Raw genomic sequence first — 72089 nt, 5'->3', positions numbered from 1 at the left:
GGGTCCAAAGGAGATGAAAAATTTAAAACAGCAAGTGAAACTCAACAAGAATCAAGATAAATCACTCCGGAATAAAGTCCAATTGGTCTCACATCAAAACTATGCACCAAATCCATTTCATACAAGAAAAAGCACAAAACATGCAATTTAGAACCTCAAAGGACCAAACAGAATGATCACAATCAAATCAATACCAAAACATTTCAATAAATCCTCAAAAAATTCATGATCCAACATCATCCACAACATAACAATCACACCAAATTTCAGCTCATTTGGATCAAGGGAAGTAAGTCAATGAAATTCATAAAGTCTAGACAAGTTCATACAAGCTCATACAATGCATCAAAACAAGCATCAACTTCCATCCATCACAAAACAGAAATAAAATATGATAAATGAATGGGACTAAAACCAAGATGTACCTCAAGATGTCTACAATACTCATGCCAAATTTCACATTCATCCAATTAATAACCAGAATTTCACAAATCAAATGGAAACATGTCTCATAAAAAGTCAACAAATGACTAAACAGCAAATAAAATCCCAATCAAATAGTAAATGGACTCAAAAATTCCAGAAAAGATTCACATGTATTCTCAACATTCATAAGTATCCTCATGCAAAAATACAGCTCAATTCAGGTTCAACAAGCATAGAAAATAAAATCAAGAAGTTGCACAAAGCATGGCATGGCACAAAATGTAACACCTCTAAAGATCATGTCATAACTCTCAATCCAGGAACTCAAAATTTACAAACCACATATCAAAATGACCAGCAATGAGTCTAGTTTAAGCACAAAAAATTTCATGAATTTCTAATGAAGCATCATCATTTTATGAGCAAAAGAGTGAGCATGGTGCACAAAATGACATGTCAAAGCAAACCCTAAGCATTTTCAGAAATTACACGTGCACAATATTATTAAAAATCACCATAAAATCCAGCACATCACAAGGAGAATGGCACAAAAAATTGCATCAAATTTGGATTAAAATTGGATGAGTTATCATTTTTTGAATGAGAAAGAAAAATAAAAAAAATAGTGAAATAGCATGTGAAACAAGTAAAGTATGTGAAAATAAAGAGCAAAAGCCAAAAGGTGGAATTGCATCAGGCGAGAATCGAACAGCGTTCACATTCAAAAGCTCCTGCGCGCGCTAACACACTAATGCATGAACAGTAACGATTATATGGATCTAGCATACGTTCTGGAAAATTTTAGAACATCTTCATCACGTGTTCTTGACCAAAATCCGACACGAACAAACTTTAACCAAATTCAACAATCCATACACCATTGGAAAGATCTCACAAAGAACAACACGAATCCGGCCTTAATTAAACTTAATTCATGTTAATCAACTCGGATCGATCAAAAGAACATTTGAACATCAAACTTCAATTCCTAATATCTCATTCAATACTCAACGAAATTCAACGATTCAAAGTTCATGCTACTCCACAATCCACGATCTATCCTATGCCTAACATAATTACAATAATTATTGAGATCGAATTCTAACCTCTTGGAGATGGCAGTGTTGGATTCGGTGATTTCAATGCTCCAAAGTGTGAAACAGATGTAGGTTAATGCTTAGGAAGATGATTGGAATAGGTACTTCAGCTCCAGTATGCTCCAGATCCAAGGATTCTCAAACTGCCATGGCTATGCAAGGTGATAACAGTTGTACTTCTTCAAGGATTTTGCACGACCTGGCTTCAAACAGATGTTCAATCTACCTGCACATGATGAATGGAACAAAGAGGAAGCAACAAGAATCAATGAATTCGATAAAAAAAAGTGAAAAAAGATTGAGAGAGTTTTGAGAGAATTTGATGAATTTTGTTGTTAGATCTGAGAAAATGAAATGTGATTAGGTGAAACAGTTATGATTAGGGACTTTATATGGTGTGCTAATCAATTTGTTAAACAAGATTAGCAAATATGATGTGAATTAGCAAAGTGCAATTTTCATGTGTTTTGGCCAAAATGACCTTTTCAAAATGCAGCCAATGTAACAGTGCAAATGCCATCCAAACAAGTCCAATTTTCTGTTTATGATGTGTTGGAAATGGTTTTGAGTGAAAATTACATGTATTTTTCAAAAACACCTTTTTTCCCACCAAAATACAAAATGAACACTTGAAAAATGGACTTTTGCTATGATGATTTTTGATGAAATATGATGATGCATCATGAAAGTACATGTCAAATATGGTTTGCTCAAAAAAGAATCACCCAATTTGGCCTTTCCATTCAAAAGTTATGGCACTTTGAAATTCAACTTTCTTGGACAATGATCAATCCATAACTTGCCAACCACACATGAGAAATTCATGTTCTTGGACTTTTTGGAAAGGTGAGAGCAAGATATACAACTTTCATGTTGAATAAAATTTCATTTGAAACATTTTTGGACACGTAATTTTGAGGAGAAAAACTTTCCATTTTTGGCAATTTTCAATTACAAGTCACTTTCTATTTTTGGAAAGTTTCCATCTGACTTTATTTCCTTCATTCTTGATCTTTGAAATGTCAAATGAAACTTGTTTAGACATGAATGAAGTGTCTCTAACTCTCTCCCACCTCCAAATCCATCAGTTCAGGTACAGTTGACCACAGTTGACTTTTCTGACTGATAGATGAATTTCAGCTTGACTGATCAACTTGAGCCTCAAACTCCTGATGAAATGGCTCAATGATGAAACCCTAGCTTCCATAAGCTCAATAAAACCATGTGATGATCCCCATATCCACTGAAAACCCCATCTCCTTCACAAGCCCTGATTGGCCTAATATAGATGATTCAACTGATTAGGGTTGACCAGTGGTCAAAACCCTAATCTCAAGGTATCTGATCAATCTCTTGAATCTCTGGGATGATGACAAAACCATGATGATGATGATGTATCATTTCAACCAAAATGAAGCTCAATCTCCTTGAGAATCAAAAAACCCTAATTTGAATCACACATCCTCAGATGATTAGTGATCAGTCCAATGAAAAACCCTCAGCTTGAATCTCAACCTCTTATCTTCTGACCAAGACTTAGGAGGATGACTTGCTCAATGTAGCCACATGATATGCCAAGATGCAATAACTAATGACCTAAAAAATGATATGCAATATGTTAAGCTAGTCCCAAGAGAGGAGGGCAAATTTTGAGGTGTTACACTCCTCCTCTCTACAATCCACCAATTTCTTTCCCGCAAATATTTGTGGAAGGTAAGATAGGAACCCAATCCAAAAGGTATGCGGAAATAATGGAAAAAATCCTTACCAATGTACCATTAACCCAGGTCCTGTATAAAAATAGAATATTATAGGACTATGAAACTGGAAAAATTATTGATGTTAAGAGGGAAAAGTTGACTTTTGAGATGGGGGATGAATGGAATTAAATTCAAACCTGAAAAATTAATACTCATGATAGAATCAGACCCCCCCCCCCGGTTCAAAAGTATGAACCACCCCATTGGAATAAGAAAAAGAAGAGTAAAGAATACAAGATATGACTTGATAAGTGGGCATGGAAACCTAATACTATTGATAATAAGGTTGAGGAGTAATTTTTGAAAGAACCACCATTAGTACTTGCACTCATGAACGGTCGAGCTAAACAACCTTAAACAAAGTGCTACATGGGAGGCAACTTATGCTTTTCACGTTAATTTGTTTTGTTTGTTATTTAATTTTGTTTGCAGTTAATAAAAAGGCTCATAAATAGGAAGAGAAACAAGTTGAACAAATGAAAAAATTGAGAAAATTTGATACAAAAACTATGCCCGGAAAATTATGTTGCGCTTCCCACCTCCCGAGTGAGGTATTTGTAACTTCACTCCCTCTTGCTTGCGCAAAAACATTGAGGAAAATGTTTGGTTAAAGTTTGGGGGGATACTTCTTTACTTTTCTTTTATTTTTCTTGTTTGTTTATGTTTACGATTTTTCTTGTTCTTTAGTTATTTCCGTATTTTTCTTTTACAAAAAACCATTTTTTCAAAGCTTTTCTCGAACTAGGACCGTGCAAAAAACAATATCTTGAAAAGCTTCGGCTATGGGGAATATGGGAAAGTATATAGAGTTAGAGAGATGAACGACTAAAGACTTGGGACATTGGGAAAGTTTGATAACTTAAGTATTACCCGAACACCATAGGTTCCTCAAAGTAGGATGTGAGTCCAACGTGTAAATTTGTGCCATAATACTTGGCTTCTAAGAAATACTCTCTAATTAGTTTATAATGACAGTCCGACATACATTAGACTTGCATACATGTATTCTTTGTGGGAAATAAATAATTTTAGCACCAAAATTATGAAAAGGTGGTAAAAGGAAACCACGCCTTCTAAGCTGGGTAACCCTCACCCGATTATTTAGCCTAACAGTAATTAAATCCCAAACATCGTCCCCAAGTGGACAAATAAACGCAAAAAGTTTGAAACTTCATCAGAAAAAAATAAAAATAATAAAAACGACGTCTAAACAAAAATTCTTGATTGGTCGTGTGCATGTGACGACAAGAATCATTCAAATTGCAATAATTTGATTGTCTGAACGAAAAAGGGAAGGAAAAATCAAAAAAGAGACTTAAGTACAAAGAATAGTTGGGGATGTGTATGAAGGGGAGATTTAGGTCTCTGGTCTTACTACAGTTAGTGTTCTTGTGGATACCTTTGGTGTCAAGTGATTACCAAGAGAACTAGACTTTAGCTGATCGAAACGAAAACTCACGTATAAGTATCGGTAGCTTCATTTTCGTATTCTTTTTTGTGTAGTGAACCACTTAGTCCAAAAAAAATCATAATCAGGCTTTGTTGCTTAAGGATAGGCAACCGTCTAAGTTTGAGGGAGTTTGATAAGTGGTTGTTGTACCGTATTTACTAGTTGTTTTTGCTTAGCATTTTACTGCTTTTTGTTCGATTTGATTCCATTTATCATAGTTTATGCGTTGGTAGTGTTTATTTTTTCTATTTCCAGGTATTAATAAGTGTTCGAGGTGAAAAACGATCGAAAACGAGCAAAGCGTAAAAAAATGTCAAAAGTCAGAAAATTCTCATACAAAATCCAGAGGGTTGTTACAGTCACCTGTGGCAGCTGCTACGGGCCATAGTAGCAAGGGTTTGAGTTTCCTCCCTTTTGAATTCTCCATATGAAAAGCAGAGGCAAGCTACAACCACCCATAGCAGCTGCTACAAACTGTAACAGCAGAGCGACACATCTTCTGATTCTTTCGCTTTTTAGACCAATTCTCATGTTTTTGGAATTTTGGCATGTTTAGATGTGAGATATTCTGATGTAATGGATGTTTAACAAATATATATTTATCCCAGTTTAGGTTTTTCTATAAAACTCACAGTTGGTTGTGAGTTTATGAGGCTAGTTTTATTTTCCTAAAGTTTTTACGTATTCTACTTTTCTATGTACTCAAAGTATCCATTGGAGCATTGGATTAAAGCTTATAAATTCAGATTTTCTTATTTGGTTTCATTACAATTGTTTGTTTAATTCAATTGTGTACCATGAATCCGGTTATGAATATTGTTTTGGTTGTGTTTTCCCTCACCATGAGTGAGTAGTCCATTAGAGACTAAGGGTTATGGGGATCATCTCATAACCCTTTGTATGATATGTCACAGGTCGATTACGAGAGTTATTTGTCCAAATTTATTTAATATTTGACTTCATACATTTTTCAACCCTTATACGAAATTAAAGTGTTCTCAGGTATCGATCATAGTCTGAAAAGATATGTCGGTACTGGAGCGCGGGTTTTTAAACAAATATGTCAAATACATCGAAAGTGATTAGATGAATTTGATAAATTACCAAATTTTATAATTTAGCAAAAGTAACGAATATCTAACGAATAATACAGTCGAGCGAAAGTGAACAAATTATTCGTCATTGATAATGCAACACGCTGGCGAAAGCGGGTTTTGTCCATATTATATATTTTCTATAAATTATGTCAAAACTCTTGTAAAAAAAGTGACTCAGATTGTATGAACGTGTCAGAGTGAGAACCATAACTCTAAGTCATATTTGCCTTCATTTTGAATCAAGTGATTTTTCAATTAAGTTATTTTTACCAAATCTCAAATTATTGATTCCTCCATTTTCAATTCAGTACTTAAACTGTTGATCTTTGTGGTTCAATAACATTTTACTACTTCGCACGGTCGTGCACTTCCAGCGTGTCAGTGCTAAAAGAGTGAAAATCCCTTGTAACTTAGGCTATGCTTAAGCTATTTTATTCAAGATTATGATTCTCTTGTGTAATATCTTTTGTTAAGAATTTAAAGGTTACAGGCTAAAAGCGAACAAAGCTTGGGTGAAGATTCCTGAGCTAAGTTTGTGAAGCGATGTCTGTTGATTCTTGAGATAAGCCTATATAAAAACTCTGTTTGAAGGTTCTTGAGCTAAGCCCGCGCAAAAACTCTGTTTGTTGGTTTCTGATGAGTTAAGCCTATGTAAAATCTCTTTTTATTGTTGAAGATTCACGGGTTGGTCCTGTAAAAGCTGAATTTTTTTTAGCGGAACTTTCAAGAGGAAACTCTTGGGGACAAGAAAAAGCCAAGTGGTTAGACTGAACTTGTATAAATATTAGTCCAATTTCTTTATCCATTATCTCTTTATTTCCTATTGTTATTTTATATTAGTTGACGTCTCTCTCTCTCTCTCTCTCTCTCTCTCTCTCTCTCTCTCTCTCTCTCTCTCTCTCTTTCTTCTTCTTCTTCTTCTTCTTTCTCATATCATTTTGCTACCATTTCTTTGCTTGTTCATCGAAATTAATATAATTGTTTTAAAGACTAAAGTTTCTATATATTATTTTTGGGTTTCGAATAACACAATTTTCCCCCATCCTCTTGTATTTGGAGTCACTTGGTCAACAAGTGAAATCAGAGTATAACTTTTCTTATAAGACTAGTCATCTCAAATGGTAGTATGATGACTCTAAATACTTCTTCTTTTAACAAGATACTTTTCATAAATAAACCTCAACCGTTTGATGGTGAAAGATTTACTATATGGAAAGAGAGAATAAAAATGTTTTATGATTCTATTTATTTTGAATTGTAGAGTTTTGTTTTAGAGGTCCTTTTGTTCCCACTCATTCCATTGACAATGATATTATGAACAAACTCGTAAATCAATGGACCGTATAAGAAAAGACAAATTTTCAACAAGAATTCCAAGCTAAGTACGTGATTATAAGTGCGTTAAGAACTAGAGAGTACAAAAATGAGACACCAAATGAAAATGAAGATAATATTAAAGGATGTTTCTCAAATATTGAAACACTTGAAATAAATATAAAAAATTATGTTTCTAATGAATATCAAATACTCAAGAAGTGGTATAAAAATGTGATCTAACACTTGACTATAAAGATACAATTTTTTTTAATGATTTTAAGGATAAATCAAGAAATAAGATGATCATAAAAAAAGCTAAATGAACTTATCCAATTGCTTAAATATGAATAAAATATCAAAAAGGAAAACTCAAATATATCTGAAGAGTTACATTAAGAAACATTTGCATCATATGGAAAGACTATAACAATATATGAAATATCTTGTAAATAATCAACATAAGAAAAATTTGTAAATACTGGAGGAAAACTAAGGGGGTGAATTAAGATTGTCGAATTTTTGTGAGTTTAAGTTCTTATTTCTAAAAATAATATTTTTCTAAAAACGATGTTGTGATAATGTAATTGGTTCAGAAATAACATTGAATAATGTGAAGAAATTTAAAGTGTGAAGTGTAAAAGTTAATGGAAGAGAAGAACACAAAAATAAAATTTTGTTTAGTGATCCTTTTGTTTATTTTTTTTATATATTTGTTTTCGATGTTTGATTATCATGAGTACAAGTTATATTTGTATAGTTTTTTTAAAGTAAATTGATGTTTATCATGAGTGCAATTTACATTTGCATAGATTTTATTATTTTTTTAGTGTGTTTGCCTGTGTTGTTTTTGTGCTTTTTGAGTGTCGTTTACAATGTGTTGTACCAATGAAGTTTTTACAGCGGAATGTGACTGGAAAAAAAGGATGTTGTAATAGCATTGCATACTGCTTGGTGGTGGGTGGTGTATGGAGATATGGTTTTCATGGAGTTTTGTATCCAAGTCTTTGTTTTTTTAATTTGTTCTAATTAATATCTATTTAATATAGTGCTTGCTTTTGTATCCAATAAGCACAATCACTTTCCATTTTCTACGATATTTGAAACAAATATATACAAAATTAAAGCTGAATATGGAAGAAACATGGATACAAAGAGAGATAGAAGAAGGTGAAAGACGGCTACATGATAATCATTCCTTCTAACAAACAAAAACCAAGTCATTCACAATCATGGAAAACTGGGATATTGTAGTAGCGCAACACTTCGTGTATGAACTACACTTGCATTGGCATGGAATCCCCTTTCTTCTATATCCTCTGGTTTTTTTTATTTTGTACTCTTCACTTGTTAATTCTTTTATCTTTTTAGAAATTACTTCAATTACAATTACATTACATGTAAAAAAAATTGAGTAAATACTTGGGTAATCAATGAAATAACAAAAAATTATAGAAAATGTCTTCTCAAATAACTGAACCTGCGTCATTTTATTCAAAAGACCATGCATTATCCACTGCCCTACTAGATTACATGTTTCATTATTCCAAACAAAACATACTTGTATGCATTTTAAGTTTATATTTTATAAGATCCATCATATAAAGCTTTGAGGGCTTACCTTATACAACGGGTCAGGCTGCACGAGCCAAAATCTAACCCTGATTGATGTTGTTTTACGAAACGTCACATCTTAGCATGTGTTAATCGACAACTCTTTTATGGTAATTGATTATTCCATTTATAACATTTAAAATATTTGAATTCTTCAACTGATAAACAATTATTAACAGTGTGTAATCGATAACTAACAATAGGTAACAGATTATTACTTTATGGTAGTCGATTACAATCTTTGTTTTCTTTGAAAAATTAAACTTAAATACTTTACTTCAATTTTTCTCTCTTTTAACTTTGAAAACAAGTCATCTTATGATTAAATGAAGTTTTATGAGACTTTTAAGTGATATATAAGTTAAATGGTGATATACTAAAGATAAAGACAAACCTTATCTTAGGTGATCATTTCCATTTTGCTATTGGTCATTTGTTGTCTTCATCTTTTTCTTCTTTGTTGATATTTCGGTTTTCATCAGAAATCAATAAAGTTCCTAAAAGAGATCTTCATTACAATATCTTCCTTTTTGTTAATGACAAACCTTAACTTTTGACATTTTTGTTCCAAGTTGAAATATCCCCATTTGTTTTGCAATTTTTACATTTGATATCCTAAAACAAGATTTAACAAAAACTCAAAACATACCATACTTTTCCTCTTTCTCTTGACACTATCAAAAAGAAGACAAGGGAAACCGAGATAACAGACACATATAGTACATACTTAAGAGTACATGCTAAATGAAAATACAATGCAAAAAGTTACAAAATGCTAAGAAAATACTAACATATAAGGTATAACAATCATGACTACACATATGACCAGTTCAATGATATCTTATTGTTAAAAGCATACCAGATCTACATGTCACTAATTTGAGAATAATTTGAAGATTTTGGCACAAGTACGTAACATATAAAGTAATGTAAGAGTCTATCATCTACCGTTAAATTTACATCCGACAGGGTGTTTTGGGTGCTAGAGGATGTTGTCTTTAGACGTTGTTTCTTACTTCATATTTTCTCTTTAGAAAATATACGCATGGAGTAATAGAATGACTTTTGTCATACTCTTGCCAATCACACATGTGACCAGTACTATACTCATTCTCCATTACTAGAAATTTCTAAGCATTCACTTATATGAATTAGGAACAAGTCAATAGCAACTTCTTTTACCCATTAATACAACTTAGTATCTTTTTTGTTCCAAATTATTGTAGAACACTCAAACAAAATCAGGGTTATTATCTCCATAATCATACAAAAAATTATTGAGTCCTTGAAAATATAATAGACTAGGAAAAGAGAAGTCAAATTCATCAAATGGAAAAAGTCTACCATATTTGGGAGTTATAAGTTTTCTCTGAAGGAATTTCCTTATAAACCTCACAAATTTTCTCCATTTGCAAGAAATATTAAGAGGTCCAGAGGTTTTGGTGCTTGACTTGGCCTTACTTTGATTGATGAAATCTTGCTACTGAAAGTTATTTAAGGATTCATGGAGATTTAAGGATTAGTGGTTTTAGTGTTTGAGGATTTTGGGTTTTTGAAAAGAGAGTAGTAGAGCACGGGAACATAGATGTTGGACATGTGACTTTCCACATAAGAGGGAGAGGTGAATTGTGTGCTTCAAAAAAACTTGATTTTGAAAAACTTTTGGAATTAAAATCAGAGTAAAACCATTTTGAAAATTGCTTTAATATTAAGCAGCGGACAAATAAATTTGCAGAATGTAAAGTGTGAAAGATAAAGAGTTAAGGGAAAAGAGAGAGTGCTGCAAGTTATAGAGGTTAAGTCAAACAAAGAAAAAAACCTACCCCTCTCCCTAAGAATTGATCTTGAGAGTCTCCAATAAAATTGAAAGATTTTAGTAGGTTATACTCACGAAACCCCTTATACAGGGAAAAATGAATTTTAAGACTAATTTCCAACCAAACATTAAATTACAGATTGAAGCAGTGAGTCTTCCTTCCAAATGGTGGATTAAAACGGTTAGTCTCCTTTCCACGAGAATATTTAAGTGGTTAGTCTTTAAGCTTCTAAACAAACGTTGGGAGCTTTTAACACAAGGATGAGCTCACAAACCTAAACATTGTTTTTATACCGGCTAACCAATAACCTATGATATTTTAATATCAATCTAATCTCGAACATAAGTAATATTTTAATAATGGGATAAGCTTTAACCTCCAATTGGTTTTATCATGGGCTAAGCCTTCGAACCTAAATAAGGGTTTGATCACACAATCCCCAAACCAAAGCTTTTTATAAGTTTAGCTTCTAACCCAAACAATCATTAATAGGATAGAATGTTCAACCAAGGTATAAAGAAAAGTTCCTTTGTGATGTTACAAATCTACCCTTTCGGAATTACACTTTTCCTCACTCACAAAATAACTTTCTAAAAAAAACACTCTGGCTAAACTTTTAGTGTGAGAAAGTAAACAAGAGAAAAGTTTAGAGAGAGAGAGAGAAAGTGAGAAATATGAAACACGGTTCTAGGTGATTTGAAATGAGAGAAGGAATCTTTATTTATAGGTTAAAGGTTGGCTCAAGAAGCAAATAGTCTTTAATGAATTTTATGATTTGCCAATAGATTGGTAACATGTCCCAATCGGTTAGGATAAATGGTAAGAAAAAATATCTAGTTGTTTCCCATCATTAAGATGTTATTTTAGTCGTTTAGGGCGAATTTTTGAACTCTTCCAATCTATTGGGATAAGGTGTTAATCGATTAGCAAAGACAAAATTTTGCTTAGAGCTTTTTAGACAGATTTCAACTCATCTGACACGACTTAAAGACATTTTTGAAAATGTTTTCTTGTGAAAAATCAATTTGAAAAATATTTGTGTGTGTGTGTGATTTAACCATGCACTTTTAAGAGAATGCCCTGATGTTTTACAAACACTACACAAAAAGGGGGAATTATAACCGTTAGAAAAGTGCTTTTATGGCGGTTTCAATGGTCATAATTTACGGAAATGGCGTTCTAAAAAAATGTCGTAAATTTGAATCCTGCTAAGTAAAAATTGGTGGTTTCACATTAACTGTCGCACAAACCACCATAATATACATTAATTGAAATACCAGGTTTTTTATATGGTTAATGGCGGTTTTAACCGCCATATTTCACATAGTTTTCTCACAAAAACTTAAAACAAAATTAGATTTTTTTTCTCTTTTTTACGAAATTATGCATACATTATATTTTTTAACATTATGATAATTAGATTCAACTTCTTCACACAACGTGCAAGAATTGAACGAAAAATACACTTCCAGTTTAGTATCAAATTAGCCAAAGCAAAAAATGAACACCCATACCAAATAAAAAGTTACCGAAAAAACCGCAGTTACTACAATTTAAAAAAAAACACTACAATGCTGTAAAAAAAAAGAAAAAAACTTATGAATAAAACTATTTCTGCCCTCTTGCGCTGAAAGCAAATGAGAGTTTGTAATATCAAAAGAAAAAAAGTCAAACTTATTAACAATCCATTTTGTACAATAGAATCAAATAAATATTTCTTAAAGGTGGTACAAAAGAAAGATTTATGCATAAAAAAAATCCAAATAATTTCTACTATTAAAAAAGATAAAGAAAAAATTTAAGCATCAATAATAGTAAAAATTCAGATATCTGCATTCAATATAAAAGAGAAAGGAAAAGTTTATGTGTCAATATAAAACTCAGATTCAATGAAAAGGGAAAAAGAATTCTTATGACTATAAAAAAAGAAAGGAAAGATTTATAACAAGAATTGAGAAAATGAGAAAAAAAAACGTAGGATTTTTGATTCGGTTAGATTTTGAGTTTTATCCGATTCAGCACGAACAAAATGATTGAAAGGGATGAAGCTATATTTAAGTTTTTTTTTAGATTTTCTATTTATTATCAGCACATATCACATCTTGATGTTATTTTCCATATCATTAAAAAATAACACATCATTGTTTGTTTTTTTTTGACAAAAAACAAAAAAGGGAACAAAACAGTTGAAAATAAAATATGGGGACAAATTTCGTGAATGAACTAAAATAGAGGACCAAAAATGTAATTTAGTCAATATTTTTTTAAACGGAAAAAGTTTATTATTGATACAAATATTTTTATAAACGAGAATACATCTATTACTGATACAAATTTTTGTAAACGGAAAAAATATATTGTTGATATAAATATTTTTATAAACGAGAATAAGTCTATTGTTGATATAAATATTTTTATAAACTAGAAAAAATGTATTGTGCATATAAATATTTTTATAAACGGAAATACGTCTATTATTGCTACAAATATTTTTATAAATGAGAAAAAGTCTATTGCTCATACAAATACTTTTATAAACGAGAATGCGTCTATTGTTGATACAAATATTTTTTTAAACGAAAAAAAGTGTATTGTTGATACTAATATTTTTTTAAACAATTTTTTTTTATTGTTGATACAAATATTTTTATAAACTAGAAAATATCTATTGTTGATATAAATATTTTTTTTAAACAGGAACAAATTTATATTTGTGATTTTGTGAATGTCTATGATCTATAATACAGTTTCACAACTGAACAAATTGGATATGATCAATGAGACATTGGGATTTTGAGTCACACATGTATTTTACTAGTTTCATTAAAAATATTATAACCTTGTAAAACCATAATCAAGAAAGTTCAACTTCTCTAACATAATCCAAAAAGTTCATCTCTTATAACATAATCCTTATTTGACTGAGATGAGATATAAAACCAATTGATATCCGAGTTTAATTAATCACATTTTTTTACTAAACTTTGATATTCAACACAAAATTTTATTTTTTATACATCTCACATGAATGTGGATTTAAACCAAAGTTTATGTTTGAAAGGAAATCAAAACATTTATTTTTGAATGTTGGATGAGATTGATTGAAAACTCCAAAAATAATTTTAGGTTTAAGAAATTTTAATTTTGATGCATATAATTGAGTAGGGGTGTTCGCGGTGCGGTTTGGGCGGTTTTTCCGATAAAAATCACCCGAACCGCAAGAGAAATAAGCATGCGGTTCGGTTTGGTTTGGTTGGCTTTTAGAAATAAAACCAAACCAAACCAAACCAAATCAATGCGGTTTGGGTTGGTTCGGTTTTTTATAATATTTTTATTGAGTCATATATACTCCTATAAATAATGACATAACTTTGTGTTTAGTCATTCATACATTACTAAATAACATCAAAATTCATCATATTTAGACAAAAGCGTTTCATTCAATATACAAAAAATTAGATTAGACAAAAGTGGAATAAAAGACATATATAAATAGTAGCATAAAATAATATCAAAGACATTATAATAAAACATAAAAAAACATATGAGATGAGAGATTAGAGAAGATGAAAAAAAGAACATAAGAGATGCGAGATTGAGAAGAAAAATGCAATAAAAACGTAATTGGAAGAGAAAATAGTAACATAAAAGATAAAAAAGAAAGAACATAATAGATGACTTATTAGAGTAGAATATGCGAGACCTACATGGAAAAGAAGATGAGAAGAATGTGTGATACTATTATGAGAGATTTAAGAAGGTTGAAATTGAAACCCTAAGTGTGATTAAGAGAAAATCGTTTGTAATTGTAAGGTTAAGGCATACTAGGTTTGAGTTTTGGGTTGGATGTGGGATAAGTGAAATTTGGGTTGTAACATAATGCGGTTTGATTTGGTTTAGTTCGGTTTGCAAAATACAAACCGCAAACCAAACCAAACCGTGCGGTTTTATTAAAAAATGACCCAAATGAATCCGAACCAAATGCGATTTTTTGCGGTTTTGGTTTGGTTTGGTTTGGTTTGCGGTTTTCTATTGGGTTGGTTTGATTTTGAACACCCCTATAATTGAGTAATATGTTTTTTTTAAGCTAATAACAACAATATGGATCCAAACCAACATCAAAAACAACCTCAAGGAACTAACCCTTTAGAAAAATACAAGGATGTTGGTGTGACTACTAATTTCAAACTTGCAAAGTTATATATCTCTGTGATTGAGAGAAACGTGAAAAAGGATAAAGTATATGAATTTTTCGTTGAGAAAATAATTGACAATTTTGGAATTTTAAAAAATTTATGGATTAAGGATAAAGTATGAGAACTATTTGTTAAAGAGATGATTGAAAGTTTTACGATTTTGGATTTTTTTTTTGTATTTTGGTATTGGGGGAGTTTTTCTCTAGGGAGCATTGAATACTGTGAGACTTCTTCTTTTGGAGCAACACCTTTGTGAGAGACACACCACATATTCATTAAAAACCTTAAGGTGATAGGTGAGTGGGTTCTCTCACTTATGAATACTCAAGTCTCCACATTACCAACCAACGTGAGACTATTATCCACATTACTCACACTTGATACATTCTCAACACTTTCCCTAAAGTGTGAGTCCATAATGCTCCCCCTCAAGTGAAAGTTCTTCTTACTTCCACAAATTCTTGTACCGCACAGAATGTTTTTTATTCACCACACTAGAGCCATTGACACTCTTCAACATAACGTTTCTTATTCACCACACTAGCACCGTTGACTCACAATACAAGTAAATCAGTCCCTTCTCGAACCAAAGATTCCAATACCATTCGAGTTTTTCAAAAGGGAGCATTGAACATTGTGATACTTCTTCTTTTGGAGCAACATCTTTGTGAGAGACACACCACACGTTCCTCCAAAACCTTAAGGTGATACGTGAGTGAGCTCTCTCACTTATAAATGCTCAAGTCTCCACATTACCAACCAATATGAGACTATTATCCACACTACTCACATTTGATGCATTCTCAATATTTGAAAGATATAAGAAGATAATAAGTATTTTTTTTGATTTTTTTTTTGTACTTCAGTGTTTGAAAGGTAGAAGAAGATGAATAGTTTTTTTCTTCTTGATTTTGATGATAAGTTTATGAATTTTGGAAAGTAATCAAGTTCAAAATATTTTATGTAAATTGTTTTGCTTAAATCAAATCAATAATGAAGCTCACACGATAGATTCACTATTATCAATTGATTTACATGATTTTTGTGATTATTAATTATAAAGATATGTTTTTTTTATAAAGTTTGATTTTTTAATAATTTTTTAGGTTTTATTTAAATTCTAATTTATGATATACATTTTTTATGGAAATTTTAAAATTTAGTTTTCTAATTATTTAAATTCTAATTTATAAAATAATTTTCTATTCTTTAATATATTATTTTAAAATTTAAATTATTTTTAGTTTTTATTAAGTGACATGTCAGTTTTGACTTAATTGTCGCCCCAATGCTAATGACGCATCACTATCAACTATGCAAAATAGAAGGGGGTAAAAAATCACATAAATTGTTAAATAAAGGGATCAAAATGTTGAATTTTAAATAAAGGGATTGTAACATCAAAAAATATTAAAATAAAGGATTAAAAGTTCATATAGTCAAACAAAAAACATCAAGCTCGATTAATGAATTTAAAGGTCTTTAATCATAAAGATTTGATTGATGGCAAAAGTTATGATACTCTAATATTAAAGAGGTTGAAAAAAATGTACATAAAAGTAAATAAATTGATTCTCTTTTTCTTAAGGATAATACAACTTAAGCGAACAAATAATTTGTAAATTTTGAGTATTTTCATATTCATTTAAAAGTTTTACAATTAAATCATTAGAGAATGTTTTTTTTTTGAGATTTAAACAAATTGAAAATGAGAAGAATAAAATGTCTAAAAATAAAATATTGATTTTAATATATTATTTTCAAATCAGACTTCAGTGATTTTAATTAGAGAAAGTCACTGTGCCTTTCATCCATCATGCACCATTCCTTTAATCAAATGTTCCATATTAAGCCACATGTATTTTCTTTTTCATTAAACCAATTAGTAGAAATAATTTGTGTTTATGCAACAAATAAAAAACCTATTTCTTATTTTTTTTCTCTCTAGTTGTCGTCGTCGTTTCTTTTTGGTGCCACATCATGCTTGATGTTGCCATCGTACTCGCCTTGTCTCGTCGCCACCATCATGTTTGCTTTATCTCGTTGCCATTATCATATTCACCGTCTCTATATCGTATTAGTCACCATCGTGTTCACGATCTCCGTCTCGTCTTGTCGTCACCATTTGCTTGTTGTCTCTAATTCGTCTTCACAACCATAAAGACATATAACCACACATAATAACAATGAAGATGAAATGAAAAAAAAATACAAAATCACGAAGTTAGGTGGAAGAATGATGGCGGTCCAAGTGGCAGAGACTTGCACAACATCAATATGGGTGGTGGCGATTTGAACCACTGCGGCAGAGAAACATAATGGTGGCAAGTCCTCCATTAATGAAAAATGAGTTTTTTTATTTGTTGCGGAAACACAATTTTGATTGTGAATTGGTTTTATGAAAAAGAAAATACACATAGTTTAATATGGATCATGTGATTATTCGTACAATGCAAGATAAGTGAAATGCATAATGAATTATCAAAGTTAAAGTCTTCGAAGCCTCATCCATTATTTTCACACTTAAATTGCTTTGTGATATGGATTACAAGTTGACATACGAGCGTGTCATTTAACTTGACATATCACCTACTCTAACAAAGTAACTTGATTAATTTTGTAAAAAGAGGGGAAAAAATGCTAACGAGTGTTTTAGAGACATTTTTAAGAATTTAAATAATAAATTTTTTGGTTTAATATATTTTTTAGTCCATTAACTTATCCTGACTTATTTTTTTAACAAAAAAATATTAGAAATTGAACTCTTAACTTCACTTTTGTAAATGTTAAGTTCTGATTACATGTATCAATGACTTTGCTGTCACATTACGTTACTGTCACATTACGTTACTGAAACTTAATGTTTTTTTTATTACATATTAATAGAAGAGACTAAATAGATAGATTGTAATATTTTTAGTGAATGAATTAAAACAAAATATCAAATTAAGTTAAAGTGTCTAAATTTCTTTTAAAGATAAATGTATTCAATGCAATTAAAAATTAAAATAATTAAACTTTCTATTTTTTTTTTAATTTAAAATTCTTTTAAGAGTGTTGATAGGTGATTCCTTAGGAGATAAACATCGAAGAAAAAGGTAATAAGTAGGGTTTTATTAGAATGAAATAAAACGAAAAGAGTTTGGAGTTAAAAGGAAGAGTGAATAGTGAGAGTCGCATTTGCTTTCCAAGTTCCAACTCTACAACAACGAGAACTCATTCCGCATCTTTCTTCATCGATTTCCACTTCCGACTTCTGATCCACCCTCGCGCTAGGGTTCCGATTCCGGTATGCTTCTATCTCTCTTCTCAGATACTCCATTTTCTTAATCAATACAATCGATATCTTCGCTTATAGAAATTGATACACCAAACAATCTGATTCATTATTTTCAACTAGTTCTTTCTCATATTGCTGCTGATTAATCCCTAACATTACACATTACGATTACAGTGCTGCAAAAATGACGAACATTGCTTTACCTGGCATTCTTGAAAAGGTACTTTTATTTTAAGCGCTTTTGCGTACTGCTGCTGGTAGGTAGGTAGGTATATGAATTATGATAGAATCCTGATTCAATTGTTTGTTTGCGCTTTTCAATTTCTCACAGATGACTGGGAAGGATAAAGATTACAGATATATGGCCACATCTGATTTACTTAATGAGTTGAGCAAACCTACTTTTAGGGCTGATGCTGATCTTGAAGTTAAATTGAAAAATATCATCATACAACAGCTTGATGATGCTGCTGGTGATGTTTCTGGACTTGCTGTTAAATGGTACATCTTTTCACTCATAGTATGAATTTTCCACTTTCAGGCTGCTGTTAGAAAATGAAATAATAATTGATAGAGTATAAGTGATGTTTTAATTTGTTCGTTTTATTAAAACTTTGCAGCCTTGCTCCATTAGTGAGGAAGATGAATGAGGCAAGGGTTGTGGAAATGAGCAGTCAATTATGTGAGAAAATACTAAATGGGAAGGATCAACATCGGGACACTGCTAGCATAGCTTTGAAGACGGTCGTTGCTGAAGTTTCTACCCAACCCCTTGCACAATCTATTCTTTGTCTTCTCTCGCCACAGTTGATTAAAGGAATTACTGGCAAAGTAAGTCCTTGAAACTTTGTAACCTATCTGTGCATATATTGCCCTAATTCCGCCTTTATTAACTTCCATTCTCACTGGTCTGTATCTCTCTGTAATGCATGCCTTTAGAATATTCAGTTTGTACTCTTTTGCCTCTCATTTGTTATGTACCAATTCAAGAAAACACAAATTTTTCCAAAAAAATTCAATTTCTGTCACTCCCATTTTACATTTTTAGGTTTATACTGAAAGACTGCACAACACCCTTTTCCTCTACTTATAAGTCTCATAATTTAGGTTGGCCTAACTCGTCCCTACCAAACTGGATTGTAAGGTGAAAATTGCCCCTACTTATAAACACAACACATGCCATATATCTTAGCAATGTGGGACTAAATCCACCCCTTCAAACCCAACACAATGAAGGCAAGCCAAATGTCGCAATTTAGGCGACTATGGGAGGACTGCAATGAAGGCGTAAATTCCAACAATAGTCATAGTATGTCCCATTTTTTACTCATTTGCACATCACTGCCACCCTTGGTAGTCTTAAGAATCCAATTCTCACATAGCCATTTTGTTTATAGATAGAATAAAATGTTAGTTAAAGGCTTTTTGCTCTATAATTAATATCTGCCAGTAAACTTGGCTGGTTTTTCAGTTTCTATGTTTGGGTACAGTAAGCCTTGTAGCTCCATGGAGCAATATGAGTTATGCTTGCTGTCAGCTACCTACTAGTTTATTCATGTGCACGACCTGCGAGCTAAATAGGGATCAGATTGATTTTTGGCCTTTTTGTTTGGGGTCTACATATGAAGTTAGGTTTAGTAGTCCATGAGCTGCTAGAGTTCTCCTTGACATGGCAGGCAATCTTCTGAATGGCAACAAGGCCATTACTTATTGTCTGCTTTCATTTATGAACATGTTTGGTTTATTTTCTTTCATGTGCGTATGTGTTAATTATAAATTTATAATTACCAATTAGTCATGAATTCTTTATTTAGTGCTTTATAAAGTTAAATTCCATTATGGATCTTCTTTTATGTGACTGCCCACAGGATATGAGCACAGAGATTAAATGCGAATGCCTGGATATTTTGTGTGACGTGCTTCATAAATTTGGGAATCTAATGGCAGCTGACCATGAACTATTGTTAAGTTCCCTGCTTTCGCAGTTGAATTCTAACCAAGCTACTGTGCGTAAGAAGACCGTTGCATGCCTTGGTAAGACAATTTTGAATTTGTTGGCTTCAATTTTCTGTAAAGTTTAATGTTCAGTAGTGCGAAGTTGGTGTTTCTTTCTGCAGTCTGAGTGTTGCAAATTATTTTCACTTCATCTTTGTTAAATACCCTTTTGTAAGAAAGTTGGTTAGAGTTAGCAATTTCTCAACTTTTACCATCATTGATTTTTTATTTTATTTTCTGATCTGAACCTGTTAATTTTTTTGACGGCCATGTAGTTTTTATTGCATCTAGCATCTGGGACAACTTTGATTCAGTAACTGATAGATATAATTGTGTTTCAGCAAGTATTTGATAACTTGCTTTCATCGAGTTTGATTGACTATAGATTGATTTGCTCAAATTTTAGTTTGAAATAAAGTGATTGTATTCAAATGTTTTTCCTCTAATAGCAGCATTGTTGTAAAACTTAGTGTTGATTTTTTAACCTAATGCAGACGCCACGTTTTCATCACTTCTAGTAAAATAAAGGTTTAATGGTAAAAGTACAATTTGATTCAAAGCAACCAAACATCTATATTTTTATTAAAATTATGCATGGGAGGAGGAAAAATCAATCCCGACACTCCAAGTTGTTGTTTGAGTGAATATTTGACAAACACGATTCTGAATAAACTTGATTTTGTATAATCAATTTGGCCAAACTTGAGTTTGAAATGTAGTGATTTATGTTCGATTATCTTTTACTGTAAAAGAAATTCTTAGCGCAAAAACCTAGAATAAATGTTTTAACCTAACATAATGGATATTTGTTAAAACCAGGATTGGAGTCGAAATTAAATTTTGATCTCGATCAACCAAACATGTGTAGTTTGACTAAAACCACATGATATCAACCCCCAAGTGACCTCTTTTTTATTTTAGTCAAAAATGTTGTCAATTAAAGCCAAAATGCAAAACTGATTTTGCTTATTGTGTTATTTTTCTTCTTGTCAGCATCTCTTTCTTCAAGTTTGTCAGATGATTTATTGGCAAGGGCAACAGTTGAAGTTGTTACCAAATTGAAATATAAAGCTGTCAAGTCTGATATGACCCGTACAAATATACAAATGATTGGTGCTATAAGGTTAGCAATTTCTTCACATTATTTTCTCCCTCTAGCTTCAGTTTCTTTTTCATGTCGAAAACAGTATTATCACTAGCAGATAGTGAAAATGATGAAAACCCCAAAAAGGCCACTATGTCATTTATAGCGGATTGCACATTGCATTATATAGGCAAATAGTGGAAGTCACATTGTAGTTGAAATAAAAACCAGTCACATTTATAATAGGGTAGTCTGTATACAAATAATAACAAGCTACATAGTAAATATAAACTGTAAAATGACAACATATCATTACTACCCTTATAACACCCAGTGGTATGGCGACATCATAATCACTACCCTTATAACACTCGGGTATGGCATTGCCTTCAGTTACAACCACTATTTATTAACACTGGCTGAAAAAGGAATGATTGTATAGTAACAGATTTGAACTATTTGGTGTTTCAGTCGAGCAGTTGGCTACCGATTTGGGCCCCATCTTGGAGATACAGTTCCAGTCCTAATTAACTATTGTACTACTGCCTCAGAAAATGATGAAGAGCTTCGAGAGTACAGTTTGCAGGTGCTATATTTATTTATTATCCATAACTTTGTATTATGAAATGTTTGCCTGTATATTTATGACACACTATAGGTTATGTATTTAATAATGTCAAAATTTTGCTGTAGGCTCTAGAAAGCTTTCTCCTAAGGTGTCCAAGGGACATTTCTGTTTATTGTGATGAAATTCTTCATCTGGCACTAGCATATCTTAGTTATGACCCAAACTTTACTGACAACATGGAGGAGGATACTGACGATGAAGGTCATGAAGAGGAGGAGGACGAGTATGTGGCTTATGCCTTTTCGGTTCACTTGGTTACCTGTATGGTATTCATATTTGCACAATATTTTTCTTGTCAATCATGTCATGTATGCAATGTTATTTTCCAGCGAGAGTGCGAACGAATATACTGATGATGAAGATGCCAGTTGGAAGGTTCGCAGAGCGGCAGCTAAATGCTTAGCCGCATTGATTGTTTCTCGTCCTGAGATGCTTTCAAAGCTGTATGACGAGGTAACTTTACGTGCAGTTATATGTAACATGTAAATACACTATTCTTCTCTTAATTTTTCCGTGGTCTTGCTGCTCCCACATCATCTTATCCCTGTGGGTATTGAGTAAACATTTGGTCGTCTAGATTTGTAGTTTGATCAGGAACTTTGGGATCCGTATATTCTTCCAATAAAATTTCCTTTATCCCAAAGAAACTTTGCAATTGTTTGTGTATATGGCTGTTCACTCCCTGTTATAAACTTAAAATCTTCAGTTACATGACAGTCTAACCTTCACTTTTCTGCCTTGCAGGCTTGTCCAAAACTGATTGACAGATTTAAAGAGAGAGAAGAGAATGTTAAGGTAGATCAGAATAGGTCTTCTATTCTTTTGTCTTTTATAACCCCAGGTTGTTTGTCTGACATGCATATGTTGCAGATGGATGTATTTAATACTTTCATTGAGCTCTTGCGTCAAACTGGAAATGTCACAAAAGGGCAGACTGATGCAAATGAAACGAGGCAAGTGGCTTTTGTCTTTCCTAGTGTGAAAGTAGTTGGTGTAAAAGATATTAGAATTTACCCATTTGTTGTTAAGATCCATTATTATTTATTATTTAGTATATAACTCCTTAGTTTAAGGAGTTGTTGTATTTCTTCTATAAAAAGAGTGCTCTTCCTAGTGAAATAAACATTCATTTTTGCCATAATAATTCCAACAGGATGTTTTCTAGAAGAACCTGTAGTACCCTTGAGATTTGAAATTTGAATCCTACTACATTTGTTATCTTAGAGCACTTATGTTATGACTGGTATCTATGGCTTCATTGCTGCTTTTACAGATGTAACACTACAAATTTTACATCTGAAAATTGTTCCTTAAGATGAAGATATACAGAAATACTCATTTTTGCATATGATCTAAATAGTTTAGCTACGGCTTTGTTTATGCATGAATATGCATTCAGATCTTAAAATATATATGGGTTAACAAGCTTTCTCTACTTTTCCTTTTGTATAGCCCAGTTTTTACAATTACCTCATAACTCAATGTGTGGCACGAATTGACTGTCTTAATACATGCAATGCAGTCCTAAATGGTTGTTGAAGCAAGAACTGTCGAAGATTGTCAAATCTATCAATAGACAGTTGCGGGAGAAATCCATCAAAACAAAGGTAAGAAAACTCGTCAGTAAAAGTTGATATCCATTTAAGTCTCCAGATTTTAAGCATAGTTGTCTATGCAGGTTGGTGCCTTTTCTGTTTTGAAAGAACTCGTGGTTGTCTTGCCCAACTGTCTTGCAGACCACATTGGTTCACTCATTCCTGGAATTGAAAAAGCATTAAATGTAAGCAATATTGTCTTGAATTTAATATTTCTTTACTCATGTGGTTTCTCCTATTGCTCTTTATTTTTGTCATGATTTTGCTTTTCAGGACAAATCATCTACCTCAAATTTAAAGATTGAAGCCCTGATATTTACAAGATTGGTATTATCTTCGCATTCTCCTGATGTTTTCCACCCTTACATCAAGGTAAACATGAGGATTTGTTTGATTTACTTTTTGAATTGGTTTCATCACTTGTATTTTAGGGCAATGGTAGTGCCTAGACGGATTCAATATATTATGGAGATACATGTCATAAGTTATTAATAAATTCCTAATTTGTGTTTTCTACTTTTAGTTCTACCATAAAAATCTCTTTTTCCATTTTTTTTAATAAAAATTGTGGCAGTATCTTTACTTTATGATTTTATTGGTTGGAATGCTTGTTGTCCTGTTTCACTTAATTTGGATTGGAAAGTTGAACAATTGATTATAGTATTCGAAAGGTCCCAACTATAGGACGCTTCTTTAAAATTATTATTACCCGCCTATTGTTGTATATTGTCATTCCCATGTTTTCTCTCATTTTTATCCGTAGTTTTAATATTGTTGTCGGTTGTTATTAACTAATGGTTTTGATATGAAATTATGGCATCATCAAATGTAAGTAGCTGATTTCACCTACTGGGATATGGTTGGTGTTGGTTATATTTTTTTTGTACATAGTCCACTTCTTTTTAACTATGTCACTTAATTCTAAGGAATAAAATATTGTTTATTTCTAAAAGCACTTTTTTTTGTACTTGAATCAATAACTCAAGCTTTTGGTTCAATTGTTGTTCTGACGTGGTATCATATACTAGTTAACTGTGTCACCACAACTACAATCTTTTCAGTGTTAAGCCTTATGATTGATTTGGTCGTTTAATTACTCTCAATATAGGCAACAGGAAATTTAAAGTATTGTCTGTTTCTTTCTTCTCTTCATTCTAAGTTAAGTGGGTGGCTACATGCAAGAGTTGTGTCTGTTTAAAATCCATTCCTCGATTTCCACACTGCAAAAGCCTTTACTTATAGTTGTTCTTTGGCACTCTTTATTGGTTTAGATTTGTTTGTTAAATTCTTCTATTGAAGTAATGTTTTGCCAAATCAATGTGTGTGCAAATCACGTGGCAGCATTTCATAACTGTATCTGTTTATCTTTTTAGGCTCTTTCTGCTCCTGTGTTATCAGCTGTTGGTGACCGATATTACAAGGTCACAGCAGAGGCCTTGAGGGTGTGTGGAGAACTTGTTAGTGTTGTGCGACCTAACATTGAGGTGTGTGCATATATCCTTTCCGGACTGTGAAATAATGTTATACCTGCTTCTAACAATCAGAATGATATTGTTGTGTTTGTGTAGGGCTCTGGTTTTGATTTCAGACCCTATGTCCATCCCATATATAATGGCATTATGTCGCGCTTAATAAACCAAGATCAGGATCAGGTTAGTAGGATATTTTGTAGAACAGCGTTTTTGGTTTGTTTTTATCACGCTCAACTTTTTCTCTCTCCAGGAGGTTAAGGAATGTGCTATCTCCTGCATGGGCCTCATCGTGTCAACATTTGGCGACCATCTAAATGCAGAACTACCTGCATGCCTTCCTGTGCTTGTTGATAGGATGGGGAATGAGATAACCCGACTTACAGCTGTCAAGGTTGACCCATTGAACTCTCTAGTTTAAAATTCTATAAACAGTTGTGGCTTATAACTTCTGCTGTAGAAAAAATGGAATAGTAATAATGAAATGATATTGGCTTATGTGGGGCTAGGTTTTAAACTAGAGTTTATCTGAAATATTGGAACTGCATCTGTTCATGACTTATCTTGTTCATGAGATAGATTGCAAGAGAAGAAGATGTGATGTTATTGAAGAGATGATGAATATAAGTTGTAATTCATCTTTAAGGCAGCCTCAGATCTCTCCTTCCAAAACCAAACTTCCACTAACAAAATGCCCATAATCTTCTTTCTAACTAGAGCTCCCTTACTAACACAAACAAACCTAGTGGTTAGGTTCATGGTTGTCAAGATCTCGATCTAGGTCTTAAAATCTTAAGATTTTACGATTTCACTCATCCCCAACGATCCGGATCTTAAGTAAAATCATGTGTTGAACCAAATTGTCAAAAAACCCGTATAATCAGTGATTGTGCGACCTTTGCCTTTTTTGGCCATGATTGGTCATTTTTTGGCCACCGTCATTAAAAGGTGAGAAGGATGACAACATGCAGAGGCACAACAATTACAGTTCGGTGGGGATGAATGCGTGACTTTTGAAATGATGAAGTTTTAGACTTAGGGTTTAGAGAATAAACATCTCACTTGTAGGTTTTTTTTTAACAAATTGACTTATGATAATCCTAGTAATTGACCAAATATATCCTAATGTCTAACAAATGTTCCATGTGGTAATAATTTAGTATAAAAACTCAGTTATACATGTCTAAAGAATATGAAAAAGAGTCATTTTCTCATGAATACACTTGCGTACTAACATATATCATGTAAAAAATACTTTAAATTTATACTATTATTTTTTCATTTTAGAAGGATCTTACGAATTTTGTTGCGATCTTATGTTTTACGATCTTGTTATCCCCCTCTCGATTTTACAAATATAATTGGGAAGGATCTTCCGATCATTACTATGATTTTATATTTACGATCTTGCTATTGTCTCCCGATCTTGACAACCTTGGTTAGGTTCACTTTCCAAATTTTAGAATTTTGCATCTACAATTTTTATTTAGTTTTTTTAATAATAGAAACTGGCTATCCCTCCCTCAAATTGATTTATAAATCATTTTTTTAATGTATTTCCTCATCATCCTGTTGTCTGTCTTACGAAACAGAGTTACTGAAACATGTGGCACAACTGTTTTTTCATAAACATTCCAAACCAACAATTGGTCATATGCTCCTAATATCTCCATTTTTTTTTTGTAACATCTCAATACTTTTTGCACACATTATTTATTTTCTAGCCTACTGCTCCAGTGTCGTTGATCATATATTTCTCTGCTTGAAGCAGGAATTAAAAAGGAACTAAAAACACTGAAAAATCAACTGAAGAAATTTGCAATTAATCATATAGGTTTCAGGCCTTGCTTGAATTTCCCGCTGAATCGCCAGGAGATTTTTTTATGTTTCTGTAAATTTTGCCAATGTTCCCTAAACTTAGTTGAGCTGTGGTGATGCAATTAAGAGTTAGATAACTCTTACTAGATTGGTTAAATCAGTAAATTTTATTACTTACCTATATATACCCAAACCAATTTGGAGAATGAACTCCCAACCCAAAGAGTGGTATGTGGGTATATGCATTATTTGAGAAGGCTATTGTGCTATGTTTGTCCTGTCCTCCTAGACTCTTACTAGAAAGTTATTTAGCTCGAGTAACAGTTGTCCTCACTGTCCATGTTTCTTCTGCGCAGGCATTGGCTGTTATTGCCACTTCTCCACTTCGGGTAGATCTGTCATGTGTCCTGGAGCAGGTAGTAGCAGAGTTGACTGCATTCCTACGAAAAGTATGTAACTCTTCTCTCAGTAAACTGTTGATTATCTTGTCATGTATTTTATTGCCATTTCTTTATGTACTTGTATTTATTTTTGAAGTCAAATTGCCTCATATTTCTGAGAATTTCCCATCGTAAGGGGTAAAACATTGAGATTTTCTTTTGTTGTTTGCAAACAGGCCAATCGTGCACTAAGGCAGGCAACCTTGGGAACCTTAAATTCACTCATAGTTGCTTATGGTGATAAGATTGGTTTATCTGCCTATGAAGTTATTATTGTAGAACTGTCGGGACTAATTAGGTTTGTTCTACAAATCTACTCTTTGTACATCTACACCGGTGACATGGATTGATTGACCCAGACTTATTTTTCTTATTTTTTTGCTTGTGTTTTAGTGATTCTGACTTGCATATGACGGCTCTTGCCTTGGAGCTATGCTGCACACTAATGGGTGATGAGAGATCAAGTCAAAGCGTTGCATTGGCTGTTAGAAATAAAGTTCTTCCCCAAGCTCTAACATTAATAAGAAGCTCATTGCTGCAGGGGCAAGCACTTTTGGTAATTTTATGCTTGTGACTTGTTAAAAATTCCACATTGGATAGTGATAAATAGAGGTGCCAAATGGGCATTCCACCCTGCCAAAGCCTGCCAAAAAATGCAGGACTGTCCAACTTTAATGTGAGGGTTCAAAACCTTGGCTCAACCCTAGTGTTTGTTGAGGGTTTAAAAGGCTTGAAAGTGTTAATAATCAAAGGTGGGCATCTCTCACCTTATTGGTTCTTTCAGTGTTTGTTGAGTCTCACGTTGGGTAGTAAGGGCTTGGGAAATGTTTATTGGTAGTGAACATCTCAAAAAATTTGTGGGGTTGAGTTAGGTCCAAACATCTCTCACGAAATATAGGGTTGAGTTGGGTCTAAACCCCAACTATAAGTTGAATAAGCATATGACCCGTTTTATATGATATTAAAAGCAGACATGCTCAGATTGTTTTTCTTTTTTCTTTTTGCTGAATGTGCAGGCCTTACAAAACTTTTTTGCTGCTTTAGTCTATTCTGCAAACACAAGTTTTGATTCTCTGCTGGAGTCGCTGCTTGCATGCGCCAAGCCTTCTCCACAATCTGGTGGCATTGCTAAACAAGCATTGCATTCGATTGCTCAATGTGTGGCTGTTCTATGCCTTGCCGCCGGTGATCAGAAGTGCACATCTACTGTGAAAATGCTCACTAACATTCTCAAGGATGACAGCAGCCCCAACTCAGTAAGCTCTCTCTCTCCTCTGTTTCTGCTGTAGTAATTTTTTTCCTTAATAATCCACCAATGCCTTATACAAGGCCCGCATGCTCCAATTCAATCTGATCTTAAAGCATAAAATTGTTGGACTGCTATTAGTTTTTCCCATTATTTTTGGTTTCACTCCCCTCTTTTTTCTATGGCTTGATTTCTGTTTCTGTATCTTCAGAGTCTAATATGGAAAATTTTAGCATACCTTAAAATTTTCAGGATCTATGCAATACTGACACTTTTTCTCTCCTTCTGTTTCTGTTTCTGTATCTTCAGGATCTATGCAATACTGACACTTTTTCTATCTGAGCTAAAATTGAAATACATCACCACAACAGTTTTACTTTCAGATTATTCCTTGTTTGTAATGTACTAAACATTATGCCTTTTGTCTTTCAAAGGCTAAGCAGCACCTTGGGCTTTTATGTTTGGGAGAAATTGGTAGAAGGAAGGATCTAAGCATACATGCACATATAGAAAATGTTGTAATCGAGTCTTTCCAATCACCTTTTGAAGAGATAAAGTCTGCAGCCTCTTACGCCCTTGGTAACATTGCTGTTGGTAATCTTCCCAAGTACTTGCCGTTTATCTTGAATCAGATTGATAATCAGCAGAAGAAACAATATCTCCTGCTTCATTCTTTGAAAGAGGTATTATATGCCCTTAAACAAGCTGTATCCGTCTGGTTATCATTTCTTTCCTCTGTGTGTATGTGTATGTGTGTGTGGTTATGTGGACTTTTTCAGATTTTACAAAATATATATGCAACTCTCTTTCCCTTGCAGGTCATTGTGAGGCAGTCTGTAGATAAAGCAGAGTTCCAAGAATCTAGTGTGGAGAAAATACTCAATTTACTCTTTAACCACTGTGAAAGTGAGGAAGAGGGGGTGCGCAATGTCGTGGCCGAGTGTCTGGGAAAAATTGCGCTTATTGAACCTTTAAAACTTGTTCCTGCCCTCAAGGTATCTGAACTTTATCTTTGTTCCGTGTACTTTTGCTTGTGCCCTGCATATTTTATATTTGATGGTTATGTTTGTACATTCTAAATTTGTATAGGTACGAACAAGCAGTCCAGCTGCATTTACTCGGGCTACCGTTGTTATAGCTGTGAAGTACTCTATAGTTGAACGTCCAGAGAAGATAGATGCGATCATATACCCTGAAATATCATCATTTCTGATGCTTATCAGGGATAATGACAGGGTGAGTTCTTAATCAATTTACTGAATATTGATAAAGTAATGTCACAAAATTTTCTTTTGATGTTGATTTTCTAAAGAGTCACTTTATAGGAAAAGTGGCGAGTAACACTACTGATTAAAAAATGGATGCTACTAACATTTTCCCCTCCCTCTAAAAGTTTACTTCTAACAATTTCCCCTCTCTCTAAAAGTTTGCTTCTAGCATTTTCCCCTCCTCTAAAAGTTTACTACTAACATTTCCTTAAAAAGAATGCATCCATATGTATAAATAATTAATGAGGTTGTTTAAATTCTAAACATTGATTTCCTAATCAGTGACCAAATCCGTTTTCTTTTTGTTGTCTATTTGGGGCTTATTGGCATATTGTTTGGTTTCAACTTTATTGTTGCTGATTTTTATTGTGAGCATGCAGCATGTTAGGCGAGCTGCTGTCTTGGCTCTGAGCACATTTGCGCACAATAAACCAAACCTCATCAAAGGGCTTCTTCCTGATCTGTTGCCTCTTCTTTATGATCAAACGATTGTAAAGGTAACCTGTAATATTGCATTCTGTTTTTGTGGAGTTCTGTTGATTACATGTCATGACAATATAAATGTGACATTTTCTTTTCTTTGATTCTATGCACTTTTTGAGTAATTTTAATATTTTACAACGGCTTGATGCCTGATAGAAAATAAATGGTCTCATATTACTGGAGGTGTTCTGATTTTATAATAAATTTTTGACAGCAAGAACTGATAAGGACAGTTGATCTTGGCCCTTTCAAGCATACTGTGGATGATGGGCTTGAATTGAGGAAGGCGGCTTTTGAATGTGTAGACACATTGCTGGATGGTTGTCTTGATCAACTGAACCCCTCATCATTCATTGTTCCGTATCTTAAATCTGGTTTGGATGGTGAGCCTTTGTTATAATCTTTCTCCCATCCCAGGAAATTACATTTCATGATCATGATTCCCATATTTAATTTTATGTTATGACTTCCAACATATTTGCTTTCATATTTACTCTTCATCCATTTATCCAAGCATAGGGAACTTTACTATGTTTGTTTGCTACACTACTTAGCTTAGGAAACTTAGTACATCTGATCCTTTCGTATACCAGTAGGTCCTAGATACAACAGGAGCTCTATAGCTCCAGGCTGCCTTTTTGTTCCACTAAACTGCTTGAATATATGTTAGTTTATTATTAGTGCTTCTGGACTGGTGTTGTTGATTCTACTTACGGATGCATGTGATTATGTTGGTGCTAATTTATTGATACTTTGTTTTTTTTTCCAGATCATTATGATGTTAAAATGCCTTGTCACCTGATTCTTTCAAAACTAGCTGACAAGTGTCCTTCTGCAGTCTTGGCAGGTTTATGTTGCCTATGTTTAAAGTATTATATTCTTATTGCATGGCTTTCTCTTTTTCTAACTTGAATTTCATCTTTCAGTGTTGGATTCATTGGTGGATCCTCTCCAGAAGACTATCAACTTTAAGCCAAAGCAAGATGCAGTCAAGCAAGAAGTAGATCGCAATGAGGACATGATCCGAAGTGCACTCCGAGCTATTGCTTCCTTGAACCGCATAAGGTTTGTTTCTTTATGTGAATCAAGCTATTTATTTTGCACTAATGATGTATAATAAAATCATCACTATTATCTATCACTATTATCTGTTTGTTGAAAACACTTTTATCTGAAAGGTGTATGTCTTTTTTGAATTTGAATCATGCAGCGGAGGAGATTGCAGTGCCAAGTTCAAGAACCTTATGAATGAAATATCAAAAACACAAGCTCTCTGGGATAAATATTATTCAATCCGCAATGAATAATTCAAATCCAGTTTTATACTGAGCAGCAATATGACATCTGCCGGGGGAATGCAACAAGTGGCATGGTGATATTGAGACCGATGATACAAGTGATTTGGAAAACTAGTTAATTGTACCATACAAGATTTCGATTCAAGTGCAATGGTAATAATACCAGTAGTGATTTCTTGTATAGGATGAAAGATTTTGCCTTTTTTTTTTTGTTGTATTTGTATATCTTTTAGCTACCATGAACAATTGCCAGCCCTTAACGTCCTCGTAAAAAATAGAATGCTGATACAGAAATTAGTAGACATTGATGGAATCTGAGATATTTTTGGGTCAAACTTTTGATCCTCTAGAGTATCAGTTTACTGTTAGTTTCGTTTTTTATTTTTAAAAATTCTGTTATTTTCTATACATATTACATTTATAATTACTAGTGTTCAGATGTCAACTGCCCGATTTTTTTAATGCGCACAGCATAAATGTGTGTTTTTTTTTGAGGTTTCTATTGTACATCGTATTAAAAATAATATTATTACATTTTAAAAATGGTAAAGAAAGAAATTCAAAATTATATTGAATACTTTGTAATCAATGACGTTCTTTAAAAGGAATGTTAAATATGACATTTTTATTCGAACTATTTTCTTTTTTTTTCTGTAATTGTTTTTTGTAGTAAGAATTACAACTTTTTAAGAGAAAAAGATAGTAAAATCAATAGTAAGTAGTGTAATATAATTTTTTTTTTATCTTATACATATCCAAATCAATTCTTCGTACATCCCTTTGTAATGCGTTCTTGAAATTTAAAAAATTACAAATTCAATAAAAGTCTCCAAATAATAATAATTTTTTATGGTATTTCAGAAAAACAGCTACTAATAATTTTTCAGTACTTTACAATTTTATTGTGAGTTTTTAGAGTAATATTGAAAAAATAATAGCCTAAAATTATGTATTCTCTTTGTCTATAAACATGAAATAGAAAAGAAAATTTGATCAATTGATTATCCTCATCTTAGGAATGAGTCTTCAAAAACAAAATTGAATAAATTTGAAATTGATGAATGAGAGCTACACTGAGAAAAATAAAATAAAGAATAAGAGAAATAGGTTTACCATTCTTCAGGAATATATTTATTTGTCACAACAAATCATATTATATTCAAAGGAGTCAAATGTTTTGAATATATTTCTTTGATGATACACTTAGACTACTCCCATACATCTTGTTGCTTATGCTTCTTCGGCTATGACACGTAGAGATATGAATGTCGTGTTTGATGATTATCTTATTTATCCGATACCGGAAGAGGGACGGAGTACCCTAACTTAGAGCGACTGGAGCTATATCGACAGATACATCAGATAGTTCTTCAGGATGTCACATTTGTATATGGTGCATGATGCTCTAAAAGATCCACCGATGCCAGCTCACCAGGAGATACTAAAGGACGAGCAGACACAATTAGAACATGTTCATGATGTCTTGCTTAGATGTCGTTGAATTGTGGAGATTGCACAAGCAAGCATTGACAGAGGTATCTTCTCTGATGGGTCTGGGGTGAGCCAGATTCTAGATGCCATTATGACGGAGGCACTGATGTACCAGAGACAACATCAGAGGACAAGGATAGAGGAGACCGACGAGTTGTTGTAGTCTAACATACACGGTAGTATATAATAGTTGTACTTTGAATTTATTATAAATCGTCATTTTTATCTGAATAACCATAAGCCAAACATAACCTACATTATTCTGATACGTTAACCCATGTATCTTCAAAACAATAAACGTGTAAATTGGATCTTTTAGAGAGGGATGCAAGGTGTATGTGTTAAAATATTCAAAGATGCATATCCGGATCAGTTAACGTTTTTGTGAACATACAACAATGAGCTGAAACTCCATAACCAAAAGAAAGGAAAAGCTTGAAGAGAAGTTGTATGTGATCAAAGATGAAATGTAATTCTCAATCTCAATTGTTACAATAGAGAGGACTACTATATATAGCTAAGACAAGTAGTTAGATCCTAACTAACTCCTCTCAACAACCTCTAACTAACCCCTAAAGTTAGTTAGCACAAAGAGAAAACAAAATTTACTGTTTATTATTTTCATTATCATTTACAGCCCCCCTCAAGCTGGAATGAATATCAATCATTCCAAGCTTGGATTGCAAAGTATTGAAAGGACCAGGTTGAAGAGACTTGGTAAAAATATCCGCAACCTGCTCCTTAGAAGTGACAGGCATGAGATGAACAACTCCAGCTAGAACTTTCTCACGTACAACATGACAGTCGATCTCTATGTGTTTTGTGCGCTCATGAAACACAGGATTGGCAGCTATATGCATGACAGATTTGTTATCACAGTAAAGGATGATAGGTACTGAATGATTGATGTGAAAATCATGAAGAATATTGAGAAGCCAAACCCCTTCACAAGTAGCTTGAGCAAGGGCACGATACTCAGTTTCAGATGAAGATCTGGAAATGACAGGTTGCTTCTTGCTCTTCCAGCTAATGAGTGAAGTGCCAAGAAAATAACAAAAATCAGAAGTGGATCTTCGTGTATAAGGGCAAGCCCCCCAATCTGAATCTGAAAAACCTTTGAGACATAAAGAGGTATTAGATTGAAAAATGAGTCCTTGGCCTGGACTGTTTTTGAGGTACTTCAAAACATGTAGACCAGCTAACATATGTTTATCTGTTGGAGCAACAAGAAATTGGCTTAGTTTGCTGACAACATAGGAAATTTCAGGTCTGGTATGTGTGAGATACAATAAACGACCAATAAGCCTTCTGTAGGGAGTGGGATCAGAGAGAGGTGTGCCATATGTTTTGTGGAGTTGAAGATGAGGTTGCATAGGGGTGGAACAAGGTTTGGCACCAAGAAGACCAGCATCAGAAATCAAATCAAGAGTGTATTTTCTTTGACATAAATAAATACCATGAGTGCTGCGAGCCACTTCAAAGCCTAGGAAGTATTTGAGAACTCCCAAGTCTTTGATACTGAATTTAGCATCCAAACAAGTTTTGATTTGTAAAATTTCATGAGAATCAGTGCCTCCAACTACTAAATCATCAACATAAACCAGAATCATAGTGAAACCTTGAGAGGAAGTCTTAGTGAAAAGGGAATAATCTGCTTTGGATTGGATATAACCTGATGCAATAAGGGTGTCAGTGAGTTTTGTATTCCATTGTCTGCTAGCCTGCTTCAGACCATAAAGAGATCTTTGTAATTTGCAAACAAGATTTGGAGTAGACAAAATGAGACCAGGTGGAGGCTTCATGTAAACTTCCTCATTAAGATCACCATGGAGGAAAGCTGTGTTAACATCAAGTTGGAACAAAGGCCAATTGTGAACAACAGCAACAGCTAAGCAAACTCTAACAATGGTCATTTTAACAACTGGACTGAAAGTGTCAGTATAATCTAATCCTTCAGTTTGAGTGAACCCCTTTGCAACAAGTCGTACCTTGTACCTCTCAATAGTACCATCAACATGCATTTTTACTTTAAAAACCCACCTGCAGCCAATGGCTTTCTTGTTTGAAGGTAAGGGCACAAGATCCCATGTTTTAGTTTTAACCAGAGCATGCAATTCAGTATTGATAGCAGTTCTCCAATTCTCATCACAAATAGCATGCTCATATGATGTAGGTTCAGGGTTGGTAGACAAGTTTAACATGTAATGTTTATGAGAAGATGAAAAAGAATCATAGGAAATAGAAGATGAAATAGGATACTTACAGGTGGATAAAGATGAGGCCACAGCTGAGTCAGGATGGTGAAGCAGATTACAATGATAATCTTTTAGATAGTTAGGGGGATGAACTTGTCTATGTGATCTTCTTACAGGTATGGGCTCACAGTTACTAGAAGGAAGATGATTGGTTTCATTGGTAGGAGAATGTGTAGTATGATTGGTTTCATTGGAATTGAAATCTATAGAATGAGAATTATTCTCAGTATGACCATTGTCAACTGAATTATGCTCAGTATGACCATTGTCAACTGAATGATTAAATGTAGGATTGGGAACTGAATTAGGCAGAAACACATCATCAAATAAATCATCCAGGTGTGTAGTAGTGTGTGAAGAGGATGAAGGCAGAGGAAGATTATGTTTATATGGAAAATGAGACTCAAAGAAAACAACATCTCTAGAAATAAACAGTTCCTTATTATGCAGATCAAACAAAAGATGTCCTTTCAAACCAGGTTTATGACCTAGATTAATGCACTTTCTAGATCTTGAATCTAATTTTTTTCTATTGGATTTTAGAGTGGCTGCATAGCACAAAGAACCAAAAACTTTCAGGTTGGTCATGTCAGGTAAAATGTTGTACATAATTTGGTAGGGTGACTTGTGTTTTAAGAAAAGTGTGGGAAGTCTATTTATGATATGCACATCATAACTCACTGCATGAGCCCAAAATAATGGAGGCAAATGAGCTTGAAATAAAAGAGCTCTAGTGATGCCCAAGATATGTTGATGTTTTCTTTCAACAATACCATTTTGTTGAGGTGTAGCCACACAAGATGTTTGGTAAATGATACCTAATTGATTGTAAAAATCAGGCATCAAAAACTCATTGCCATTATCTGATCTAATGCACTTGACATGACAGTTGAATTGAGTTTTAACCAATGCTACAAAAGACTTGACATGAGAAGTGGTTTCAGATTTTAGTCTCATAAGATACAGCCATGTAAATCTACTCTTATCATCAACTATAGTTAAAAAATACCTATAGCCCATCATGGATGGTATGGCCAATGGACCCCAAATATCCATATGTAATATGTCAAAGGTGGATTGAGAAGCATGAGAACTAGGAGAAAAAGGCAGCCTTTTCTGTTTTGCATAAAAACATACATCACAAGGCAATTTGATATTGACAGTTTTGATGAAAGGAAAATATTTATTGAGTTCAATCAATTTGGAATTAGAAGCATGTCCTAATCTGATATGCCATAGGCTACATTCAGGATAATGACTATTTGAATTATTAACAGAAGAATTGATACAATGTATGGGAGGTGTTTTAGGTAATGTAACTGAAGGAGAGGTCAAGAGATATAATCCACCATGTAACTCAGCTGTGCCAATCATCTTCAGAAAAAACTTGTCCTGTACAGTACATGAATTATCATTAAAAACAAGTTGACAATTGAGTAATTTGGTTAATTTTGTGACAGAAATGAGATTAAAAGCAAAATTAGGTAAATAAAGAACATCATTGATGTAAAAGTTGCTGTTAAACTGAATAGTGCCTGAAAGATTAGTGGTAACAAGACTGCCATTTGGGAGTTTGAGGGTAATGGGCTTAATTTGCTTAAGACACTGAAAATATTCACGAGTAAAACAAACATGATCAGTTGCTCTTGTATCTAATATGAATGATGCAGCATGAAAGGAATTTGGGATAGTGCAAATAGTACCTGATCCAAGATTAGTTTGAGAGGTTAACTGGTTAGTGGTATGAGATTGCAAGTGTTATGAGCCTTGAAGTAAGGCTAGCAATGCTTGATGTTGCTCTGGTGTAAAAGCCAAACCATGAGATGCTGGTGCACTTGCTTCAATATCAGATCCTGATGTGTTTTCAGGTCTATCATATGCAGTATTGCATTGATTGATTGCACCTTCATGCTTCCAATGAGGAGGATAACCATGTTTTTTAAAACAAGTATCAATGGTGTGATTAGACATGCCACAATGTGCGCAAACACGATTATTTCTGCCCCTGCCACCAGAAGATCTACCTCCTCTAGTGATGCCTCTACCACGCATATTGAAATATGATTTAGACTGAGTATCACGATGATGCTGATCAGAAGATGGAGTGACCAAAAGCTTGGACTCATCAATGGGAAGATTAGCTTGTCTTTCTTGTTGAACAAGCAAGGAATATACTTTGCAAATGCTAGGGAGAGGATCCATAAGCATTATTTGTGACCTAATAGCAGAGTATTGATCATTCAACCCTTTCAAGAAACGAATTACTTGATCACTAGCTTTGTAAGCACGAATCTTGGTAATGGCAAGACAAGTAGTATCACAGTCACATGCAGGAATAGGTCTAAAATTATCTAGTTCTTGCCATAAAATCTTCAGTTTTGTGTAATATGAAGAAACAAAAGCATCACCTTGTTTCAATGTGCATATTTCTTCTTGGATATCAGAAATTCTAAAAACATCGCCTTGATAAAAACGCTCCTTGAGCTCATTCCACATATCAGCAGCATTCTCCATCCAAAGAATACTTTGAGCAATTTCAACTTCTATAGCATTCTTGATCCAAGACATGATCATCGTGTTGCATCTATCCCAAGCTATGGAATTTGGATCAAGATCAGAAGGTTGTGGTAAAACACCATTGATGAAATGCAATTTGTTCTTAGAACGAAGAGCCATGGCCATGGAACGCGACCAAGAGTGATAATTGTTATTGGAAAGTAATGGTGTAACCGGAATCAAAGAAGAATTTTCATTGGGATGCATGAAATAAGGGTTTAGGATATCATTTTGATAACTTTTATTGTTGTTTCTTGAGGCAGATTCACCATGATCGCTGCTATTAGAGCTTGAAGATGACATGATGAGAAACAACAAAGTTGCAGAGGCTGCAGAAAAGTTGGATAGAAAGAAGAAGATTGAGAAAAATCGCAGCAGAAAGCAGAATCACAGGCTTGTGATACCATGTGAACATACAACAATGAGCTGAAACTCCATAACCAAAAGAAAGGAAAAGTTTGAAGAGAAGTTGTATGTGATCAAAGATGAAATGTAATTCTCAATCTCAATTATTACAATAGAGAGGACTACTATATATAGCTAAGACAAGTAGTTAGATCCTAACTAACTCCTCTCAACAACCTCTAACTAACCCCTAAAGTTAGTTAGCACAAAGAGAAAACAGAATTTACTGTTTATTATTTTCATTATCATTTACAGTTTTGACTCAAGACAATGTGCGTTCGAAGATGCATTTCTGAAATCTAATATTCGTTTTGTCTCACACAAGATACCAAGGTCATTAGAAACAAATAATATTTCATCAAAATATGAGAAAGAAATAGTTGCTCCTACTGACCTTGAGGTATATGCACTAGTCTACTTTAATCTCTTTGAATCCTAAAGATGACATGTTTTTTTTATAGATGGGAAGGCTGAGAGCCCAAAAGACAAACTAAACTAAAACAAGACGAGCAATACGATCCATATTAAACACATGATAAACCTCCAAAGGACAATCTTGATAGAATTCGACTCCTATCTCGTGGTTAGGACTCGGTTTGGCTAACCCATCAGCGCATCTATTTGCTTCTCAATACATATGGTCTACATGCACCTCCCAATCTCAATTCAACATGTTCCTGATTTCCTGTAAAGTAGCTCGATAAATAATCATGCTATCTACATGAACTTCAACCTTGCAATGTCCTCTTTCAAAAGCCATCTTGAATTCTTCATAAAGTAGCTCCATAAGTAATCATGCTATCTACATGAACTTCATCATATCCCAATCAATCTCTTCGGTTCCAAAAAACACGCCGGACTTCCACGTGGCATCCTATCGTTCACCGAAAGATTAAACGACGACGACTTAAGAGTTATAGGTTCACCTTTCAAGAGATCTTGTAGAGAACACTGATTTGGTGGCACAGGTATAACTTTTAATAGCATTACATTATTCTATTGGATGAAAAAGATGAATTCTGATTTATACTTTTGTCTTATGTACAAGCTTAACCAAATATATGTGAGTAACAGATTTGAACTATTTGGTGTTTCAGTCGGGCAGTTGACTACCGATTTGGAGATACAGTTCCAGTCCTAATTAACTATTGTACTACTGCCTCAGAAAATGATGAAGTTTGCAGGTGCTATATTTATTTATTATCCATAACTTTGTATTATGAAATGATTGCCTGTATATTTATGACACACTATAGGTTATGTATTTAATAATGTCAAAATTTTGCTGTAGGCTCTAGAAAGCTTTCTCCTAAGGTGTCCAAGGGACATTTCTGTTTACTGTGATGAAATTCTTCATCTGGCACTAGCATATCTTAGTTATGACCCAAACTTTACTGACAACATGGAGGAGGATACTGACGATGAAGGTCATGAAGAGGAGGAGGATGAGTATGTGGCTTATGCCTTTTCGGTTCACTTGGTTACCTGTATGGTATTCATATTTGCACAATATTTTTCTTGTTAATCATGTCATGTATGCAATGTTATTTTCCAGCGAGAGTGCGAATGAATATACTGATGATGAAGATGCCAGTTGGAAGGTTCGCAGAGCAGCAGCTAAATGCTTAGCAGCATTGATTGTTTCTCGTCCTGAGATGCTTTCAAAGCTGTATGACGAGGTAACTTTACGTGCACCTATATGTAACATGTAAATACACTATTTTCTCTTAATTTTTCCATGGTCTTGCTGCTCCTGCATCTCTTATCCCTGTGGATATTGAGTAAACATTTGGTCGTCTAGATTTGTAGTTTGGTCAGGAACTTTGGTATCCGTATATGCTTCAAATAGAATTTCCTTTATCCCATTGGATGCTTCTTTAAAATTGATTATAGTATTAGAAAGGTCCCAACCATAGGACCCTTCTTTAAAATTATTATTACCCGCTATTGTTGTATATTGCCATTCCCATGTTTTCTCTCATTTTTATCAGTAGTTTTAATATTGTTGTCGGTTGTTATTAACTAATGGTTTTGATATGAAATTATGGTATCATCAAATGTAAGTAACTGATTTTGTTGGATGTTATATAAATGCAATGTAATTATGATCAGAAGCATGTTTGGAGAATAGCTTATTTGAGAAGCTATTTGAAAAGCCGCCAGAATGCTGCAGGAAAACCAGAAAAATACTTTTGTTTTTAGGGTGTTTTTGTTTAGCTTTTGTTTGTTACTTTCTTTAGTGTTAGTAGGCACTATATATACATTTTGTAACATGTTGAATGAATTAATGCCATATGATTTTGACCCTCTCAATTAATCTCTATTCTCTCTAAACTTCATCTTCCCCAATCCTCCAATTTCACCAAAATTATCCATCACCTTTATTGATTCACATACAAGCTTTTGTGCTTGTTCCAACATTTGGCATCAAGAGCATTGGTTCCGATCCTATTCCGCTGCAATGTGTTGAATAAACTTTAATGTTAGAATTAATAGGTTTTATTAATAAGTTAAATGGAGAGATTTGGAAGGTCAAGAGACAGTAGACAAGTTAATAGTATTTACAATTATGTTTCCTAGAATATCAAAAGTTTCTTCATATGTATAAAGACCAAAATTGTACTCAATAAAAATACAGACGTAGCAATTGATTTGTCTTCTCTTATCACAAATTGGCATCAGAGCTAATGGCAAACATGATGAATCAAATGTCGTTGCCACGGCTAACGAAGTTAAATTACGAAAACTGGAGTATCCAAATGAAAGCTCTTCTCGGATCTCTAGACGCGTGGGAGGTAACCAAAGATGGGTTTGAAGAACCAACAGATGTTGAGGGATATACGGCAGCTCAAAACAAGGCGTTGAAAGAGACACGATCGAAGGATAAAACGGCACTATACATGCTGTTTAGGGCTGTTGATGAATCAGGCTTCGAAAAGATTGCCAGTTCGACTACGTCGAAAGAGGCGTGGGACACGCTAGAGAAAGTGTTCAAAGGAGCAGATCGAGTAAAGCAAGTTCGACTCCAAACTCTTCGTGGCGAATTGGAGAGGATGCAGATGAAGGAGTCAGAAAATGTATCTGACTACATCACGCGTGTACAAAAGATGGTGAACCAACTCACCAGAAATGGCGAAACAGTAACTGATGCACGAGTTGTCGAAAAGATTTTGAGTTCTTTAACAGATAAATTTGAGAATATTGTGTGTGCAATAGAAGAGTCGAAGGACCTTTTGACGCTTGCAGTCGAAGAGCTCGCTGGTTCCCTCGAAGCACACGAACAACGAAAGATGAAAAAGAAGGAAGAAGGAGTAGAGGACGCAAATCAAACCAAGGAGCAAATCAAAGACGAAAAGGTATTTTTTTCTCAAAACTTTCGAGGAAGAGGACGTGGTCGTGGAGGACGTGACAATGGTCGAAGTGGTAGAGGCAGCAACTTCGAGAGAGGACAGTCGATCCAGCAAAATTGGCATGGCAGAGGACGTGGTCAAAAAGGTGGTAGGTTGAACCATTCCAACTTTGAATGCTACAAGTGTGGGAAGTATGGTCATTATGCGAAGGATTGCAACTCGTTCAAATGCTATAACTGTGATAAAGTGGGACATCTCGCAAAAGATTTTCGAATCGAAAAGAAGGTAGAAGAAATAACCAATCTAACTTTGGAAGCTGAAGCAAATGAAGGTTTTCTCTTGATGGCTTAAAATGAGATCAACACAAATGACAACGTTTGGTATCTTGACTCAGGAGCAAGTAACCATATGTGTGGTCACAAACACTTGTTTAAAGAAATGAGAAAGATTGAAGATGGAAATGTGTCTTTCGGAGATGCATCGAAAGTGAAGGTCGAAGGCAAGGGAACGATCCGTTACTTGCAAAAGGATGGGTTGATTGGATCAATTCAAGATGTTTATTATGTACCAAATCTTAAGACCAACATCTTGAGTTTGGGACAACTTACAGAAAAAGGATATTCGATACTTATGAAAGAACGGATAATGTATTTGAAGGACAAGCTGGGGCATCTGATTGCTCGTGTCGAAATGGAGAGAAATCGAATGTACAAACTGAATCTGATAAACGTTCGAGAAAAATGTTTACAAGTAAGTGTCGAAGACAAAGCGTCACTATGGCATCTACGCTTTGGTCATCTACATCATGCTGGTTTAAGAAGGTTGGCGAAAAAGAACATGGTTCATGGACTACCAGATATGGATTATGAAGGAAAGTTTTGTGAAGAATGTGTGCTTAGCAAACAAACAAGAACTTCATTTTAAAAGAAGGCAGAATATCAAGCTAAGCATATCCTTGATTTGATTCACACCGACATATGTGGGCCAATCACGCCAGAATCCTTCAGTAGCAAAAGGTACTTTATTTCCTTTATCGACGATTACTCACGGAAGACATGGGTTTATTTCTTGAAAGAAAAGTCTGAAGCATTCGAGGTGTTCAAAAGGTTCAAAGTAAAGGTGGAGAAGGAAACCGACAGACACATTAAAGCAGTTCGATCTGATAGAGGTGGTGAGTATACTTCGACAGCTTTTATGAAGTATTGTGAAGAGCAGGGTATAAGGAGATTCCTAACTGCAGCATACTCACCTCAACAAAATGGGGTGGCTGAAAGGAAGAATCGAACAGTCCTTGACATGGTTCGTTCAATGCTTAAAAGCAAGAACATGCCAAAGGAATTTTGGGCAGAAGCTGTACAATGTGCCATTTATGTTCAAAATCGATGTCCACATTCGAAGTTAGAAGATCAAACACCACAAGAAGCGTGGAGCGGACAGAAGCCAACAGTCTCTCATCTCAAAGTATTTGGAAGTGTTGCTTATGCACACGTACCAGATCAACGAAGAACGAAACTTGAAGACAAAAGTCAGAAATACATACTCATTGGGTATGATGAGAAAACAAAAGGGTACAAGCTATTTGATCCCATATGAAAGAAAGTGATAGTGAGTAGAGACGTTCGAATAAACGAAGCAAGTAAGTGGGACTGGAACAGTTCGACAGAAGCTGTTGTCGAAGTTGAAGAATCATATGTCGCTGTACCACCAAACATTTCGACAAAACTTGGAGATTCTGACAGTGAAGATGAACCTACACAACCCAGAATGCGAAGGTTGCAAGATCTGTATGATTCGACAAGTGAAGTGCACCTTGTATGTCTTTTGGCAGATGCTGAAAACATCAGTTTTGAAGAAGCAGTACGAGACAAGAAGTGGAAAAGTGCCATGGACGAAGAGATGAGGGCGATTATCCACAACAACACTTGGGAGCTAGTTGAATTGCCAAAAGGTAGTCAACCCATTGGTGTAAAGTGGGTATTCAAGAAAAAGATGAACGCTCAAGGAGAAATAGAACGATACAAAGCGAGACTTGTTGCGAAGGGATACAGACAGAAAGCAGGAGTTGATTATGACGAAGTATTTGCACCTGTTGCAAGAATGGAGACAATTCGATTACTCATATCTCAAGCTGCTCAATTCAAATGGCCAATATTTCAAATGGATGTCAAAATAGCTTTTCTGAATGGTGTACTAGAAGAAGAAGTCTATGTCGAACAACCACTCGGGTACATGAAAGCTGGAGAAGAGAAGAAGGTACTGAAATTGAAGAAAGCGCTATATGGGCTGAAGCAAGCACCGCAGGCATGGAACACACGTATCGACACATATTTCAAGGAGAACGGGTTCGAGCAATGCCCGTACGAACATGCCCTCTATGTGAAGAAAAATGGAATGAATGTATTACTTGTTGCTCTCTATGTTGATGGTCTTATTTTTCTGGGCAGTAATGATCAGATGATAGAAGAATTCAAAAGCACAATGACACGTGAATTCGAGATGACAGATTTAGGCCTGATGAGATTCTTTCTTGGTCTGGAAGTTCGACAAGAAGAAACAGGAATCTTCATCTCACAAGAAAAATATGCAAAAGAAATCTTGAAAAAATATAAGATGGAAAGCTGTAATCCGGCTTCGACGCCAATGGAACCAGGAACAAAGTCGAAGTAGGCAAATATCGAAGTTTGGTAGGAAGTCTTCGCTATCTCACATGTACAAGACCAGATATCTCATTAAGTGTAGGCATTGTAAGTCAATTCATGGAGGAGCCAGTTTACACACATTGGAAGGCATTGAAGCGAATTCTGAGGTACATCCAAGGAACAGTGTCACTTGGGATGTTTTACTCGAATTCAGAGAAATACAAGTTGGTTGGTTACTCTAACAGTGATTGGTGCGGAGACATAGATGATCGAAAAAGCACTTCTGGATATGTGTTTTTCATGGGAAATACTGCATTCACTTGGCTTTCTAAAAAGCAGCCAATAGTAACACTTTCGACATGTGAAGCAGAATATATAGCAGCATCCTGGTGTGTTTGTCATGCAATATGGCTCAGAAGATTGTTGAGTAAAATGGAGCTAGAGCAGAAAGATGCAACAATAATACAAGTTGACAACAGGTCAGCAATTGAGTTAGCAAAGAATACAGTAAACCATGAAAGGAGCAAACACATTGACGTTCGTTTCCACTTCATTCGAGAACACGTGAAGGAAGGAAATGTCGAATTGAAGCATGTAGCAAGTAAGGACCAAGCAGCAGACATTTTCACAAAACCATTATCAAAAGAAATATTCGACAGAGGCAAGAAATTGATAGGGATGATGAATAGAAGAAACATTTAAGTTTACAGAGGAGTTTTGTTGAATAAACTTTAATGTTAGAATTAATAGGTTTTATTAATAAGTTAAATGGAGAGTTTTGGAAGGTCAAGAGACAGTAGACAAGTTAATAGTATTTACAATTATGTTTCCTAGAATATCAAAAGTTTCTTCATATGTATAAAGACCAAAATTGTACTCAATAAAAATACAGACGTAGCAATTGATTTGTCTTCTCTTATCACACAATGTCCGTTTCAAACGACAAGATCCCCACCAATCTTCCCATTCTTGATTCAAAGAACTACAACAAATGGTGCAAACAAATGAAAGTTTTGTTTGGCTACCAAGACGTGCTCGATGTGATTACTACCGATGTTACCCCTCTTGTTGAAGAGGCTACAGCTGCCCAACAAGCCACTCACAAAGAAGAGAAGAAGAAAGACTACAAGGCTCTCTTCTCGACACATTCTTGCGTCGATGAAGACAACTTCGAAAAGGTTGGTGATTGTGACTCGGCGAAGAAAGCTTGGGATATACTCGAGAAGGCGTATGCGGGAGTTGACAAAGCGAAGGTGGTGAGGTTACAAACTCACAAGAGGCAGTTTGAATTACTCCAAATGGAAGAGAAGGAAACGGTCAACGATTACATAACGCGTGTGACGCGTTTGGTGAATCAAATGAAGGCTTGCGGTGAGTCGGTTTAGGAGGAAAACATTGTGTCGAAGGTGTTGCGTTCTTTAACGGCAAGATTCGACAACATTGTCGTTGCGATTGAAGAATCGAAGGATCTCAAAACCATGACGAAGGATGAACTACAAAGTTCATTGGAAGCTCATGAACAAAGGATGGATGAAAGAGGAAACGATAAGGCAAAAACGGAAGTGGCTTTGCAAGCTCGTTTCAATGAGAAGAATAAGAGATCGAAAGGGAAATGGTCTTCTAGAGATAAGAAGAATTTCCAGAATTTTGGTGGAAAAGATCCACAAAATTCAAGAGAACAAAGAGGAGAAGGAACCTCCAAGGATGGTAGTCAAGGCAACTACAAGCCGCTCGAAAAAAGTACCAAGAGATGTTACAATTGTCAAAAGCTTGGACATTTCTCAAGAGATTGTCGTTTCAAGCGCAAGGAGAGTGACTCAGATGAAGCTAAGGTTGCTAGGCAAGAAGTGGATGATGATAGCACACTTCTTGTGGTGATTACGGAGGAGAATAATGACATGGACAGTAGTAGAAAGTTGCTGGACAGCAACTACTGCAGTGCAGAAAAAGTGCAGAAAATGCGTTCGGAGAAAAACGCATTAGTAATGGTTCGAGATGGAGTCCAAGGTAGTGATGAGTGGTACTTGGATTCTGGTTATTCGACGCATATGACGGGTAGAAAAGATTGGTTCGTGAAGATCAATCAAGCCACGCGAAGTAGAGTGAGATTCGCGGATAATACGACTTTAGCGGCCGACAGTGTCGGTGATGTCTTGATCATGAGGAGGGATGGTGGTCATTCCTTGATCAAGGACGTTTTCTACATTCCTGGAATTAAGTGTAACCTTTTAAGCATTGGCCAATTACTTGAAAGGAAATACACAATTCGCATGGAAAACAAAGTATTGCGCGTTTTGGACCAAAATGGAGTTTTGATCCTTAAGGCTCCTATGGTTGCCAATAGAACTTTCAAGATTGAGTTGAAAGTTATGGAGCATAGGTGCTTAGCTATTGCTGCAAGTCGTGAGGAATGATTATGGCACTACCGTCTCGGTCATCTCAACTTTCGTGATCTCGACGCGTTACAAAGACATGGTATGGTGTCCGGGATGTCAAGGATTAATGTTCCAGCTGAAATATGTGAAGAGTGTGTTCACGGGAAGCAACACAAGAGTAATTTCAGCAAGGATGCGGGTCATAGGACCAAGCATCACCTTGAGGTGGTGTATTCCGATGTATGCGGACCGATGCAAGTCAATTCATACGGTGGCAATCGATACTTTGTCACGTTTATTGATGATTTTAGTAGGAAGTTGTGGATTTACCTCATTAAGAGGAAGGATGAGGTGTTTGAAGTGTTCAAACGGTTTAAGTCAATGGTTGAGTGCCAATGCGATAAAAAGCTCAAAACTCTCAAAACGGAAGGTGGTGGTGAATTCACATCCGATGAGTTTATAAGCTATTGCAATGATGAGGGGATAATCCGTGAGGTGGTGCCTCCCTACACTCCACAACAAAATGGCATTGCGGAGAGAGAAAATCGGACAATCATGAACATGGTACGAACCATGTTAAAAGGCAAAGATTTACCGAAAGAGCTTTGGGCTGAAGCGGTATCTACAGCTGCCTATTTGTTGAATAGGTGTCCGACAAAGAAGCTGGAAAAGATAACTCCAGAAGAGGTATGGTCCGGATTCAAACCGAGTTTGAGTCACTTGCGCGTTTTCGGTTCGGTTGCGTTTCAACATATTCTGGGACAACTTAGAAAGAAGCTTGATGACAAGGGTGAAAAGTTGTTACTTGTTGGATATCATCCAACCGGAGGCTACAAATTGTTTGATATGAGTAGCAAGAGGATTGTGGTAAGTCGGGACATGATTGTGGACGAAATTCGGACGTTTGACAGTAAAATTTCTGTTGTTTCTGTACAGGAAATCGATTTCCAGCCCGTGACAGAGCCCCCTGGTGCTGTTGGAAGTCAAAATTCAGGCCCAAAAATCGATTTCCTGGGAGGAAATTTGAATTTCCAGCCTATTAATGATCCTCGACAGCAACCATTCGCAACGGAGGATGGTGAAACGAGTAGACGACCAACGAGGCAGAGAGGTATGCCTCAAAGACTCCGAGATTGTGAGGTATTCCGTGATAGCGAGATCAATCATGATGGTGATCTCATCCATTTCGCTTTAATGGCCGAATCTGAACCGGTGAATACGGAGGAGGCATTAAGCGATCCAAAATGGATGAGTGCAATGAAGGATGAGCTGGAATCAATTGAGAAAAACAATACTTGGATGTTGGTCGATTTACTGAAAGGTAAAAAGGCAATTGGTGTGAAATGGGTCTTCAAGGTGAAAGCAAATCCGAAAGGTGAGATAATCAAGCATAAGGCTCGATTAGTGGCAAAAGGATTTTTGCAAAAGGAAGGCATTGATTTTTATGAGGTATTCGCACCAGTTGCAAGGCATGAAACCATCCGGTTAGTTGTTGCGATTGCAAATACCAACAGCTGGCCGTTATATCAAATGGACGTCAAATCGACATTTTTGAATGGTCCATTGGATGAAGAGGTGTATGTGGGACAGCCACCGAGTTTTGTTGTTCAAGACCAAGAGGCAAGAGTCTACAAGTTGAGAAAGGCACTCTATGGTTTGAAAGAAGCTCCAAGAGCTTGGAACAAACGCATAGATGGTTTTCTTAACGATATTGGTTTCAAGAAATGCGTGTCCGAGCATGGGGTGTATGTGAAAACGGGTGCTAGCGAAGGGGTGATCATTCTTTGTCTATATGTGGACGATTTGTTGATTACCTGAAGTTGTGAATCATACATTTCAAAGTTCAAGCAAGAGCTTATGAGGGAATTTGAAATGAGTGACCTTGGTGCTATGACATACTTCTTAGGCATAGAGTTCCAAAAGACAAAGTTGGGGCTGCTCATGCATCAAAGAAGGTATGCAATGGAGATCTTGAAGAGGTGTGATATGGAGCATTGCAATGCTGCCATAACTCCATCAGAGGCACAGTTACAACTATCCAAGAGTGAGGAAGAGCAAGATGTGGATCCAACTCAATACCGGAGATTGGTTGGATCATTGCGTTACTTGTGCAATACGCGGCCTGATTTGGCGTTTAGTGTCGGTATTGCTAGTAGGTTCATGGAAAAGCCAAAGGTATCACACTTGGCAGCGGTTAAGAGGATCCTTCGTTATGTGAAAGGTACTCTTGGCTGTGGAATTTTGTTTCCGGCAAGTGACACGGGCAGAAGTTGTAATTTACTTGGATACACCGACTCCAATTGGTGCGGAGATAAAGACGATCGAAAATCAACGGCGGGTTATGTCTTTATGTTCGGCGGTGCACCAATCTCTTGGTGTTCTCGAAAGGAGTCGGTGGTTGCTCTCTCTTCTTGCGAGGCGGAGTATATTGCAGCTTCGATGTGTGCATGCCAAGCTGTGTGGCTTGTGAATCTGTTGCGTGAGCTGGGTAGCTGCACAAGAGAGGGAGTTTTGTTGGTGGTGGACAATGTTTCAGCCATCAACCTTGCTAAGAATCCCATAACACATGGGAGAAGCAAGCACATTGAGATGAGGTTCTATTACTTGCGCGATTTGGTGAGTTCTGGACAGTTACGTTTAAGCTACTGCAAAAGTGAAGACCAAGTCGCGGACTTGTTGACGAAATCGGTTACAAACGATGTTTTCAAGCGACTCGTGGTGAAGTTGGGGATGAAGAACATCGAGCATTTGACTTAAGGTGGTGTGTTGGATGTTATATAAGTCAAATGCAATGTAACTATGATCAGAAGCATGTTTGGAGAATAGCTTATTTGAGAAGCTATTTGGAAAAGCTGCCAGAATGCTGCAGGAAAACCAGAAAAATACTTTTGTTTTTAGGCTGTTTTTGTTTAGCTTTGTTTGTTACTTTGTTTAGTGTTAGTAGGCACTATATATACATTTTGTAACATGTTGAATGAATTAATTCCATATGATTTTTACCCTCTCAATTAATCTCTATTCTCTCTAAACTTCATCTTCCCCAATCCTCCAATTTCACCAAAATTATCCATCACCTCCATTGATTCACATACAAGCTTTTGTGCTTGTTCCAACAGATTTTACCTACTGGGATATGGTTGGTGTTGGTTATATTTTTTTTGTACATAGTCCACTTCTTTTTAACTGTCACTTAATTCTAAGGAATAAAATATTGTTTATTTCTAAAAGCACTTTTTTTTGTACTCAATAACTCAAGCTTTTGGTTCAATTGTTGTTCTGATGTGGTATCATATACTCCTAGTTAACTGGGTTGCCACAACTACAATTGGTTTTTGTTTTGATATTGAAAATGGTAATGACTTATGATGATGAAAATGATTGAATGAAATGGGCTTGTAATCTTTCCATAATTGCCTTGCATTCTTTGATGTTTTGATATTCATTTGGCTCTTATTTAATGTTTGGAAAATTTTAGTATTGCTCAACATAACCTGTTTTGACAATTGATGTCCATTTGGCTTCTTACTTATGTTTGTGTTGCAAGAAAGGCACCACGGTGAGGAATGGAAGCATCCGAGGCAATGGTATATGGAGAAGAAATTCGACTTCTTTCAATGCTTTGGCAATTTTAGTGTCACAAGTTGCTTCCACGGGTCTTGAACATTGGTTACTCACTAGGTTTTCCATGCTTTCACAGGTTGTATGGCTTGGCATAAAGAAGAAACGTGGTTTTTTAAACCCAATAGATTCAGGCCTTGCTTAAATGTCAAGTGGCTTATAAATGAACTTGTATCATGTGAGAACTTGTAACAAACATGTTCCTCGTAGATGTAGTAATACTTTGTATACCTGACAAAAATGTAATCCTTGCACGAAATTGAAGTATCTACATTCACAAGTCTTAAATTTATTTCAAATGTCATGTACCATAAGAGATGTCATTCATGCCTTATTAGAAATACTTAATTGTTTTGCTAATGATAACAATGATAAGAGTGGAACCAAGTCACCAAACAAAAGGACCCAGGATTAGGTCAAAATGGATACTTGGCTCATAAGTTATCCTCTTTATGACAAACATGCTAACTATGATGTAATGACCAAAATGGAAATGGATGAAATGGACTAGACAAATGAATCCTAAAGCAACTTGACCTAATGACATGAATAGAGTGAATGACCAAATTTAGGGTATGACACCTAGTATTAAAGTAATGAAGAGTATAGCTAGGTCAATGGTTGATGGCGTGAAATAGAAAAAGAAAGATGTTTCTCCCAAAAACTTCATGAAGAGCATAAAAATTGTGAAGAAGAAAACTCCTCAAAGGAAGCTTGTGAGCAAGAAAATAAAGGTTGAAGAGAAAACTGTTGAGAAGAAATCTCTTAAAAGAAAATTTGTTCAATCAAGTGAGTCTGAGAAAGATGGTGGAGCAAATGCCCTAGACATTGTGACCTCTTCTAGGAGAAAGATTGGAGGAAAAGTATTTTTTATTAACATTCTATCACCTTCCTTGGACAACTTTTCATTCCACTCCAAAAAAATATGCAAAAGTGGAGGTATGTGTGTAAAAGAAGAATTGCTTCTTAAGAGAGAGCTGATAAAAGATGTTCATGAATGGAAAGAGATCATGAATCTGCTAAAGGATGATGGGTTAATGAAGATTTGTGTTAACATTGGAACTTTCTATGAGAAACTGATTAAAGAGTTCATTGTTAACCTATCTAGTGATTTCAATGTTGAAGGAAGTTAGAAGTATAGGAAGGTGTATGTTAGAGGAAATGTGTTAAGTTTTAACCTTCCATTATTAATGAGTATTTGGGAAGAAGCAAGTCAGTAGGGTCTGAAAAAGTTCCTTCCATTGACAAGATTGCTAAGAAAATCACTGTTGGACAAGTAAAGAAATGACCCAACAAAAGGTTACTCTCTTATGGTAAATTGAGTGTGAACTATGCAGTACTGGACATGATAGGTGCAACAAATTGGGTATCCACTAATCACAGTTCAAGCATCACTTCTTCCTTGGCCAAACTGATCTTTCAAATTGGAACCAAGTCTAAGCTAAAATTTGGAGAACATGTGTTTGACTAGACCATGAAGCATGTTGATTCTTTTGTAGTAAATCTACCTATAGCTTTTCCATGTTTATTATCTGAAATAATTTTGAATCAACATCCTGAAGTTTTGCATCCTCAAGAAACTCCAAACAAAAAGGTTAGGCCTCTGGCCCTAGATAAGAAGTTGTTTATGGGGACACGTGTTCCAAACATTATGGTAAAGCATAAATGTCAAATTGCTGGTGGAAATTCTTCTCTAGTTTCCAAAGCCACAAGAAAGGATGTGTTACTTGAGCTAATTGAAGTATCAAAAGCTCTGCAGGAGAAAATTATTGCAAGTACCATGAGGAAGAAGAATGTGGATGGATTGATCAAAATGATGACCAAGGAGTAGGATGTTGAGGATGAAGAAAAAGCTACGGCAAAGAGGAAGAGGAAGAAAAATCTGCTAGTGATGGAGAAGCTAGCAGCTCAGAATCCTCAGGTGAAGAAGAAGAATCCAGCTCTGAAGATTGATGTCATCAAGCTTTTCCTTTTAGGCTTGTTTTTGTAGGTCTGTAATAATTTTGACTTCTGCATTTTAACCATGGTTCTAACTACTCCATTGTTGCCACTAACAATGTATGAGTCTCTCTTATGCACCTAATGATTGAAACTGGATGAATTATTTGATACCATCTTATCTAGTTTACGTTTTTCAATACCTTTTCCAAATTGTGGGGAAAAGGGCAAGTAGTGGTAGTAGTGTGTGTTATGAGTAACCTAACTACTAACTTTATTTGTGGAGCATTGTTTAACATGTGCGCTCACATGCTAGAGCATATTTCCAGGCATATGACCTTTGAGCATGTGTGAGCTGATCTACTGACTATGTGTGTGAACTCTGATGTTCTGATGTTCTGATGTTTTGATGATTGATGTGTAGTGGTTTATTTTGACTGACTACTACTGACTTTGAATGTGTGCATGCATGATTGTGCATGCATGGTTGTATGGGAGCATTGTGTTTAATTTGTAGCAACTATATTACATGTATTTCTAAGTTTGTGCTACTTCTGTTACTGTTGTTGTTTGCGTTGTGTGTTTATTTGTGGTATGCTTATGATGCTCAGTTTGTGGTATCTTTTGAAGATTTACCCATGCACATCTTATAATTTTTTGAAAGTATTTTGCCAAAATTTGTCAAAGAGGAGATTGTTGTTCCTTTTGGATTGACTGCATTGTGCAAAAAAAAATGGAGTATACAAGATGTTTTGGTGAATAAAAGACACATGTAGGACTAGATGTTCCAACATGTGTGCAACATATGACTATAATCAGCAGGTCTTGATGGATGTTATTCTAAGCATATTTTTCTGGTTGTGTTTCAATCACATTTGTTGCTATCTTTTAGCAATGCATTTACTAGATTTAGTTGGTTGATTAAAAGGATCAAATCAAATCAGTTAGAGATTTAAATTTGAGTTCAAACAAATCAAATCATTTTAGAGGTTGTTGAAAACAAATAAAAACCAAATCACCATGGCTATTTAAGGAGACTCAAACCTAACATTTAAAGTGTGCAAATATTGAAGATCCGTGTGTTGTGGTTTATAGTTTGAGTCTTTGTTTGTGTTATTGTATGTGCACCACTATAGTGACTTCATTCTTATCTAAAGGGATAAAGCTTGGTTTGTTAGTTGGGTTGTAATTTAATATTCAATATTTTGGTTATTGTTGTGATCATTATGGTTAGTGATTGAGATAAAGTGAGAGGGGTTCTCATATTTAGGGAGATTCATAAATAGAAATACACTGGTAAATTTAAGAAGAGGGACATTAAACATGAGGTTGTTCATCTAAGATACTTTGTACTAATTCTATTAAATAGTAGATTTCCTTTCTTGGGTTGGAAGCTCCTAGACGTATGTGTTGTCTGCACTAAAGTAGGTTAATAATTCTTGGTGTTCATTTATTGCTTTATGATTTATCATCTTGTTTATCTTATTTGTCAATTGTGTTTTAAGATGTTGAACACATTGGCTTAAGCATCTGATCCAACATTTGTTCACTTAAGAGCATAATTTCACGTACTATAATACCTATAATCCTGAGTGGAGAGATCATCCCAATTTTTTTATAAAAAATAATTCTCCCTAATTTATAATGAATCCTAGTCCTTCTGGTTTCCAGGGACATATAGGTGACAACACCCCTTTGAAGTCCAATATGGAAGTAATGATGGAAAATTTCATCATATGTCAGACTAAACAGAATAATGAATTCAAAACTCATAATATGCGTATAAGTGAAGTTATGAATAAACTAGTATCCAAAGTAGACTCCATAGTTACCCACACTAAGATGCTGGAGACTTAAATTTATCAATTTGCTCAACAACAAAAATTCCATCATATGTCTCTTTTGGAACCTTTCAAGGGTAAACCGAGCCTTAACCCTAAAGGGCAAATAAATGTTGTAACAACCATAAGTGGTAACAATTTGAGGGTCCTGGTGAGAAAAGTAAGGAAGAAAAAGAGAACCAACATCACTTGAGAAGGTGGTTGTTGAATAGGAAGATAGGGAGGAACCGTATGTTGTTCCTCATTCCTATAAGGCACTTATCCCATTTTTGCAAAGGCTTACAAAGGCAAAAGTAGCAACCCAATTTAAAACATTTCTGGAATAACTGAAAAAGCTCCACATCAATGTTTGTTTCACAGAGGCTCTATCACAGATGTCTTCCTATGTTAAGTTTATGAAATAAATCATGCCTAACATGCGAAAATTAAAGGATTATGAGATTGTAGCGTTGACTACTGATAGAAGTGTAACACCCCGATAAAATATGATAATTATTTAAATTAAGTTAATAGTATATTTATTAATTTAATTAAATAATTGGATTATTATTGGGATTATTATTATTGGATTATAATTATTATTATTGGAATAAAAGTTGGAATTAGAAAAGGTCCCATTTGGTAAAAAGAGGTTTTCACGTGAAAACAGAGAAACGACTCAAAAGTGGAAAAGGGCAAAAGAGCAAGAGAACAAGGGTTGAAGAAAGGAAAAGCTTGAGGGTCAAAGAATCAATTGTCGGATTAACTCAGGTAAGGGGGGTTTATCATCGCTTAATGGGTATTATGGGATAATATGTAATGGGTAGTGATAAACCATTGATTTGACTCTGATTAGAATGATGTATGCTGAAATTTGTGAAATATTGGATGAACGAAATATGGGTTATAATTGGAGAAATTCGTAAGAATTAGATGGAATAATGTTAGAATTTGTGAAATTGAATAGGGTATGATTCGTGTTAGATGATATGAACGAACACTGTGTAAAATTGGACTGTGGGAGGCTGGATCTGAGAAATCACGTAGCAGAGAAAACCCATAGCAGATCTGGAAATGTTGTTTCTGGTCATACGCGTATGGCACTAGGCAATACGCGTATGAGATGGCCTGGTAGGGAGGAAATAGGCGCTGATACGCGCCATACGCGTGCATTACGCGTATTCTGTGAGTGGTACGCGTATGGGGGGAGTCCATACGCGTATGGATGAGGAAGATGATGTTTTGAACGTGGTTTGGTCTCTGTTGGTACGCGTATGAGGATGTGGTACGCGTAGCATACGCGTATGACGCTAGGCAATACGCGTATGGGATTGGCTGAGAAAGGAGCCATACGCGTATGGGACTAGGCAATACACGTATGGGCAGAATTGTGATTTTTCTGTGCCGTTGTTGTGCAGTTTTTGGTTGTTCAGCTGAGTAATGTAATTTAGCTGATGTATGATATAGTAGGGATCGTTTCCCGTTGTTTGGAGCAGTGTAGGTATTAGTAGAGTGTGCTAATACTGTGATTATTAATTGGCATGACATGATATGATTTTTGTGATAATATGTTGATGATGTACGATGGTATGCATAATGTTGTGAATGTATCTATCATGTATGAAATTATGAATGGACTGTTTATGGCTTAGAGTGTGAGCATATGTCCATTGTGGATGATTGTTGATGTTTGCATGACTAAGTGATTTAGCTTGCATATTGTGGCCTTTATGGTGGTAGCTAATTCCCATGGTGAGGAATTAGTGAGTGAGTATTGTGGATTGTTGTTGATGTTTGCATGCTAGGTGATTAGCGTGCATATCATGGCCCTTGGGGTGGTAGCTAATTCCCATGGTGAGGAATTAGTGAGTGAGTCACTAGGTCTCAAATGAGTGGGACTAGTGAGCTTGGTAGCCGTATCTGGATTTGATCGGTGAGGTTGAACTATATGTTCACGAATAGTCGGTACCGCATGCATGGAGTCTCATTGCATAATGTATGTATGGCGTATAATATGAATGGATGTATTCCAATATTATACGTGTTGTTTTGTGTTGGTGTTGAGTATGATTATGATTATGAGTTGATGTTGCCGTTGTTGAATGTGTAATTTGATTAGGGTGATGATATGTGTTAAATTACTTAGCATTACATGATATTCTATAATGCTTATTATATCGATTGAGGAACTCATCCTTACAACTATGTTTCAGGTAACGAGCAGTGATTGAGTAGAAGCTAGTCCTTGGAGTCTAGTGTAGTTCCTTAGTGGGTCATACTCTGGTAGATGTAACATCGGGATGGGATGTTTTACTATGTTTTCATTTGGTTGTTGAACAACTTTACATGTAATGTGTTACATGGTTTGAATGTTGTTAGTTTTTATCCGCTGCGTATTATGCAAATGTTTTATTTTGATTAAATAAATGAGCATGACAGAATATTTTGGAAAATGGTGTGAAGTGTCAAGTGTGACACCCTTGAATTGCATATTTACTCTGATTTATGTTTTGTTATTTTAATTAATTGTTGGGGTATTTTAGAAGGGTGTTACATTAGTGGTATCAGAGCATAGTCGGTCGAGTCGAGTCGTAATTATTCTGTTTCCCCTGTACGGGATAGGTGTTGTGTAACCCTATCAGTACTTATTGTTTTAGCTTGTTGGGTTTTCAGAATAGAGATGGCTGGAAGAGGTAGAGACGATGCTGCGATTGCTGAGGCTCTGGGTATGCTAGCTGGAGTACTTGGAGGAAATCCGAATGTTGTGGGAATGGGAGCTGCTCGTCAACTGAGTGAGTTCCAGAAGAACAATCCTCCAATGTTCAAGGGAGCATACGATCCAGATGGTGCTCAGAAGTGGTTGAAGGATATCGAGAGGATCTTCCGAGTGACTGAGTGTGCCGATAACCAGAAGGTCAGGTTCGGTACGCATATGCTGTCAGAGGAAGCAGATGATTGGTGGGTTGCTACCCGCACTGAGTTGGAAGCTGCTGGGAATGCTGAGATCACTTGGGCGGTGTTCAGAGAGAGATTCCTGAGGAAGTACTTCCCAGAGGATGTCAGAGGAAAGAAAGAGATAGAGTTCTTGGAATTGAAGCAGGGCAAGCGGTCTGTTACTGAGTATGCTGCTAAGTTCACAGAGCTGTCGAAGTATTACACTCCCTATAACGAGGCTACTGGGGAATTTTCAAAATGTGTGAAGTTTGAGAACGGGTTGCGTCCCGAGATTAAGCAGGCTATTGGGTATCAGCGGATTAGAGTGTTTTCTGACTTGGTCGACTGTTGCAGAATTTTTGAACAGGATACCAAGGCCAGAGCGGAGAGCTATCAGCAGAGGGTTGATAGGAAAGGCAAGAATCAGAATGATCGTGGAAAACCGTATGCAGTTGGCAAGGGTTTCCAGAGACAGAGTGGGATGAGGAGACCTAGTGGGGGAGACTCTAGTGCCCCTGCTAAGTGTTACAGATGTGGTCAGGCTGGACATCGTATCCATGAGTGTACCAGTAATGAGAAGAAGTGTTTCAAGTGTGGAAAAGGTGGTCACTTGGCTGCAGAGTGCCGGTTGAAGACTGTGACTTGCTTCAACTGTGGAGAGGTGGGTCATATCAGTCCACAGTGTCCTAAGCCGAAGAAAGAGAATCAGTCGGGAGGCAAGGTTTTTGCTTTATCAGGTTCTGAGACTTCTGCAGATGATCGTTTGATCCGAGGTACGTGTTATATTAATGGCTTTCCTTTTGTAGCTATTATTGACACAGGTGCGACTCATTCCTTTATATCTTTGGATTGTGCTGTGAAACTTAATTTAGAGATATCTGAGATGCATGGTAGTATGGTGATTGATACTCCTGCGAAGGGTTCAGTGACTACTACTTCAGTTTGTTTAAATTGTCCTTTGAGTATTTTTGGTAGAGACTTTGGGGTGGACCTCGTGTGTCTTCCACTAGTGCAGATTGATGTTATCCTGGGTATGAACTGGTTGGTGTTTAACCGAGTTTATATCAACTGTTTTGATAAGACTGTGATTTTTCCTGAGATTGAGGAAGGAAAGAGTTTGTTTCTATCAGCAAGGCAGGTGAATGAGGCAGTAGCAGATGGGGCAGAGTTGTTTATGCTGTTAGCGACTTTGGAGGCTAAAGATAAACTGGTGATTTGCGATCTAGCCGTGGTGTGTGATTTTCCTGATGTGTTTCCTGAAGAAGTGAATGAATTACCGCCAGAGCGTGAAGTTGAGTTCTCGATTGATTTGGTACCTGGTACTAGGCCGATATCGATGGCTCCGTACCGTATGTCTGCTGTTGAGTTAACTGAATTAAAGAGTCAGCTGGAAGATCTGTTGGATAAGAAATTTATTCGTCCGAGTGTGTCACCGTGGGGTGCACCAGTGTTATTGGTTAAGAAGAAAGAAGGTACTATGAGGTTGTGTGTGGACTACAGGCAACTGAATAAAGTGACGATCAAGAATCGGTATCCTTTGCCGAGGATTGATGATTTGATGGATCAGTTGGTTGGTGCGAGTGTGTTCAGCAAAATAGATTTGAGATCGGGATATCATCAGATACGTGTGAAAACTGAGGATGTTCAGAAGACTGCTTTCAGAACAAGGTATGGACATTATGAGTATTCTGTAATGCCTTTTGGTGTGACTAATGCGCCTGGGGTATTTATGGAGTATATGAATAGGATTTTCCATCCGTACCTAGACAAGTTTGTTGTGGTGTTTATTGACGATATTTTGGTGTATTCGAATTCTAAAGAAGAGCATGCTGAGCATTTGAGAGTGGTTTTAGGAGTTCTACGAGAAAAGAAGTTATTTGCTAAACTGTCTAAGTGTGAATTTTGGTTAGAAGAGGTTAGTTTTCTTGGTCATGTGATTTCAAGAGGTGGTGTTGCTGTTGATTCTTCTAAGATAGAAGCGGTATCTAAGTGGGAAGCTCCGAAGTCAGTTTCTGAGATAAGGAGTTTTCTTGGACTTGCAGGTTATTATAGGAAATTCATTGAGGGATTTTCTAAGTTGGCGTTACCGTTGACAATGTTGACTAGAAAGGGGCAAGCGTTTGTTTGGGACTCAGAATGTGAAAAAGGTTTCCAAGAGTTAAAGAGAAGGTTAACTACTGCTCCTATTTTGATATTACCAAGTCCGTCGGAACCATTTGAGGTTTACTGTGATGCTTCATTGTTGGGTTTGGGTGGTGTTTTGATGCAGAATAAGCAGGTTGTAGCTTATGCTTCGAGACAATTGAAGGTTCATGAGAGGAACTATCCGACACATGATTTAGAGTTGGCAGCTGTGGTGTTTGTTCTGAAGTTATGGAGGCATTACTTGTACGGGTCAAGATTTGAGGTTTTCAGTGACCATAAAAGTTTAAAGTATTTGTTTGATCAGAAAGAGCTGAATATGAGACAGAGGAGATGGTTAGAGTTTCTGAAGGATTATGACTTTGGTTTGAATTACCATCCGGGTAAAGCAAACGTAGTGGCTGATGCATTGAGTCGGAAATTGATAACACGAAATTATATCACATTTTAAGACTTAATTTAATTAGATTATATTATCATTTACTTTAATTTATTCCATTTTATCAGATATTATGCAGTATTTCTCTTCTATTTATATCAGGTACCCATTTTGAAGCAAAAGTGAAAAAGGGAAGAAAAGGAGAGAAAAGGAACCAAAAGCCAAAGCCCAGCCCAAAGCGCACAAGTCATCAACGCTGTGCCTGTGACGGACGTCACAGGGTGCGTGACGAGCGTCACGCAAAACAGACTTGTGACGGACGTCACACATAGCGTGACGAGCGTCACACAACTCCACTACCTTTTTGGCGCAAGTATCGCCCTCAGAAAGACTTGAAGAATAACGTTAAGGAGTTGGTCTCCTATATGCACGCCGTGGATATAGCCACGCTGAAGAATGGGAGAAACGGAATGCAGTTACCAAGGCTATTATAAATAGCCATCTCACAAACCAAAAGAGGGGAGGTTTTTGCACGCTCAGTTTTGCGAAAGCTCTGCCAAATTTACTTTTCACGCCTTTGCCTATTTTTTTCTTCCTTTCCAGCATCGTTCACTTTATTTATTTTATTTTGCAAGCTTTATTTTCTTTTTCCCTTGCAATTTATTTTCCCCCGTTCTTAGCTTTTAGATATTTTTCGCGTAGTAGTTTCTACACCGGAAACTACTGTGCAACTTTATATCGGATTTAACCTTACGTTATATTCGAGTTTTTTTATTTCCTTGATTTAATTTACTGTTTAATTGAAGAATCGAAGAACAAATCCTACCGGCTTGTGGAGGAGTGTTCAAGACCTTTGTATTACGCATTCAGGTTCTTTAATCGTTATTTAATTTTTAATGTTTTATTCTATTGTTCATTTACATTGCATGCCTGGAATGAGTCTGTTTATGCATGATATAGATTCTTATTTATTTAGCATGTCTGGCTAATTTGCCTAGGTATCGGTATGTAAAGTAAGCAGAAAAAGGGGTCAAGACTAAGTAGGTCTATTCAAACTTAAAATTAGAATCAATCTTTTTATGGTCTTAACTTACAGGTTTAATAACAAGATTTTTTACAAAAGTAAAAGACATAAAGAAGTTGAAACCAACAGAGCGAGAGTTTGAGGTTTTAACTGGACAGTGTAAGTTAGTCATTAAGTCTATCTCAGGGCGAAAGCAAGTTTTAGAATTAATTAAATTCTGACTTTTTTCCAAAAAGTATTTTTAAAGATTGAATGTGAGGACGAGAGTTAAGCATTTGGATTTAATTGTATAACCTAAGTCAACAGAGCGAAAGTTTGAGATAAGGGTGTTTAAAACGGTCAGTATTTTCTTAAAAAGAGTTTCTGCAACTTTATTGTTTTCAAAATATGGTTTTTGACTTAATTATAAGTGACAGCAACATTAATATAAAATCATGGTTTATTCAACAGAGCGAGAGTTTGAGATAAAACCTTTAACCAATAAAGTTAATCGAAACGATTTATTTTAAAACCGAGAGACCGACAAGGAATTGATTCCCTAGTTTTGACGAACTACATACCGATATCCGTTTTATTGATATTTAATCTAGATATTAGTTTAGCTCTTAGTTTTTCCCCAAACAATCAAACATTTTCACCTTAGATTTACGTAGTAACTTTAGATAACGGTATATCGATTCATAAGTCCCTGTGGGATCGATATCTTTTAAAACTACGCGATAGAACTGTGCACTTGCAGTTTGTATCCCATTCTCGACTCACACAGTCGAGCGATCAAGTTTTTGGCGCCGTTGCCGGGGACTTTTATTCAATCGATATCGTAACTCTTCCGTTACGCTGTAGAGACTAAGGTTTCTTTTTCCTTCTATTCTTTCTTTCGTTGATTTGTATGCCACGCACTCGCTCTCAAGGCGAACCGCTCTATTTACGAATCAACGATATCGAACTATATCTCCGAGTCTTACTACGAATTCGGGAATATCGTGCTGAAAACAATCTCCCTCCTATAGAACTTCCTGATATCAAAAACATTTTTCCTTCTTTAACCGAGATGGCAGAACCAGCTCGTGCTCTTAGAGATTACGCCGCTCCATCGCAAGATGAACCGCATTCAAGTATTGCTCCGCCCGCAATCGAAGCAAACAACTTTGAACTTAAACCTTCGTTGTTGCAGGCTGTGCAACAGAACCAATTCTCTGGAAATCTTACCGAAGATCCAAACCTTCATTTATCCGTATTTGTTCAATACGCTGACACTGTTAAAGCTAATGGTGTCACTTCAGAGGCAATTCGACTTCGTCTTTTTCCTTTCTCATTAAGAGATAGCGCTAGAAGATGGCTTCAATCTCTCCCTTCCAACTCAGTCACCACCTGGAACGAGTTGAAGAAAGTTTTTCTTGCCCGATATTTTCCGCCAAGCAAAACAGCTATGTTAAGAGCCCAGATAAACGGATTTAAACAGAAAGACAACGAGTCTCTTTTCGAAGCATGGGAAAGATACAAAGACATGATGAGACTTTGCCCACACCATGGTTTGGAAGACTGGTTAGTAATTCACACATTTTATAATGGTCTCTTATACAATACAAGGTTAACAATAGACGCCGCTGCAGGTGGTGCACTAATGAACAAACCTTATGCTGATGCTTACCAGCTTATCGAGAGCATGGCCCAAAACCACTATCAGTGGGGAACCGAACGAACAACAGTGGAAAAACCTCAACCGAAAACTGGCATGTACGAGATAAGTAACCTTGATCACGTTAATGCAAAAGTGGATGCTTTGGTCCAGAAGATTGAAAGTTTAAACGTATCACCTCCAACCGCCGTGGTTGCTATAACTCAGAATTGCGAGGTCTGTGGAATCCAAGGCCACACTCCTGCGGAATGTCAACTCTTGACTGGAATCCAAACAGAGCAAGTAAACTATGCTCAAGGAAGCCCCTATTCGAATACCTATAACCCAAATTGGAAGAACCATCCAAACTTTTCATATAAGAGTAATAATGCTTTATACGCACCTGGACAGTCTCCGAATCAAACCCCATCTATACCTCCGGGATATCAGAAACCAAATCCTAACAATAATACCCCTAGAAAATCCAACTTGGAAATCATGATGGAAAACTTTATAGCTTCCCAACAACAAACCAATAAAGATTTCTTAAACCAGAACATACACACTGGCGAACAACTTAAACAACTAGCAAGCAAAGTAGATGCCTTGGCTACCCATAACAAAATGTTAGAAACACAAATATCTCAAGTAGCTCAACAACAAGCACCTACTGCTGCACCAACTGGTACATTCCCTGGACAGCCCCAACCTAATCCGAGAAGCCAAGCTCATGCAATTATATTAAGAAGTGGCACGGAAGTAGAAGGACCGTCTGATCCAAGGATAGAAAACCAAAACCCTGAGAAATCTACTGAGGAAAGTGAACCTAAGGAAAAGGAAGAGAGTAATAAGGAAACCCTAGAAAAGAAGGAACCTTATGTACCTCCACCACCTTACAAACCACCTATACCTTACCCTCAAAGGCTTGTTAAAACCAAAGATGTAGGCCAATTTAGAAAATTTGTCGATCTCCTTAAGCAATTAAACGTTACAATTCCATTTACCGAAGCTATTACGCAGATGCCCTCATATGCTAAATTCTTAAAAGAAATTCTTTCTAATAAAAGGAAACTTGAGGATAGCGAAACCGTTACACTCCCTGCCGAATGTAGCGCTATAATCCAAAACATGCCCCCTAAACTCAAGGATCCAGGTAGCTTCTCTATACCCTGTCACATAGGAAAATTTGTCATCGACAAAGCCTTATGCGATTTAGGAGCCGGAATTAGCGTTATGCCTTTATCCATATGTAAGAGACTGGAAATGGGAGAATTAAGACCGACCAAAATGTCTGTACAACTAGCGGATCGTTCCATCAAATATCCTGTAGGAATCCTTGAAAACGTTCCCGTACGCATCGGTCAGTTTTACATTCCCACTGACTTCACAATTATGGACATTAGAGAAGATGATACTACACCTATTATACTAGGAAGACCATTCTTAGCAACTGCCGGTGCAATCATAGACGTAAAACGAGGAAGACTCACCTTCGAAGTAGGTGAAGAGAAAATTGAATTCATTCTTTCCCAATTCTTGAAAGCACCTGCAATAGAAGATACATGTTACTTCATGGATATCATCGATGAATGCATAAAAGAAGCAAAGTCAGGAGAAGACAAATCATCAGACTATCTTTTAGAAGACAAATCTAAACAATGCTTAGCAATAACACCAGATCCTACGCAGAGTCTTAACAAACCAACCCCTGATTTGAAAACACTTCCCAAAAATCTGAGATATGAATTCCTAGACGTAGAACTTGAACGACCTGTGATAGTCAATGCAGATCTAGGAAGACTCGAAACAGAAAAACTCCTACATATCTTAAGAAAATATCCAACCGCACTAGGATACCACATAACCGATCTTAAAGGAATAAGCCCTTCTATTTGTATGCATCGCATCATGTTAGAAGAAGACGGTAAAACCTCTAGGGAACACCAGAGAAGACTAAATCCGATCCTAAGCGAGGTAGTAAAGAAAGAAATAACCAAGTTATTGGAAGCAGGTATTATATATCCTATATCTGATAGCAAATGGGTCAGTCCTGTACACGTTGTACCAAAGAAAGGAGGCATAACCGTTATTGAAAACGAAAAAGGAGAAACTATAACTAAACGAATCGAATCGGGATGGAGAATGTGCATTGATTATAGGAAACTAAACAAAGCAACCCGAAAAGATCATTTCCCTTTACCATTCATTGACCAAATGTTAGAACGATTAGCTAAACATTCACATTTCTGTTATTTAGACGGTTATTCAGGCTTCTTTCAAATACCAATTCACCCTGATGACCAAGAAAAGACAACATTCACATGCCCTTTTGGTACCTTCGCGTATAGACGGATGCCGTTTGGTCTGTGTAATGCCCCTGCAACTTTTCAAAGATGCATGATGGCGATTTTCGCCGACTTTCTCGAAAACATCATGGAAGTATTCATGGATGACTTTTCTGTATACGGACAAAGTTTCGAAGAATGCCTTGAAAACCTGGAAAGAGTTCTTGAACGATGTGTAAAAGTAAACTTAGTACTTAATTGGGAAAAGTGCCACTTTATGGTACAAGAAGGAATTGTTTTAGGACACATCATCTCGAACAGAGGAATTGAAGTGGACAAAGCCAAAATAGAGGTAATCGAAAATCTTCAACCCCCAAGAACCGTGAGAGAAGTACGAAGCTTTTTAGGACACGCCGGTTTTTACCGACGATTCATCAAAGACTTCTCTAAGATAACTAAACCCTTAACCGGACTATTAATGAAAGATGCTGAATTCATATTCGACGACAACTGTTTAAAAGCATTTCAAACTCTTAAACAAGCATTGATCTCCGCACCCATTATGCAGACACCAGACTGGAATGAACCATTCGAGATAATGTGCGATGCCAGTGATTATGCTGTAGGTGCTGTTTTAGGACAAAGAAAGGATAAAAAGCTTCATGTTATATATTACGCTAGCAGAACCCTGGATGAAGCACAGATGAATTATGCCACATCCGAGAAAGAACTCCTAGCAGTAGTATTTGCGCTAGATAAATTTCGTTCTTACTTGGTAGGAGCCAAAATAATAGTTTACACCGATCACGCTGCTATCAGGTACCTTCTAACAAAAAAGATGCTAAACCTAGACTCCTAAGATGGATCTTGTTACTACAAGAATTCGACTTAGAAATCAAGGACAAGAAAGGAACTGAGAACGTAGTAGCAGACCACCTCTCTAGACTTGAGAACCTTGAACCAGAAAGAACATCCATTAATGATGATTTCTCGTATGACAAACTCATAGCTACTTTGGAAGAGAACAACTCCGACATGCAAGTAGAAACCACCTTAGCTATATCTGTCATACCATGGTACGCTGATCTAGTCAATTATTTAGCTGCCGGAATAGTTCCACCTACTTTATCTTACCAGCAGAAGAAACGATTCTTCCACGACATAAAACACTATTACTGGGATGATCCCTTACTTTTCAAAAGAGGCCCCGATGGTATTTTCCGTCGATGTGTACCCGAAGAAGAGGTAGAAAATATAATCCAACACTGTCACTCTGCGCCTTATGGTGGACACACAAGTACATCCAAGACCTGCTCTAAAATCCTACAAGCTGGCTTTTATTGGCCAACTATATGGAAGGACGTACATGCGGCTATTAAGGAGTGTGACAGATGTCAACGCACGGGAAACATATCTAGACGTGACGAGATGCCACAAAAAGGTATTTTGGAAGTAGAGATTTTCGACGTGTGGGGAATAGACTTCATGGGACCATTTCCATCCTCCTTCGGTAACAAATACATACTCGTGGCGGTTGACTACGTATCAAAGTGGATCGAAGCTATAGCTTCCCCAACTAATGACACCCGAGTAGTTACTAGACTCTTCAAAAATATTATATTTCCGAGATTTGGCATCCCAAGGATAGTAGTCAGTGATGGTGGATCGCACTTTATATCCAAGGTACTCGAAAAACTACTACTTAAATATGGAGTGAGACATAGGATAGCAACACCTTACCACCCTCAAACCAGTGGACAAGTGGAAGTATCTAACAGAGAAATCAAGCACATACTAGAAAAAACGGTCGCCACTTCAAGGAAAGATTGGTCATTGAAATTACCAGAAGCTTTATGGGCATACCGAACTGCTTATAAAACTCCCATAGGGACGACCCCATTTAAGCTCATTTATGGAAAATCCTGTCACCTCCCGGTAGAATTAGAACATAAAGCCTATTGGGCTATTAGAAATTTAAATCTGAATTACAAAGCCGCCGGTGAAAAGAGAATCCTTGACATAAACGAATTAGAGGAACTCAGAAGAGACGCCTATGAAAATGCCAAAATCTATAAAGAAAGAACAAAACAATGGCATGACAAGCGTATATCAAGGAAAATCTTCAAGCAAGGCGACGCAGTACTTTTATTTAACTCCAGACTAAAATTATTCCCGGGAAAACTACGATCCAGATGGTCAGGACCTTTTCATATCACTAAAATCTTTCCCAGTGGAGCGGTAGAAATAAAAGGACAATCTACAGAACCGTTCACCGTAAACGGGCAACGTCTGAAACATTATCACTATGCGGAAACCAACGAGGATTCGCAAATTCTACACTTAGACGAAACGCCCCCAGGACTCATAGACAATATTTAACAATTTCTTTGTCGAGCTTGCGACATTTAAACAAAGCGCTTAGTGGGAGACAACCCACAAATTACTCTGTTATTTTATTATTATCATTTCTCTATTTTTCTCTTAATTATTCTTTTAATTTCTATTTAGTATTCATTATTGATTTATTCAAAAAGAAAAAAAAATATATCTATATATAATAATAATAATTCCTTTCTTCTTTCGGCATTTGGCCAAATCCTGACTTAAACTCATGTTTTCTTTTCTCTAATTAACACTAACCAGATGGGACATTTTGACCGTATGGGTATCAAGTTCAGAGGAATGGCTCAGAAACGAAGGTTTGAAGAACTAGCCACTAGAGAGATGCTACCTAGTTTATATGCTGATGATTGGGCTATGACTGCCCTTGGACTGAGACAGAGTGTCCTGTTTTTGCTGAATCAGATAGGATGGGAGACCTCCCCTATCCTGAGACATTTCACCACCTACCGGAGACTCACGCTAGAATTCCTTAGTTCATTAGTCTATCTACCTAGCCATGGAAAAGGAATTACCAGAGGTTTTATCCAGTTCAGAATGTTCAATATGGAATACCAATTTAATATTAGAGACTTCACCAACCTTTTGGGTTTTCCTACCTCCTTTGATACATTCACTATAAGCCAGGAAGAACTTTTTGAATATAGAGAGCTGGAACACTTTTGGGGTAAGCTGACTGGAAATGATGAGCCCGAAGAACATGAGTTTCTCTCTGGAAACATACATAACCCGGCTTTTCGCTATTTCCATAAGATCCTGACCCACACGTTATTTGGGAAAAAGCCAAATAGTACTTCAGTTTCACGTGATGAACTCTTCATCATATTTTGTGCTTCCCAGAACCGTCCAGTAAACGGTGCTACTTTTATGTTAGCTAATTTGGACCACCTTATCCAGGATGAGAGAGCACCCATTAGAATAGGCGGCCTGATAACTATGATAGGTAATGCTATTGGATTACGTCAGCCTATGCTTGACCTGAACCCTTTTTGTGGCATTACCACTATGAGTATACCTTTCCTCTTCAACACTATGTTTATAGCAAACATAGGGTCTGATGAGTTTGAGCTTGTTATTGATAACCAGGTTCTCTGCCTATTCACCCTGCCCGATCCTAGGACTAGTGTTCATAACCAAAGGAACTGGCTCTATAACCTGAATGAAACCCCAACTCCTGATGGATCCACTGAATCCATCCAGGATTATGAGATTTGTGATGACTATGAGCACTATGTTGACCATATCTCTCTTGCTGAATCTGACCCTCAGACTCCATCCGGCTACCATGATATTGATCCTCCTCCTCAGCCTGTCCTGACCGAAGAATCAGCCATGCCTGATCTCCGACATCATATGCCAGGAACAGATATTAAAACCGTCATTGAAGCTTTGATGTCAGAACAAAACGCCCTCAGGGAAGATTTCCACAGCTTGAGACTTGCAGTCCTAGAACACATGAGCAGCACGGCAAGTCAGTTACGTATGTTACGGCATCATGTTAACTCTTTTACTCCTCCGGCCAGAGATCCGAAGATAGATGGAATTTAGTTATTTTTTTTTTCCTTTCTAAGTTATTTAGTTTTAGGCTAGATTTTTTTTCATTAATGTTATTTGAATTCATGTTTATTTCTATTTCATTTTATTATTTTCCCTTCCTGTAATACATTATGATCCTTTTTATTGAAGCTGTTTAGTTAATTTCATTATGCAAATGCCTGTTACGTTCTACTGTTGTTACCTATTATTATTATACAAAGCAAGTAACATGCACAGTGCATTAAAATTGCAGACTAAAAATAACCATAAGCTAAATAAAACATTAAATTACGCTACCGAAGTGATTCTGTGAAGCGCTACTAAGCCTTTCCAAAAAGGAAGTGTGACGAGCGTCACACCACCCATAACGGACGTCACACTTAGTGCCTGTTACGAACGTCACAGCTTTGTGACGAGCGTAACGCCCCTCAGACATGTGAACGTTAGGGAGCCGTTGGAGACGAACGTTACACCCCTTACCTTTTTACATTCCCCATTCATTTTTCATTTACCACATTTAATTACTTTTCAACCACTCTTTCTTTTCACCTCCCACATTTTTCTCCTATAAATACCCTCCAAACCTCCTTCTTTCACCACAAACAATTCTCTCATATCAAATATACACTTCTTTTCCTTTCCAAATCACTCATTCAAAAACTCATCACAATGGCGGGAAATCAAAATTTCGGAAATATCATCTTCCGATCCGGAGATGACAACTATCAGCAAGAGCAATTCGAGCGCTTCCAACAGCGAGGCGTCGCTCCCACCAGGTACCCCGATTTAACTTGTTTACAACAATTGGGCTTACTCCAAGGTATCGAGTGGATGCTCCGTAAAGCCGATTTAACCTTCCTTTGCACCCATAACCAACCCACTTATCCTTCCCTAACCTTAGAATTCCTAAGTTCTTACGACTACACCACTCCCGCCGGTGAAGGTGAATTTCTAACCGGTACGGCAACCTTCCGTATGTTTAACACCGAGTACTCTCTAACCCAACGCGAATTGAGTGCCATGCTACAATTTCCCACAGAAGGTCTGCACCATGCCAGAATCCCTCCAACCTCAAACTGGAACACAGTTCTAGTATTCGACCTTTTTAAGAAAATTTCCGGTATAAATACCTACAACTGGGAAGAACTCCTTCTCTCCCACATCCATAACCCCACCATCCGTTATTTTCTCCGTATCCTGCAAAACACACTCTTTGGAAGACCAAACAACAGTAAGGTCAACTCAAAAGAACTCTTTTTCCTCCAGTGCGTTTTCGAATCGGATACTAAGGTAAACGCCGCCTCTTTTCTCTTTCATCATATCCGCACCTTATGTGCTAGAGGCCGGCAACCATTCATAATTGGTGGATTAATAACCTCCATAGCACTTGGCCTGAACCTAGGGGATAAACTCCAAACTTTAGAATCCCTACCACCCCTGTCTATGGATATCAGCTATTGTCGCTCCAGCCGCCTGATTAAAAACAGAGTAGGCGGAGGCTATTATCTGATGGTGAACAACCAAGCAGTCCCAAGTGTTGTGCTACCCAATACCACCCTAACCGATGTCACAAACCCGGACCGCCACCTCTACGATCTTAGCGCTCCTGAAACCACCGAGCCTTCACAAACAAACCAGCAAACAGATGAGTTTGCAGAAATGGAACAAGGTGATCATCCGCCAACACAACAATCAGTCCCGCTCAACCCTTCCAGTAATGCAGCCGGCCCATCCTCCCAACGTCGTCGACGAAGAAGACCTGCGACCAACGACGACATTATGGATGCTATCGATGGAATGCAGGCACAGAATGCAGATATGATGCAGATGATGCGTCAAATGCAACAGCAACAGGATGCTCGGAATGCCATAACCGACCAGCGGTTTACTGAGTTGTTTAGCAGATTCGACAGCTTAGACATACGTCAAAGATCACCAGGACCAAGAACCAGAGGTGGAAGGCAGCCTTAGTTGTATTTTTCTTTTTCCTTTCCATTTTGTATTTCTTTCCCTTCAAACATCGAGGACAATGTTTAGTTCAAGTATGGGGGGGAAACATTATTCTTTCCATTCTCATCTTTGTTTCAAGTATGTATTTTCCCTTTCATTGTTATTTCCCTTTCTCATTATAAAAAAAAAAATATATTATTATAATATATATTTATTTTAAGTTAAAGTCCTGAATGTGAAAAATTTTCTATTATCTATTTCCCTCAACTTTCTTGAGCCATAACAAAAATTTTAACACACCCAATAAGTATAAAGGTTGCTTACTTTATAAAATTTGAGTGAAATCAAAACAAAATCATTACCATAACAACGCTCTGAGAACCTCAATATGTTAGATCAGGATAAGTACCTATTATACCGAACTCCTTGAACTTTTAGTTCTATGGTAACCCCAAGTAGTTTATACAGAAGTCAGCACCATCTTAATAGCAAACTACGTGGAGAGCCGATGAATATAAGTGAATGATCCCCAAAGTAACATGAAATATACGAATATATCAAGAAATGCACTAATTAAATTAGGTGATCCTTACCAGATCATTTAATCTAAAGGTCGCAAATCAAGCAAGAACACTATATGAAAGATCCATTATGAGTTGGTTCAGTAGGTATCTGGTACTGAACTCGGTAGGGCGGACTACGGTTCGATCCCCCGCAATTTGCAATGGACTGAATAATGAAGTTATCCGACTTATGTACCAGAACTTCTAGCTAAAAGCGGATCAAAATCACTAACCGGCTACTCCACTATGTGCGCGAAAAGATAAAGGGCTTAATGTGATTTCGCTAGAATGAAAACGGGTAAAATAAGACTAAAGGAACCAGGATAGCTATCATAGGGTACTTGAACTGATTGGCATAAGGTAAGGTTATCTAAGTTGTGACGGTAGTTGTTGATGTCAAGATTAAACTCAAGTCCTCCTAAACAAAAATCCATTGGCAACCTAGTACGAATTGATGTGCGCTTTAAAATTTCATCTGGCTAAAAACTTTTAACAAGTTCTATACTGAATTTTGCTTGAGGACAAGCAAAGATTTAAGTATGGGGGAGTTTGATAACACGAAATTATATCACATTTTAAGACTTAATTTAATTAGATTATATTATCATTTACTTTAATTTATTCCATTTTATCAGATATTATGCAGTATTTCTCTTCTATTTATATCAGGTACCCATTTTGAAGCAAAAGTGAAAAAGGGAAGAAAAGGAGAGAAAAGGAACCAAAAGCCAAAGCCCAGCCCAAAGCGCACAAGTCATCAACGCTGTGCCTGTGACGGACGTCACAGGGTGCGTGACGAGCGTCACGCAAAACAGACTTGTGACGGACGTCACACATAGCGTGACGAGCGTCACACAACTCCACTACCTTTTTGGCGCAAGTATCGCCCTCAGAAAGACTTGAAGAATAACGTTAAGGAGTTGGTCTCCTATATGCACGCCGTGGATATAGCCACGCTGAAGAATGGGAGAAACGGAATGCAGTTACCAAGGCTATTATAAATAGCCATCTCACAAACCAAAAGAGGGGAGGTTTTTGCACGCTCAGTTTTGCGAAAGCTCTGCCAAATTTACTTTTCACGCCTTTGCCTATTTTTTTCTTCCTTTCCAGCATCGTTCACTTTATTTATTTTATTTTGCAAGCTTTATTTTCTTTTTCCCTTGCAATTTATTTTCCCCCGTTCTTAGCTTTTAGATATTTTTCGCGTAGTAGTTTCTACACCGGAAACTACTGTGCAACTTTATATCGGATTTAACCTTACGTTATATTCGAGTTTTTTTATTTCCTTGATTTAATTTACTGTTTAATTGAAGAATCGAAGAACAAATCCTACCGGCTTGTGGAGGAGTGTTCAAGACCTTTGTATTACGCATTCAGGTTCTTTAATCGTTATTTAATTTTTAATGTTTTATTCTATTGTTCATTTACATTGCATG

General features: G+C 36.1%; 2 protein-coding genes and 1 pseudogene across 2 annotated transcripts; 2 read left to right on the top strand and 1 right to left on the bottom strand.

The window, feature by feature from the left end:
- The first annotated feature begins 17867 nt into the window (after nt 1–17867).
- Nucleotides 17868–31743, top strand: LOC127138245 (cullin-associated NEDD8-dissociated protein 1). Its single transcript, XM_051064650.1, has 29 exons — nt 17868–18060; nt 18226–18271; nt 18383–18552; nt 18672–18882; nt 19920–20085; nt 21040–21169; nt 21602–21716; nt 21824–21981; nt 22088–22211; nt 22503–22553; nt 22629–22711; nt 23281–23365; nt 23437–23538; nt 23627–23725; nt 24727–24837; nt 24922–25005; nt 25076–25216; nt 26997–27089; nt 27257–27378; nt 27474–27636; nt 28097–28336; nt 28761–29009; nt 29145–29321; nt 29416–29562; nt 29975–30091; nt 30292–30460; nt 30847–30924; nt 31004–31142; nt 31288–31743. The coding sequence occupies exons 2-29, from the start codon at nt 18236–18238 to the stop codon at nt 31382–31384; spliced, it is 3657 nt and encodes a 1218-aa protein (XP_050920607.1). The 5' UTR covers nt 17868–18060; nt 18226–18235; the 3' UTR covers nt 31385–31743.
- Nucleotides 31744–38529: 6786 nt separating this feature from the next.
- On the top strand, nt 38530–50323 carry LOC127138246 (uncharacterized). The gene is made up of 5 exons (XM_051064652.1): nt 38530–39050; nt 39180–39266; nt 39374–39531; nt 39638–39761; nt 49991–50323. The coding sequence occupies exons 3-5, from the start codon at nt 39485–39487 to the stop codon at nt 50207–50209; spliced, it is 390 nt and encodes a 129-aa protein (XP_050920609.1). The 5' UTR covers nt 38530–39050; nt 39180–39266; nt 39374–39484; the 3' UTR covers nt 50210–50323.
- Nucleotides 50324–61737: 11414 nt separating this feature from the next.
- On the bottom strand, nt 61738–61837 carry LOC127077145 (uncharacterized; annotated as a pseudogene).
- Between the last annotated feature and the right edge of the window lie 10252 nt (nt 61838–72089).

This window comes from Lathyrus oleraceus, chromosome 4, assembly GCF_024323335.1.
Source record: "Lathyrus oleraceus cultivar Zhongwan6 chromosome 4, CAAS_Psat_ZW6_1.0, whole genome shotgun sequence".
Taxonomy (NCBI): Eukaryota; Viridiplantae; Streptophyta; class Magnoliopsida; order Fabales; family Fabaceae; genus Lathyrus; species Lathyrus oleraceus.
Note: the sequence above shows the minus strand (reverse complement) of the source record. Positions and strands in the feature narration are given on the sequence as shown.

What these genes read in the sequence shown, in the direction of transcription:
- LOC127138245 (XM_051064650.1), top strand. Translation starts at nt 18,236, where the DNA reads ATGACGAACATTGCTTTACCTGGCATTCTTGAAAAG. An exon ending in GAAGACCGTTGCATGCCTTG is followed by an intron (nt 20,086 to 21,039) that starts GTAAGACAATTT and finishes TCTTCTTGTCAG; the next exon opens with CATCTCTTTCTTCAAGTTTG. An exon ending in TGCAGGGGCAAGCACTTTTG is followed by an intron (nt 27,637 to 28,096) that starts GTAATTTTATGC and finishes CTGAATGTGCAG; the next exon opens with GCCTTACAAAACTTTTTTGC.
- LOC127138246 (XM_051064652.1), top strand. Translation starts at nt 39,485, where the DNA reads ATGGAGGAGGATACTGACGATGAAGGTCATGAAGAGGAGGAGGATGA. An exon ending in CATGAAGAGGAGGAGGATGA is followed by an intron (nt 39,532 to 39,637) that starts GTATGTGGCTTA and finishes GTTATTTTCCAG; the next exon opens with CGAGAGTGCGAATGAATATA. An exon ending in TTTCAAAGCTGTATGACGAG is followed by an intron (nt 39,762 to 49,990) that starts GTAACTTTACGT and finishes TTGTGTTGCAAG; the next exon opens with AAAGGCACCACGGTGAGGAA.